General features: G+C 40.0%; 1 protein-coding gene and 1 long non-coding RNA gene across 3 annotated transcripts in view; both read left to right on the top strand.

Moving 5' to 3' along the window:
- The window catches only part of ASRGL1 (asparaginase and isoaspartyl peptidase 1), a 21,110-nt gene extending 17,842 nt beyond the window's left edge, over window positions 1-3,268 (top strand). For both annotated transcript variants that reach the window (XM_068937507.1, XM_009689142.2), the window contains exon 7: window positions 2,050-3,268. In XM_068937507.1, the coding sequence (XP_068793608.1) occupies window positions 2,050-2,285 (236 nt within the window). In that variant the 3' untranslated portion in view covers window positions 2,286-3,268. The remainder of the gene's footprint in view (window positions 1-2,049) is intronic.
- Window positions 3,269-30,209: 26,941 nt separating this feature from the next.
- LOC138066707 (uncharacterized) lies at window positions 30,210-43,892 on the top strand. The gene is made up of 3 exons (XR_011140108.1): window positions 30,210-30,319; window positions 32,853-32,966; window positions 34,656-43,892. It is a non-coding gene; the product is annotated as an uncharacterized lncRNA (long non-coding RNA).
- Window positions 43,893-72,089: the final 28,197 nt, after the last annotated feature.

Here is a 72,089-nt window from a genome sequence, read left to right as displayed (position 1 = left end):
CAGTATGTCTTATGTGACTGTAATATAATCTGCCTGTGGGATGACCCTTTGGAGCTTTACCTTCATGAGTTAGCCTGTCATCCAAAACCTTGATTATATTACAGCCTGTAAACATAGCCAGACAACATACTTGCACTGCATGCAGTTGAAGAACCATTAATATAGATATCACCATTATTTTTGGAAAGCTGTAGCTTTTCGTATTACAATGCAAGTTACTTGGAGACCTTCACAATTGGAAATAGTTGAAAAACTTTCAATTTACATTTTCGTTAGAGAAGCAGAGAGACAAGTTGCAGTTGAGAATATTTTAGTTATGCTTCATAGTGCTATTTTCATAAAATAGCTATATTTCTCTGCAATTCTCTTGTTTCATCTTAAGGTTTCAGCATAAAATACACCTACAGACTATTTCTCAAAGTTCTGACACACTGTGGTCTCCTCTCACTCTCCATATTATATCCCTGGTCATTGGATTTGTACATGGCTTTCTAAGCTCTATTTAGTCTGAACTGCGCAAGGCAGTTTCTTCTCTTGCTTGAAGTTAACTGCACTGCAAAAACCCATGCATTAATACCAGTTATCTTGCTTGTGATTTTCCAGTATGAAAGGAGAATGAGCCTCAAAATTAAGAGGAAAAAAAAAAAGAGAGAGAAAGAAAATCAACCCACATATTTAAAAAAAAAAAAAAAAAGTAATTGGTTTGCACATGTTCACTTTGCCTGTGCTTGCTCTACCTTCGTTCACTCTGCCCAGAAGTATAACTCCGCTGCCAGGAAAATACATCAAGAATAGGGAGTTTCTTCACATCTCAGGGAAAGTGCTGAAAATAATTCCCCAATTATTGTAACTTTTGAGTCCTTAAGCTATCAACTGAAGTAGCATATTGAAGAACGACTATAAAACCTAACACACTATTCAGTTCTTCAGTAATGCGCGCAGTGAATATCTTTCTTTGGGACCAGTACTGTGAAATGTCCTTACATGCTTAGAGAGTAAATTGTTTTGTCAGTCTTAACAGCTATTGGAATCTGTGTCTTATGGTGGCAGCTGTTGTCTTTTTGAAAAATCAGACAGTGAAGTACTGACCCTTTGAAGTCAGTGCCACTGACTTGAATAGTCACAACATCACCCATACTGTCAAAGAATGGAGTTTTATCCTATCAGTTGCAAGTGCTGTGAATAATTCTGATTCTGCTGGTTTTGTTTGGTTTTAACTCAAAGTTTTGAGGGAAGGCATGCAGATCAGTTTTTATTCTGCAAGCTAAGTTGTATTACATTGCAGATAATATATATCTTAGAAGACGTGGACAAAGCTAACTGCATTCCTGAGCAGATAATCAAACTTGTAGTGAGCATATATCCTCCAGCTATTACAGGCCTCTGTGTACAGTGTACACAGTAATTTTGGTTTATTTAAAAATATTTCTGTTAATATGAATTAAGTGTTAAGAAAAGATGGAAGTTGCTTTGCTGCTGCTTTCTCTGATGCCTGGCACATTTAGTCATCTTCCCTGATACTTTCAGAAGCTTCAGGAAGACTAACACTGTCTGTGTTTGATAAATTGTGGCAATGTGAAGCACATGCTTTGAGCTATGTTGTGTCCAGTGGACTTGGAACACACATAATGACTGAAACTTTTGACTATTTTAATGTATTTAAATCATAAATGCTTTAGACCTAGTTTGTGACAGGCCTTTAATGGAAAGCTTGCAGGCTGCCATTTTCCCCGTCAAATGGTGGCACATGAAATATGTCTTGAACACAGAGTTGACATCTTAGTCTATACTGAAGACTGGAATTGAAGTATAATCTGAAGCTATTCAAATCCTGTCTTTGCAGCAGCACCATAGCATATCAGCTATTTGCAATCATCCAGAGCCTTCCTATAAAGTAAGCAGTTCTTTTGCTGCACTGGGAATTTCTTGTCAATTTAGTTAAAGGAGGAATTAGATTGGGTTGGCTCCATAGCGACGGGTGAAACTTGAAGGGAATTTTAAAATTTATTCCAAAGAGATATTGTATAGTTATCTTGTCCTTCTTTTCAGGAATGTCACCAGAGATGGCTGCTGACACTGCATTAGACTACATGATGACACGAGTTGGGGGCTTGGGGGGTGTCGTCGTTGTTAACAATTCGGGAGAGTGGGCAGCAAGGTTCTCCACCAAGCAGATGTCCTGGGCTGCTGTAAAGGATGACCAACTGTACTATGGGATTTGCACTGGGGAGAGGCATACAAAATCTGTTGATGAAGCACTTGCATCTGAAAGTGAGGGATTCTGAAAATAAACATGGACACTTTTTTTGTTAGAGGATGATGACAACTAATTTAATCTTTCTGAAAGATCTGTACTCTTTTGATTGGTTCACAGGCATCACACACTTACTGTCAAAATGAAGCCTGGGCAGCGTGGTGTTAGCCTCAGTGGTCATGGATATTAGTACTTATTGATATCTTTGGAAAATCTTGAGATCTTCCTCTCCTAGATAAGGAAGAGAATGGGCAATAGAAGTTTACAGGTTTCCTGGTTAGTATGCTTTAACTCTACGCTAAAAGGAGCCCAGGTTTCAGTCTTAGAGGAAGTCCTTTCCACGCCCATTCTCAGAGACTGCTTCCAGCATGACTTAAGAGGTGAATACCTAGTAATTAAAAACTGAATTTTGAATGTTGCTTCACTCTCCAGAGTCTTTTGAACAGTCATTCCATGATAACATATAATTGTTGCTGACCCTGAAGGCTAGCTCATTCGCAGGCTTGAGATAACTGTCAGGAGTTAAAAAGAATGAAGTAAAGAAACTAGCTTTTCTGAAGAGCTGGGAACTGCAATGCTTGCTAAGGAGTCTTATTTTATTCTGCTCGTAGGCATCAGACCTAAAATTAAGAAACAAAGACCACAACAAAGTATGTTAAAATATTTTGAAGTTTGAGTGGACAGTTAACAGAAAGGATATTATTGACTTCATACCCATGGTGGTAATAAAGATGATCATGATTTCAATAAAAATAAAACAAAGCAATCTTCACTGCTTAAATATGAAGATGATAGGCACCTTATAAGTCTAAATATGAGAGAAATTTATGATGACTAGCTGGAAAGTAATTCTGTTAAATAAATCAAGTCATAAAACCAAGCTGTGCTAACACAAATACAACTGCCTCTTTTATCAAGCTTCTCTTCTTGTGTGAAGACTGAAATGTTTTTTGGAGAGGTTGTGATTTTAAAAAAAGATACAAAATATTAAACTATATGATTTAAAAAAAAAGATATTCTGCATTATCTCTTTCCAGTACAGTTTCTTCATTAAGATTTTGTATTTGTGAGGAAAAAAGAGCAAGAATATTTCATGGATTTTTGTTGTTGTTGTTTTCTAACAACTACATCATTTATATGTTAAAACAGTGTAATAATCCTTTACATTTTAGCTAGTGCCGTGACTTATGTTTCCTCTGAAGACAGATTGATATGTTATAATTATGTACCATCATACTGTAAAATGTAAGATACCTTTGTAAGACAACACAAACAGAAAAAAATCTTCAATTATGTTTTGAAATTATTCAAACCGGTGTCCCAACTCTAATAAGCCATGTTACTGAGTTGGCTCATACCGAATGGTAAGTTTGCCAAGATTGTCTAATCTCCTCCCTACTTTAATCCATGTTTTATTAGATGTTGCAGATGACTGGATGTGGACAGTGATGGTTCAGGAGTAGACAGCTCATGCAAAACAATCTTGGAGTACTCATGTACTTTGCACAAAAGATAGCGTAGAAGATGGCTACTGATCTGATCATTAGCAGTTTACAAAATTATAATGGTACTTAAGATATGCCTGCCTCTGTCTTTAAAGAGAAGTACGCAGTCTTTTGAGTAAAAATTAGTTTCTTTCTCCTTCTGTGCATTAGGTACCAATCTCCCAGGACCAGACTATTCTCTGGAAGAAATCAGTATTGTCTTAATTTCATTGCTGGAATCTCAGGGCAATCCAGGGTTTTATGGTCAAGATTCTACTTTGTTTACCTCACCTGTGCCTAGCTGCAAGATCAAATTTAGGACATGCAGTAGAAAAAAGGATGGCTTGATTTAGGACAGGCAGTACAAAAAAGGATGGCTAAAAAATTGGCTAGAGTTCTGCCAAGTATCATTTACTTTGATCAAATTTCTCTGGTCAAGGGTTTTATGATTGAAAAGAAGGTCAAACTTGGAGAATTTTTTAGAGCTAAATGGTCATATATAGTCATGGATGCAGGCTATCTAGAAGAGAAGAATGTAAAAGTCCTGTTTCTTAGCTGGTTTTGATCTGATTAAAGACTGTAGAGAGCATGTTTCCAGTCACCATTTTTTTTTTGTCTGAAGTGGCTGGAGAGATGGCGCTTGACCCAGTATTGCCACAAACGCCTGCTGCAATGTCTTTGTTAAGGTCTGCTTTTATTACATGTTCTGCATGCTTGCAAGCCTGTTCTGATCAAGCTCCAAGCTAACCAAAAACCAAGTGACTATTAGAGTAGCAGCAAGTGTAAGCTAATATATTTGCTGAGTGCTTTATTGGCCTGGGTTTGGCACTACACTAGCATGGACAGCTGGCTTTTGGTTAGCTTGAACAAGTTAACATCTGTCCAGAGTGTACCATCAGCCAAAGTAGCAGCACAGATGCGATCTCAGGGCTGGCAGAAGGAATGGTTGCTTGTGGTAACCATTCACCTCAGCTGTACCCAGGAATATAATGTAATAGGTTGCTGGCACTTAACAAAGCATTATTCTATATAGGTTCCTATATCGCTCATCACCAGAGTAGCTGGGCACTTTCCAACAGTGCATTAAGCAATGTGACTCCCATCTGTTCTGTATGATCTGTTGTGTCTTCCCTGCTCCTTGGTAGCATACTGTGTATTCCCTTGTTGTGAAGAAGTATGTTTTCCAAAAATATACATATGCTGTTATGTCTTTTTAATTGAAGCAGGGTTAGGAATGAGGAAGCATGCCTCACGCAGGGAGTGATGATGTTTATGGTCCTTGGGATGTGTGGAGTTTGTCCTGCAGTTAAAGGATGGCAGTTCACACAAAGCATGAGTGTTTCCTTGTCCCAGTGGTTAGGGCTACGCGGTTTCCTCTAGCTAGCTGACCGAGTCAAAGCTAATCAGAAATCCATACAATTTCGCCATGTAATCTGAACAACCGATAGCCCTCTTCTAAGACAGTATTTTCCTTTTTCATAAGAAAGTGGGGTGACAGTAAATGGTTAGGGATAGACTGGACCATCTAACAAATCAGAGAGCTGGGGATAAAGCAGTTGTCACTCTCCTTTCTCCCTGTGTCCCTTTCAGACATGATCTTTGGTGGAACAGAGTAGACTGCATCGCTGCTGATATGAGGAAATTGCTGGCATTGCACTGGGCTGCCTGACTTTTGAATATGCTTGTGTGTTCCCTTATCTTTACAAAATTACCCTTACCAGGACGTTACCACTTAACAGGTTTTATATTTGTAAGTATAGCTGAAAGACCCCTAACTTCAGGGGAATATTTACACCAGGACAGGAAGTTGTGTGGCGCTGTTGTGCACTGCTAGTGGAAATGATCCTTCAATTCAAATGGCCGTGACCTGGATATCAAAGAAGGAAAATTAGAGGTCTGTTGCCAAGAAGCTCAGTGTCCTTGGCATGTAGCAACGCAGCAATAGAGTTTTAATTATCTAATTAAAATGTGGCATCCTATTATTTTATATTGTTTATGATACCAATTGTGTATGGTTTTTTTCCCCTCCCTACCCCACTCCTCTGCAGAAAAGGTTTCTGACTGGCAAATGGACTACGTACAATAGAAGTGAAGTTGTGAACAAAAGCAGAAACACAGTGATCATTGACGTTAGTCATAAATTGTTAGCTCCATTTAGATTTTCCTGCTTAATCTTTGCTAGTTATGAGTAAGTAAAAACTGCTCTGTGAGAGATGCAGGGCATTACTGTTTAGAAATTTGTTTTTGTTTTTTCAGTGTTCTGCTTTGTCCTACATTTTATCTCTGTGTCTCTGGGGTGGTTTTCATTGACTTTGAAATCTGTCTTGGCAGAGCTTAATGGCCCTCACTGTTTTGCTTGTTTCTCTTCGGCTATGCTTTGCCTTTGATTTGCTCTGATAAATATTTGCTGTGGGACAGATTTCAATCTTGGTTACGTCAGTATGAATTAGAGGCACAGTCACTGAAGTCCCTGATTGCACTCGAGTAAGTGAAATCAGACGTGGGCCTGCGTGTCCGCAGTCAGCATCTCTGGGAGTCTTCAAACTTCCCTGGCTAATGAGAGAGGAAAGCTAACGGGTGGGAAGGGTGCTATGGAAAGTAACGCTGTGTGGAAGGCAGCAGTCTCATCTCAGACAATGTCGAAGTGAAGACGGTGCCTGGGAAAACAGTTAAATCCATACACAAGGAAATAAGCAGATGCCAGATGGTTCACATGAGAGAATCAAAGATCACACAGGTATGGATAAGTGAAGAGACATTTTGGTTTAGACATGTAAACCAAGAACGAGGGGCTCTTACTCTCCACTGCACTCCTTACTTGCAGTTTACCGGGGGCGCATAAATACCCAGCAGCCTTTCAGTAAATGAGCTTTGCTAGACCTGGCCATATGTGCTTTAACTCGAGGTATTTTTAATGTGCTTGCCTTTCGACCTCTGAAATTCTTAGTTTAAGTGGTTCTAGTTTTCTTGCAGTTCCTGAGCAAGTCCCTTTCTGCTCAGAATGTTATCCGCTATGTTGCAGTCAGCATGTGCTGTAGCCCTCAAGCACTGCACTTTTGACCCTTTTCTGCTAGTGTTTTACTACAACTTGAGCTATGTAAATGCTGGTAGCATGGAGCTTCTAAAATACCCGGCTGCAACGCGGCTTAATGGCCGTGCCCTGTCCTGCCTGCTTAGCAACATAGCAGCCGATGCGCTTAGCAACCCGCATTGCCACGAATACATCAGCCCGCTGCACCGTTTTGTATGTTGGCTGCCCATTGAATATGGCGAATATGTAATGATTTTTCTGCTGATACTCCAAACCTTGTATAAGTTTGGATCTAGCTACCGCCTTCAAACCACAGCTGGCGATGACAACTGTATTACAACAGAACTAAGAAGGCTGACTAATAAGGGAGGTTTAAAAAAACAAAAAAGCTGTTAAAGGTGTTGGACTAATTCCTGCAAGTACGAATGACTGCAAAACTGATGTGCATAGCAGTAAATGTAGATCCTATTGTTTTAGCACTGGCTTTTTCTTAGCGACTTTCAAATGTCTACTCACAGGCAGTTTTTAGAACAAATAAGAAACTTTCGAGCTGTGAAAAGGGCACCCTTTCCTGGGTCATGAGTACTCTCATGTCCTTGGAACTCGGCAATCTCTCTCTTCCATGAGACAAACATTTTCAGTATTTCTCTCATTTTCCATATAAGGTAAGTTTTTCTTAAAAAACAACAACAAAAATTGAAAAAACTTATTGTGGCTTACTCAGGAGTGTTTATATAGCTATTCTCTCCCCCCAGGGGAGGACCCTGCCAAGGCCCTTGGGAATGAATATGACTCAGCTAGGCCTCTAGTAAGGTGGTCATTCAGAAATATCTTCATTACTAGGTAAAATCGGTAGAAAATTAAATCTGGCACGTTTTCAAGGATTTGAAGCTGGAAGGAATCACAGTTATTACCTGGTCTTACTTCTGAATAAACAGGCCATGAGTCCTTATCTCTGCTATTTCTGCAGAGTAAAGAACTTTGGTTGCAGAATGGTCTATTCCTATTGCTGACTGCATGAAAAAAGTGAGGACAGGACACTCTCTGAGTGAAAGTGTATGAATTATTTTTTAAATAATTTTATGTTTATATATTTGAGAAAAGAAAAAGGACATTATTGTGACAGATAGTTTTAAAAGTGAGAACATCTGTGCTGCCACCAGGCTGTTGGGAATCTCCACGGGGCTAGTGCAAGTTTATTAGAGATAGATCTGAGATTTCAGATCCAGCAATGCAAGGTAAATATTTTCCTGGAGACAAACCTGAGCAAGTCTTGCATGTAAGGGTAGTATTTATGTATGATTCACATCTTCAGAGGAGCTAAAAAGCTGTGAACTGATCTGTACAACTCTTCAGTGGACTACAGAGTTTATTATATTTGAGCAGTTTTGCTCCGGTGCACATGCAAGGAGATTAAACCACTACGCTAGGGCTGCAGAATGTATCTGAGGCAGGGTCAGGATTAAAATATTGATTTCTGGCCTCCACAGTCCCAGGCTCAGTTCACTACATTATGTTGCTTTTACAAATAACATTCAGACAAATAGATCTTGACATATCAAAAGCATAGTGGACTCTCAGTAAATTGAGCAGGGCTTTAGCTGTTCAATTTATGTGATTTGTGTGTGCCTCATGCTTGGTCCTAGTAATCTCAGTAACCACTATATATTTACAGGGAAACTCACTGAAGTATGCCTGAAGCATACCAGACTTTTTTTTTTCCTAAAGCAGAAATAAAAAAGATATTTATGATAGTTTCTTGTTGTCACATTGAGATCTGCAAATGTGTTACTTTAAAGGAATTTTACTTCGCTCTGAAAAACAGAAAAAGTTAGGGGAGAGTCTCGGCCATAACCAATGATAGCTCGTATCTCTTTCTATTTCCTTGTTTGAGTTAGAAGTCGGAAAAAATGGGAAAAGCCCTGAGCCTCAAAGTTCAAACACAAGTGCTTTTAATGAAATCACCAGATGACATGTTTGGATACTCCACTTCATATCTGAATGCCTAAACAGAGGCAAGTATGTATTTGAAAGCTGAAATAAATTCTACAAAGAAAATAATTCAAGTATTTGTATTTGAAAACTGGTCTCCCAATATCTCAAACGCTGCAAGAACATTGCCATTGCTACAACTTAATAAATTTCAGAAATACCTGAGCTCAGTTAGATGTAGACCAGAGCCCTTTTTCTGTATTTCTGAACCCCAGTTATCTCATTTGCAGCTTACAAGTAAGCTCTGCTTGCTTTTACGGAGCACACTTGAAGTTTGGCAGTCCTACAAAAATGGTATTGGTCTTTAAAACACGTCAAGTTATCTAACAGCATTCTCCACCCTTCTTTGTTACTTGATGCAGTAGCACGATGTCATTTGTCAGAGAGCCAAAACTGGAGACATGCTGAATATGTGAATACCAAGGAAGTGGTTTCCTTAGCAATAACAGGCATGTGAAAGTCAAAACTTCCTTTCCTCCTCATGTGACCTTTTTCAAAGCAATTCACATAGGGGACAATAGCAGTGAATTCCAAGCACCCAGAGTGTTCCCGCATTGCCAAACAGGGATTTGCCAAGAGGCCAAGTTATCTTACCTTTTTATTAAGGTAAAATTACATTTTCTTTAGATGGTTTCCACTAGGGATTTTGTGCATGTGTGTGTGCAGTGCAGTTTTTCCTGAAATTAAAATCACCTACAGCAATACAAGAAATACAAGCAACTTTCTCACCATTGCGGACCAAAACTTTTGTTATGCATAAAATCCAAAGTCCTTTCTGTTGAGAGGAAAGGATGGTATGAAAAGTTTAGCCAGCTTGTTTTCATAGCTGGACCTTCCTGGATGCAATACCTATTACTGAAGACATTTCGCCCATTTTATTTCAGGTGAAAATCACCACTCCTTATGAAAATCCCGGAGGGGAAAAACCACCACCACCAACAGAGAGAATGAGGGAGAGAGGATTTGTGAGGGAAAATAGGAGGGAGGTGACATTCATCTCATCCATCCCGCACACAAGTGCAGTATCAGGCCTCTTTTGCTGCTATTCTTATCCTGAATATTTAGTAGAGACTTTCCTCATCCCTAAGGAGACAGTAATGATAGCCAGAAGTACTCACACAAAACTTTCTGTCCAAGAATCCTGAAATATTTTCTAAAAGCAGCTACTAAATTTAAACCTGAACCTGCTATCGAGGTAGGGAGCTATTATCCCCATTTTTCCTACTGGAGAGAGTGTATAGCAGAGCTTTTGATTGGTATTAAAAGGGCAGAAAAAAATCCCTGTTACAGCTGGAAATAAAAGTTCAGCATACTTTCTGTAGTGCAGCTCATAAGAAACAGGCGATTTCAAAAATTCAAAGAGAACTCTGTGATAATAGCTCTCCCTAACTTCGATATTTCTGGGCTAATGGTATCCGGCTCCTTGCTGGCTGCCTTGTTCGCACACCAGCGAGGCCTGCGTTTGGATCCCTGGTAACTGATTTTCATACAACTTTTGGTTACACGTGCTTTGTCTGTTTGTTCACCCCTCCCACCCCAAATTTCAGGATTTACTCGAAACTCTAGAGGACTAGAATTTTTCAGAAATGAGCTGTGAAATGTGGATACTTGAGTTTGGAGTCAGTCCTATCAGGCAGGAGAAGATATCTGGCAAGAGACAGCTCATCTGAAGATTTCTGCATGCTGCGTGGAGGTGCTGGTCCTGCCCCAGCAGGCTTGGCAAGCAATAGCATCAGATCAAAGCGCAGTGTTGCACAGATGGCATGAGACAGGTATGGAGCGGTGACAGAAGGGGAGCTGAAACCAAAGACACCCATGAAGAAATGGTTTAGAGATTGTACTCCTAGACAGCGCCTTGCTGTAAGAAGGGAGGACTCAGAAAGCGCCCCCTCCCCCTTTTTCTGGTGTGGCAGAAAAGGGCAAGAAAAAAGTGCGGGAGCAACCCAAATAATGCTATCCGGCAGTGGGAAGGCAGCAAGGGGCCGCAGACAAGTCCGCCTCCAACAGTAACTAGACGAGAATGAGGAGACCAGGTCGAAGTCAAGTGAGGCAGTGTCCGGGTACCGCAGTAGCATCGAGGTTCAAAATGATGGCAACCTCAAACAGTGCGGATTTTATTAGGTGCCAATATTTGAACTAGTATTTCAGGATCTGTGGATTCTCTGGAAACATTCAAACGAGTCTTAAAGACCAGTGGTCCGCAACAGGCTAGCCACAAAGACCGATTTCTTGTGGGGAGAGAGCGCTATACATTAACAACCTCAGGCTCCAGAAGGAAGCGAAGATCGGCACAAAAACACAACAGCGGCACCAAGTTTTGAAAGGAAAGGCAGCGGTGTGCTGGGGACTCAGAGCCCAGGTTACAAGGGTGACCAGCTGGAGGTGGCACCCAGCTGCCTACCTGTGGCTACACTGTTAACTGCTGTGGCTCCGGCAATAGCTTTCCTATTAAAGAATTGGTTTAAAAATACAGGTTCACTGCATTATAATGACCCACCATCGAGCAAACTGTAGGATTGTGTAGGACCATGTGCTGTAGGATCATATGCTGTAGGACCATGCACTGTTTTCAGTTATTCAAAAAAAAAAAAAAAAGTCATAGGACAATATTCTCTGCCACATGTTGCTAATTAATAGCTTCTTTCATCCCATTTTCCTTTGCACATATTAAGGTAGGATTTATTTCTCTTTGTGTGTCTTTTAGCTCTAAAAAGTATTTGCACAAATATTCAGCAAACGTTTAAGCAAAGACTCTTAAGTATTTGTCCCTTTTGGAGAAAATTTGGCCAAATTTCCGCTGCTCTACTCTTTCATGGGATAGATAATAAGTTCAGGATATGGAAGCTTCTCTTGTGTTGTCGTTATTTTTTCCTTATGCCTTTGTATGCTTCAGCTTTACAATTGCTCCCACAGGCCATAAAAAAAAAGATATGAAGAAAATACATTCAGCCTATTTTGAAAAATAACAAGCAGCACCCTTTACAGGAAATTTGGGTTAAGGCCTCCTATACAAACTTTTGTCATGTTCTTTAATCTTGTTTAACTGAAACATATTTCAGCCATGCTGGTTTCTGCAGAGCATTTGCTGATATGATTCAATTAATAAACTAGATTTCACATTCTGGAACTACTAGAAAATGTTCCGCAGCAAAGTCATTTTGACAGAGCTGCCTTTCAACATCTTATCCTCCTGCTGAAAGATCCACCAATGAATCCGATATTTGTCTCGGGCACTGAGGAGAGCAGTGACCTAATATAAACGGTACCGCCTGGCAGTCAGAGCTTGTCATCGTAAGTTACTTTCACAGCAGCCCATTCACATCCTTACTGAACAAATACAGGTATTATATTATTCAGCTGATGGAAAAACTGCAGTTTGCATTCAAATCCATGTACTATGATGTTTCTAGACTTAACTTGTTGAGTAGTGTGTTTTAACAAAGCTCTGGTATCTGGGAGACGGGAGCGGGAAGGAAGGCAGCACTATGTCCCACGGACATTTTCCGGCTATTCCAGCACAACGGTGCTTTCAGTTTAGTGCATTTTTTAAACCCTCTCTGAAATGGCTATGACAGTACTGATAATCACACAAGTTGTTCTGGATTTGGTAAGAGCTGCTGCAGCCAAAACCCCAGCGTAACACAACTTTCAGTGCTGGGGACGAGGGCAGGACACGGGCCTGAGCAGATGCACAGCTGAGGTGAAACAACTCTCTGGCCAAACACTGGTTACAGCCCTCCTCCCAGGGCAGACACACAACCTTGTGTCTTTATGGTGTATGTCTAGGCCCCTCAGCCTTTGTGGGCCATCAGATACCTCGCAAGTTGACTGAAATAAATAAAAAGCATGTAGGCAAGCAAGCAACAATGTGCTCCAGAACTTTTTCTAATGATTAACTTGCAAATATGCCATTTCCCATTAGGCAGATTTTCTGTTGTGGACAGCTGAAGGACACACAAAAAAATCAGGACCTCTACTAGGGCAACTACCAAGACCTGCAAAACGGGTTCCTTACCAGTTCTACAGGTATAACTGCAGGACATGGCTCTCCTACCTCTGGTTTCACTTGCTCTCGGTGCTCTTCACATCATGCGCTGGACCTGTCCCCCTCTCCGGTCCTTTCTTCCTTGGCTCACCTCTGTCCCCCCAGCAGTCTTCACACACTGACTAGGAAGAGTACAGGACTCCCAACTCCTGTTTTTCATGAGCAGATCTCCAGGACCAAAAAAGAAAAAAGAAAAAAAGAAAGAAAAAAGAAAGAAATGGGAGGAAAGAGACAGGTTTAGGGCAATTTTGGTGGCGGGGGGGGGGGGTGGCGGGTGGGAAGTGTTGTGGCTAAAGGGGTCATGCTTGAGAGGAACAGGTGGAGGAGTGTTCACGCGAAAATACATAGTTGCAGAGCCTGGAATGATACCCCGGCTTCCTAAATCCTCCCTGCCTGCAGCTGCTGCTGAAATCACCAAACAGGTCTGCTCTTGCGCTGCTCCACATGCAGGGAACAAGCTATTGCTGCAATCAAACACACCTCTCCTTGAAGGGGCTGAGGCTCCTATGGTGAGCCTAAAGCTTTCAGCCCCCACGTGCCCATGTCATGTAAGCATTACTATGATGTTTTGGGGTCTTCCCCCCTCCAATTTTTGCAAAGAAAATCACTTACACAAGCTACATTAAAAGAAAGCCATAAAATCAAGCTCTCGCATGTTACAAAATGTAAGAATAAGGTTGTTATGTTCTTTAACTCAACTCTTTTTTGTCTCTGCCTGATACAATCTTTAATTATGTTCCACTAGCTAAACATTTTGGATACTATTTTGCTAAATGGTAAGAAAACTGCTACTGCTTATTTTTACTCGTAATTTACTACGGAAAATAAATAATATATTAAACATGAATGATATGTTCAGTGACTTAACATTACCAAAGTAGTAATAAAGAAAAATTGCTATTTTTTTTTAGGTCCTTATTCTGCATTTACTGTAAAAATGTTTTAGTGAAACATGTTTTAGTGAAATGTTTAGTGAAACTCGAGGCTTATGGAAAGCCTCGAGTTAAAAAAAATCTTTTGGCAAAGAAAGATTTTTAGTGAATGAGAAGAGTAATCTCAGAAAAAGCAAAAGGATGTGGACTAATTACTTTTTCTTTAATGTCCCAGACAGTCAGCTAGAGAAGTATTATGAAATTCATGTGATTAGTGTGAACTGAACAGCTTGTATTTCAAAAGAGAATTATGAGTTGATGCTGTTTGATGGCAACCTCCCCAACTTAGGCAGGGCCCTGATCCTTAAAAGTGCCTGCACAGTGCATCTCTCTAAGTCAGGCATGTGAGTAGCTGCACTCACTGCAAAGAAAGGGCAATTTGCAAAGCTAATCTTCTTACTGCTAAAGTCAACGGCTGCCTCACCCTTAACTGTAATTGCACACAATCTGAGTCTCAGCTGGACAAAGTTAAGCATATTTGCCATCACAAGACTCCTGTCTGAAAGGAGTAAATACTAGTTCTTGCAATACAGTGTTCTCCCGTCTTCCCTTCCTTCATTCCCCTATTCACCTCTACTCCAAAGTCTAAATTGTTAGGAAATTACACTTTTAATATGTTCTGGTCTATTCCTCGGAGAAGGTGCAAAGAGCTATATACATTTACTGATCCCTTATAATATTACAAATATAACTTGTTCAGAATTTAAATAAATATGGAAGCCCTTGCATCAGAAGCACTGCTGCTTGTGCCTTTGGAGACATTTATGAGAAATATATCTGGTTATGACCTAATTGTTTGCCTTTTGGTGCTTTTTCTTTTTTTTTGTTTCGTTTTTTCTCTTTGCTAAGATTAAGTGGTAGTAACTAAATTGTCCTGCTTCCTTTGGCAAGACTACTTCAGAAGTGAAGTATCATCTGGCTTGCTGCTGATCTTTTTAACCTCACCATAACACTATTGAGCTAATGGAAGGAGGATCACAATCTCCTCTGATACAAGAATGGCAAAACTGTGCCCTTCATTCGTTAAACAATAGTTCAAAGTCACATTGCCCTTATTGTTGGCCTGCAGTACTGAAGATTTTCCTCATGCCTGGCTTCACTTTGACTTCATGGCTAAGGTTTCAGCTAATGATGCTATCAAACAATAGTGGAACACAATTCAAAACAACCACTGGAAAAATCTTTATCCTATTCCAAAGCTGCCAGGTAAGGACAAAAGAAGAGCTATAATACTTACTGTGAAGCAAACACAAGCATTGAAGCTATCATGTCTACATCTGACTATACAGAACTGTAGCATCTTTTCAGAACTGGCTATGGTCCTTTCTTTAAAAAGTTTTTTCAGCCACAGCATTTCTCAGTAATTGCAAGTGATCTCTCAGTAGTACACCGCATACCAGCTATTCCAGAACACATTTTTTTCTTCTTCTTCTGGGTGAACTCAGCTCACAGGAAAAATTAAAATGTGTATGTCATCAAACCTGCACTCCGACTGAGCACTGAATACATGCCGTGGTGCACCCTGAATACCAGTCATCCTAGTTAAGAGCCCTGGCCAGGTAGTGCTATACCGTCCATCTGCTTTGCAAGCCTGGATTTTCTTCTTGTAAAAAAAAAAAAAACAGATGGAGGATAAAGATGTGTGAAAAGATCCAATTACCTTATATGTAAACACTAAAAGTTAAGTGGGGAGGGAGGAAGAGAATTACCATTTTACAACTGAACTTTTATTTGGAGCTAGGGAAGATAGGTCATCCCTGTTGATATAACCTACAGGCATAACACTTATTGAGGTTTAGAAAAAAATAAAAAACAATTGCCTTCATAACGTTCTTTCCTCAAAAGTGAAAATTTAATATTATCATTATTCCTGAATGCACCGGAGCATGGCTCTCTCACTAACCAGAATACAATGAATGGGAAGTGTATACAGGACAAAGCAAGCGTCAGTAGCTAGATAGCTGATGGATGATGAATCCTGCTTGTTTGTTCCTAACAATCTCAATGCTCCTGTATTCTTTCCCTAATCCAAGTCTGTTTTCCAGGTGTTATCACCTCTCTACCATTCAGATTATAAATTTTTTTGGCCAGGGCTAAGCTTTTGATTGTCTGTGTTATCTAGCAGAATAGGACCACAGCAATTCCACAAATCCAATAGTGGGGTGAGCAGGCTACCAAAAGACAAGATTGTGATCCCCAGTCAAAGAAGTCCATGGGAGAACAACTGAGCCCTACATGTTTATTTTTCCTTGAAGCAGTCCACCAGGAGAGAACGTCAACGGAAAAGTCAAGGCAACCTGAAACTATGCAGTCTTTGCAGGGAAATGCCCCTCTGGCTGCATAGCCCCTGCTCAAAGAGAAGCACCAGTGCAGCCCTTCACGGGGGCGTCTCATCAACTGGAGAGCTGGGGAACAGGTAATGCTTGAGGCCTACCAGGTGCTTGTTAGCCTGCTTTTCTGAGGAAGGGAGCAGGAAATAAACATCAGCACTATATTAAATTACATTAGTATATTGTATTAAAGAACACTGGGACACGGCACCACCTCAGCTGTGCCTGGAGAGCCTCTGGTTCAGCGCTGGCTTGCATCTCCTCAAAACATCGGCAGCACCAGGCTGAGTCTTCTTGCAAAACAGCTTCAGTGCCAGAGCAACCCTAATTCAACTTGCAGATATTTCCATACAGTGGACAGCAACATTCATTGTACACCAGCAAGAACTGTGCAGCCCTCTATTCCACCTAGACTCTTAGCAGGGCTCAGTGACAAGATTCAGGAGAGGGGTAGATTTGACCGATTTCCCATTCAGGCACTGGGTAATGAGTCCTATTGGCACCTCTGCTTATGGCATTTGCTGTGGTTGGGATGTAAAACGACCCTTGCAGTTGGCAGAGGTGATGCTCTGAACTTTACCATCAGGCACGGCAGCCTTTGAATCCCGAAGGACAGTGAGCCTGTGTTTGGCACCAAAGGGATGGCAGTCTGCTTTCCTTATGTCCTCAGGTTAAAAGGTATGCCAGGCAAAACAGCATGTGATTTAGTGACTTAAAAAAAAACATTTTGACTACAGTAAGGTATTTGTGAAAATCCATTAAAAAGGAACAACAAATAAGTACATAAAATATTAATGTGAGATTTGTTGAGCATGCGTGTCTTTGGGCAGACCTGAAGTTTGCTTCTAAGTCTCCAGAAGACAGTTGTGCCATTCAGTCAAGCTTATCAGTGGTAACAAGCATACGCTATTGGGGTCAATACACTGTATCTAGCCATTTTGCTAGGCAACTTTGGTCTTTTTTGTTAGCATATACTTCCTTTACTATGCTGTATGGAGTTAAATCGTGATAGTAATAACTATGTGGAGTAATATCACTAGGTAACTAGTGATATTTGAGATACGATGGACCTCTCTGTAAGGCACTAAATTGAACCGTATCAGTCAATATTTTGTTATAGTTGAAATCTGCGGTTTAAAAATCATTTTGGATAAAATTGTAAGGTAATATTTTCTAAGCTGTTTTAATTTTACTTTGTAGTCCAGAGCCAAAAAAAATGCAAGGCAATATTCTAATTTTTCCAAGCATCTTTTTTGAAGGTTATACAAGACACAGTATACTGCTCCCTAATTGTAACTCATTGTGTGCATGAGAAAAGTACTGAATTGCACATCTGCTGCTGTCCAGTTTATCAGCTATGCCACTTTAAAAAAAGTGTCTGTTACGCTTTCAAAGAAAAAGCACTGTGTTCCAACACTGAAGACAATAGAAGAGGGCAAAGAGCTAACCTCACTTGCCTGAATGTTGTGTATTCATCATATTACATCTCCTGCAGAAGAGAAATCATCATTTAAACGCAGAAGAAAATAAATTTTGGAAGAGTATATTTTTCTGAATTTGCGCTTCAATTAGAAACGAAATGTCAGAACTGCCAAGTCTTAAGCAGGTTCTTCTATGGTTCTATCTACGGCCAACTCACAATAGTTCCTCTTACGCTAGACATTATAAAACCAAGAGACTGGAGCTCTTCCAAAAGCTGGACTATGCAGAAAATCATTTTGTACCACTGAAATTTGTTGCTTGGAGGAGTGTCAGCTTTGCAACTTTTTAGTACTGCTCAGTGTGTAACAAAAGACTAAAAACTGATATATTTTAAGTTCATTTGCTTAAAAATGTAATGATGATAAAATAAAAATTGTAATAGGAAAGCCATATAGACAAGCAGAAAGGAAGCAAAATAAAAACTTTAGTTATGCAAGACTGCATACTTCAGTATATTCAATAAATGCTGGGTAAGATCTTTTTAAAAATGTTGACTAGGATAGCTACCTTAGTGGAAAACAGTTGTAAGCAGTAAGTTATGCTCTTTTTTGGAGTAAGAAATAACAGCATAATACGAATTTCACCCAAAGGTCAGACTATATTTTGACCATGCTACCTAGAGCATCATCCAAAAAGTGTTGCTTAAAGGTGTATTTGTTTGTAACTGGGAACAGGTAGAGAAGAGGTGGAGAGAGTCGCAGCTGCAAGTGAAGGACGGAAGATGCAGGCCTGAGGGAAACTTGAGGAGTCTTTCTTTTTGGTAGAAAACTGTGTGGAAGAAACCTTGGAATACTGAATAAATGTTAAAGAAGGCATCTTCTTCTACAAGGAAATAGGACTTTCTCAATGACAATCCCAACTCTATCATCAACTTCATTTTTCTAAGGGAAATAACCTCTGAGGCCATGAAGACTGGCTGCCCATTTGGATCAAAAGGACCAAAAATATATCACTATTTTTGCCCTTAACGTTGTACCGTGTTTGTCCTTCATTAAAAAATAAAATAAAATGACTGTTCTTTTTCTTTCTCCCAACCTCCCACACAGCAGCTCTGCTGCAAATCAGATGCCTTGTAGGGTAGGTAACTCTTACTTCCAGTTGTCTTGTTTAATCTCCTCCTTCCCTTCTGTTCTGTTTCTCTTAACTGTACAACAAACCACAGACTTTATCCACCAATATGTGTGACTATACTAGGTCCACAACCTTGTTTGTGTTGCTGATGACCTCTAGGGAGAATATATCAACAATTTTTCATCTCGCTACAGCAATGAAAGTGAGCAAAACACAGTTGTTATGTCTCTGGGCAAAGGATTTGATGAGGAAGTCCTCTGGGTAATTAAAAAACCCCCAAACCTTCCCACGGACTCTGAATGGTTTCCCTATTAATCACTACAGGGGCACCATTGACTTACTGCATTTGTGGAAAAGACGCTCATAACAAAGTAGATGCATTTTTTTCTTTAACTCAGAGAGCACTTCATTTGGCAGCTTCTAATAGCTTTCCCTCACATATTACAGTAATAAACTGTGATTGAAAAAAATGAGTAAATATAATCCCACACATCTTAAATACATAATTGAACTTTGTATGTTTACCAAGCTATTTTAAGTGTAAAAGTAATATTCAGCTCTTCAAAGGCCAGCAAGATTTAGCTAACGCAGCTTTCTGCTTGATCCATCCGAGTATTAATGTCTGCTGAGCACTCAGACCAGTGACTGAGTTACCACATGTCAGCCAAGCAACAGTGCCTGTCCTTGCTCTTAGCCCACAGCATAAGTGAGATAAAACGCTAGAATAAACCTCTTTCCCTTTGAAATGGCTTACAAAACGTTTTTCTCACATTTGAAACAGTTTATGAGCAAGACCATGGTCAATTACCACTGCTCAGTCAGTGGTGGCTCACAAAGCTGTTGTGAATCGCTGTGCTCAATGGACATCTTACTTGACTGATGTGTTAGGATATTGGATATGGCTATTGCAGAACAGACTTGTGGAGTATAGATCTGAGTAAATTTTTGCTCAGATCTACTGCTGAGAGTTGCCTGATTCCTTATATAACTACTTTATCTGTAAGTGTTCTATTTCATTGTTCCTTCAGCATCCTCTGGTATCCTGTCCAATTTGAACTGTGGGTTGTGGCTGGTAGGACTGTCCTTGGCTGTATGTTTGTACCACAATGGCATGCCTAGCCTCTGTTCCTGGATTGGTGCCTAGCTATGACAAAGAAACAAGCCTTACAAACAATAATAGCACCTGAACTTTTGTGCTAAAACCCCCAAACACCGGGAAGGTATTGTGTCTGTTCAGTAAGTTGGATCTCAACTGACAAACACGAATGTAGCAGTACCAAAGACAAAAAAAATCTAAGCTAGGGCTATGTTCTGAGACATACAGGGGAGAATGCTTGTATCAATGTGTTCATGCGGTAATACTCAGGTCTCAAGCTAAAAGCTGAGAAAGATGGACCTCTACGCCGCCTACAGAAGAAAATCTAAGTTTGGCCAAGTCTGTTTCAGTGAATTCTGATACTGATCACCTTCCCATAGTCACAGGACACAGTGTGTGGCATATTAGCTGGAAGTAGCCTAGTAGTATACTTATGTCCATGATATGAGACTCTTGCTATGTCAATCCTCATCAGAGGAAGAGTCACGGAAGGTATTCCTTCGAGAGGGGGAAGTCCCTATTGCCTAGCCAGTAGTGCACGCTTACTGCTGGCATTCAAACTCAGTAGGAAGCAACCTCAGATTAGTGGTCCACCAACAATAGTCACTAAGGAGTTAGAACAAATTTACAAGGCAAATATAATTAAAGTTGTGGAAGTAAGTGGAAAGTGGGATAAAATGCAACATGGCTTTGCCAAAGGTAGACCTTGCTAAGCAAGGTGAGAAAACGAAGTTTCATAACAAAGAGATTGCAGCAGACCTTATATAAACTAGGCCTCAGTAAGCATTCGATATGTCATTTCATGGAAAGCTATTACAGGGACGCGGGATTGGGTAAACTGCTGTAGGGCGAGTAAGAAACTGGCTGAAGTGAAGTGACGTAGAGGGAACGTCCCCTGGCAGAAGAAAGTCAGCAGGAGCTCCACAAGCACTGCACATTAAAATGATCTTGTTTAACGTTTATGCCTATGACCTCGGCACAAAATAAAGGAGCGTACTGGTGAAATTTCCTCGTGACAGAGTTGGGAGGCACTGTTGGAAGAAAGAATGATGAGGATAGCCCGAAAAAAAAAGAAAAGAGATTTGTCTGACCTCAAGGACTGGAATATTATAAATTAAAGCTAAAAAACAGAGGGCTATGTAGTCTGAGATTAAACAACAAAAGCATCTAGTTTAACCCAGACTTACAGGGCAAGCCTGTGTGAGGTACACTTGTGACTCACCAAATGAGCGTAACACATTACGGGAAGGGCAATGAGAACCCAGGATTTTGCCTTTAATCTCTTTTTATCATTTCTTCTGCTCACTCCTTGGGTGCGCATGCGACTTTTGTGCCGCTTACGCTCCAAAACTGACGGGCAGGCCGATCAAAGGAGGCTTTTGTCCCTGGCAGGGGCCAAAACTGGAGACAAAGCTCCTCAGTCCCTTAGCCCGCTCCCGCCTCTACCAAACCCTTACCTCTCTCTGGACCCCAACCGGCACATCGCTCAGGTTTTTAACTAGGCCTTTTCACCCTCTTCTCCCCAGCCTCAAAAAACCCCGCATTTACGGAAAAACGGCGCCGCGGCCGCGAGGGCGGCGGGCGGGAAGCGAGGGGCCTGCGGGGCTGCCCGGGCCGGGCCAGCGGCCCGCACTCCAGTCCCGAGCGCTCCCTCAGGGCACCGGCGCGATAACTGCGCCAGCGCGGCCGGGCCGGGCCGCACACGGGCGGCCCCGCTGGCTGCGCCCGGCCCGGCCCGGCCCGGCCCGGCCCGCCGCCGCCGCGGAGCCCCGCTCCGCTCCCCGCAAGCGTCCGAGCGCCGAGGGGGGCGGGCCCGCCGCGCGCCGCGCCCCATTGGCTCACGCTGCGGGACGGGCCGCGCGGCGCCGCGCTCCCATTGGCCGGGGCTGCCCCTTTCCCCCTGTGCTAATTGGCGGAGCGGGGACGGAATCCCCTTTGGTTCCTGCGGGCGGGGGCGCTGCGCGGCCGGTCGGTCACCTGCGGCCGAGGCAGCTGGTGCGGTTGGGGCGGCGCCCGCCCTGCCCCGGCCCCCGCCCAGCGCCGGGGGGTCTCGGCCGCGGGGCGCCGGCGCTGCGCGGCCGCAGCTGTCAGGCCCAAACGGCCGCGGGGAGCCGCAGAAACAAAGAACATGGCGAGGGAAGGAGGAGCCTGCGCCGACGGCCGCGCAGCGCCCCCGCCCCGGCCCCTCCTCCCCCGCCGGGCAGGGCGCTCCGGGGCAGCACAATGCCCGGCCCGGCCCGCGGCGCCGCCTCGGGGTGGAGGGGGGTGAGGACGCGTTGCCCCCCCCCTCTTCCCCCCCCCCCCCAGCAGGACACCGGCTGGCGACGGCCGCCGCCCCGTGCGCGGAGCTGCGGGACGGGGCTGGAGGCGGCCGGGCCCGCCCCAAGTTTTGCCCGCACTCGGAAAGTTTGTCTCGGCTCGGCTCGGCGCCACCCGGCCCAGGTAAGGGGACCTGCCCCGCCCGTGTCACTCGCTGTCGGCGGCGGCCCGAGCGCTTGGGGCCGCGCTCCCACTTGCCGGGGCCGGGGCGGTGGAGGAGGCTCCGCGCTCGCTCCGTCCTCCGCCGCCTTCGCCCGCCTGGAGCAGAAACCGGCAACGGCCGAGCGGTGACGGGACCCGGCAGCCGCGGGGGGGTCCGGCCGCGTGCGGCGGGCTGCGCCGGCGGCTGCAGGTGCAGCGGCGGGTACTCGGGCGCCGCTCCGGGCCGGCAGCGGGCCAGACGCTCCGCTACCGCGCCGCGGGGGAAGCGGGAGCTCGGGGAGGCGGCGGCCGCGGGCCGAGCGCGCCCGGCGGGGGAGGCGCTGCCGCCGGCGGGGCCCGCGCCGCCTCGGGGGCGGCCGGCACCGTCCCGCCGCGGGCCTGGGGGGCCGGGTGTCCGGGCCGGGCCGCTGAGGAGAGGAGAGGCGCAGGTCGCCGCTTGCCCTGGAGCCCGGAGGGAGCGAGGAGCGCCGGGTGGGCCTGTTTGAGCGCGTAGCCGCGGAGGGAGATGCCGCGGAGCTGCCGCCAGCCGCGCTCCGGCAACTTCTTTGAAACTTGAAATTTTCCACTTTGCGCCGTGTCTCCTGCATCCCGCCCGAGCGCTGCCGCCGGGTGGTGCCCGGGCCCCGCGGCCCCTCCTGATGCCCAGGCGATTCCCGCCCGAAATACCTCTCCTAAAATCACCCCGAAAACGTACCTGTGGGGGGAGAGATGACTGAATTGTCTTTGCAGAAGAAGAAAAACTCTTCGGATTGTTTTTTTGTTTGTTTGTTTTTGTTCCTGTAACTACACGTAGTTGTGACTGTTGGTTTTTCTTTTCCTGCCCCCAAGCTCTTTTTGCGCTTGAATAAATGTTGTTCGTGTAAAAATTATTATAGTAGTATTGTGAGGTCTTAGTCGGGATTTTGATCCCTTCAGTTTAGCCGCTCTTCTGAGGCTCAGACCTGTTGTCTGAAAACGAACCCGTGGTTCTTGGGCATCCGGTTTGAGAGGTGATTTAGATGGATCTGTAGTGAGTATCCATCCATTCAGTGAAAAGCAGGCATCTTTTAAGATGTTTTGGGCTACGTACCTGAAACTTGACTTTCCAAAAATTAAAACGTAAAAAGAGACGCAAAGCTGGTCTGACCAAAGTCATCGCTGATGTGTTCATAATTAATTTTAATTCTGTTACGAGGCTGGCAATCTCTCTTCTTTTTTTCTTCCCTGGAGACTTACATCCAGGTACCTAAACTGCATATCAAAAGCGTGTGTGTGTGTGTGCGCGCTCTCTCTCTCTTGCGCTCTCACTCTCTCTCTTTTTTGTAGTAAGTTATTATTTACTAATAAGAGAAGCAAATGATTCTTCTCTTTTCTCTTCACTCGGACCCTGGACGATTAAAATGAAATTGGTAGGAGAGGGAGAAGACTGTTTCTATGTACTTGATTAAACACAACTAATAAAAGACAACTTAGTGATATTGGTGTAAACAGCCATTATTTTCTTTAAGAGATTAGTTAGTTATCATCTTTATATCTGCACAATATGTAGGGAGTATAGAATTTTAATGTAAAAAATGGCATAACTTTTAGAAGGTGGCGTTACACATTGACCGCACTTAAGAAGAATATCTCTTTAAAACGTGTTGACATTTAATTGACCTTTGAAAGTTCATTCTGTTAATCATACTCAAAGCGCTAAAGCTATGGTTGACTGATCTGGTGTTCTTGCGTTCGGTCGTGCTCAGCATATAAATTCTGCAGCATAATTGCTACTTACTGAGCAAGAGTTTCTTTTCTTCTCTGAAAATGAAAAAGTTTTACTTTGCCTCGGGCTGGATACTACTTGTAGGATTTTGAATCAAAATGCTTTCCTGTCATTAGTTGTTGTGAAGGGTGTGGCCTGCAGTTAGACAAGAAATTCCATTACTGAAACTGTTTTTCTCCTTCCTGAGGCCTCAAATAGGGCAAGGTAACCTTGAAGGTTACTTTTGTGTCTAGTATGAATCAAAACACAATGGTGCTTTTTTTTTTTTTTAAAGCTCTTTTGAATTCAGCTGTTTTGCTGTAGAAGCCTGAGTTTAAAAAGGGTGATTGCAGGAGATTTAAAAACAACAACAACAACAAAAAACAAGCAGCCCCCCCCCCCCAGCTTGCCTCTGAAAATCAAAGGTAATGCACGTGTGTTAAAATGTGTGCTGCTTGTCTTATGGCTGTTGTCCATAGTTCTGTTCTAACCAAAACATATACAGATACTCAAATTAGAAACATCGTCTGTGAGGTTGCTACTGAAAGATTTGAGTAAAACTTAATCTCTATGTTCACTTTCCGAAGGGTAGGTTTTTTATGTGAGGTTAATATCTTCAGCAGTGTTTTTGATGTTTTGAGACCTCTTGTGTGTTGAATATGCCAGTCTATTCTGTTTCTTTATGGAAAATGAGGAAAATATTACATGTTAAATGAAATATATCTGTGATTCCTGGTAGACTGTTAGCTCTTTGCTGTTACCATTGAAAACTAATAGCTCTTAATTATAAATTAATTTATAAAGTTAAGGTAGCAGAGTTAGATCTCTAATTTTCTAAACTATTTTTCAGTGCTATGTTTGAAACTAGAATCCCCTTCCCAGCTGTGAAATCAAATGTGATGTAAAAATCCTGCCACTACATACAATTAGAAGCTATTAAATCCCTGTGTGTGTCTTGGGAGCGTTTTCACGGGTGCTGTGTCTACCAACGTGCAAATACTTTGAATACTAAAGAGACGTCTTGTTGTGGTTCAGGTTTTTGTTTGTTTTAGTGTGATGGATAAGGTGTTGCATGCGATTAATTTTACTGTATCTTTAGAAAGCTGAGTCAAAATAAATACAACAGCATGTCTGTACTTTGCGTATAGTTGACAGAAGAAGATGGCAAAAAAACCCAAGTAGTTTACAGGCTTCAGCCTGCGGATGCCTCACTTCCAGCTGGTCTGATGCCCAGTAGCCTATAGTCAGGCACCTGTTCCAACTAGATGATCTGAAGGGAAAGGTTAAAAAATGGCAACCTCTGAAACAAATGAATGGAAGACCTAAACCAACCAGCAGGAAATGCTGAGGGATCTGACCTGCAGGTCAGCTTTCACAGAGGCTTAGGTCTTTGATTTTGCTGGATGAAGGTGTTTATGCATTCATATTATTTGCAATTGCAAATACTTTCTTGGAATTAGATGCCTAACCAGAGTTGGCTTTTTCTTACAAAAACAAGCACACAAATAGATCTCTTCAACAGAAAGCCAGAAGCTTATGGGCTAGGCAACTTAAACCAAAGGTCCTTTTCAAAGTCACCTTGCTAATTTGGGGGAGTGATTTGAACTTATTCATGGCAGGGACTCCTGGACTGAGCCTCCCCTGTTGAAATTGCTGGGCAAAGCGTAGGATCACCACGGGGGTGTAGGTGGTCAACTAGAGTAAAGAAAAGTTAAGTTCTGGTTCATGGTTGGAGGTATAAATAATGGGAGTTTAAACCTGAAGATCTCTCATCCTAGTCCTGAGGTACTGAACAGAAAGGTCTCCTGCGCTGTCAGTGCATCCCCCAACGTCCTGACTTCACTGTCAGGATAAGGGGCAGATCTGAAAGTTGCACTTAGTCCTCTGCGTTTCCGCAGTTGAGAAGCGGCAGAGGAAGGATTTGAGTACGCTGTCCGGGTTTGGATGTGGATTACTGATGCAAGCAATTGTTGTGAAGACTTCAATGTTTATATACACACCCACTGGCAGAAATGTCTGCGCTTTGAGAGTAGTAGGCACCTCCAGGTTAGATAGCAGCTGAGTAGGGATGTTGTAGGTTTTGTTCCTATCTAAAACTCTATCAGACACCTAAACCCTTGAAGGTTGAGAGGGAGAGACTCATGAGGGTGATGGTTGATGTTCTTTGTATCTGCGTTCCTAGATTACTCTGAGGAGGATAACGTGAAGTTGTTCACTGAAGATTATGGCATTGCATGAAAGGAATGTAACATCAGGCCGTAAATTAATAGAAGTAGGGAAAAGCTCATTCTCAACTTCTGCTTGTTAATCCGTCCGCTTGCATATAAGCCCTTTGCACTGGGAACTTGTACTGAATAAATGTAGCTTTTATAATAAAGGAACCTGCCACACCAAGTGTATTTTGCAAAGATTTAGAGCAAAGAAAAGTTGCCTCCTGTCTTTAACTTCAGGTGCATGTAAAGTGAGTTTTGCGTTATTTTCTAAGACTACTTTTGCGTGTGAGATTTCATGTTCAGTACAACAGGAAGATTATGTGGTTCTGATTAATGTTAGCCCAGATGCCTTTCTTCTTAACCCCTTGAAATTGAAAAGAAGCATGAGTTACAGTGCAAACACAGATAGATTTAGTTGTACTTTAACATACTGGTCAAGGTGAGCCCAAGCCGTCCTAATGTGACATGCTTGACATAATCCAAAGTGGATATTAATATATTTAAAAAATACATTCTGATGTTGCTTCAGTGTTTTTTCTCCATGACAGGCATTCTAAATTAAAGCTTTTGTGGAAACTTGATTACAAACTTCCTGTGAGTCTGAACAACTGAAACCTTTTTGGAGCTGTCAAGATATGTTCTAATAGCTCTAATTTTTAGCTGACTACAGAGTTAAACTTATTCTTCAGGGTTGTTTTTTTTTTTTTTGCTAACAAATATCAGAAAAGTTTTGGAGAAGAAGCTGTGTTTCAATGCTGTCCTTTCCCCTTTTCCATTTCCCTTCTATAACTTTGGACAATTATTTATGTTAATCGAAAGCAAAATAGTTACACCACTTGTTTGCTTTTGTAGAAGGCCACGCACGAGGGAAAAAATAGAACAGTTGTTCATGATTTATATTGGGGTTTCGGAGCGTGAGGAAAAAGGAGGAGAACTTTAAGTTTCAAATGCCTGAAGTTAACAGTAAGGTTTTTTTTATTTGCACCCTCTTCCTACTCCTGCCCCACCCCCCACTCCTGGTCTTTCAAAAGTGCTCTGAGTGGTCCTGGTCATAGCCATCCCTGGTGGGGGTCACTTCACGTTTTCCACTCACGTGGCTGTCTAGTTTGTGTGACCTTTAGCATGAGAATGCTGAAGTTAAAGTCCGTGTAGTATTTCCCTGAGCAGGCTGGTCCTTTCACAGTGGCTGAACTGGACCATTTATATTTGTGACCATTTTAAGAAAGTGGATTGGGTCTAACCTAATGCATTCTAATCTCTTCATATGACTGGCTTGTTTATGTCTGAACTTAGTGGATGTTTTTTCAGTGTGCATGTTATTCCATGGCGTCCTCTGCCTCTAGAAAAGAGGTGGGAAAGGGCTTTTCACACTGATGAGATTACAGGTTAAGCGATATTTAAAGGTGTAACATTAACCTGATTTCAGGTTCATGACCCTGTCAATGTGATGCCAGCATTTTTACCCAATAGGTTAGAGTATTTAATTGCAAACTGTGGGAACAAGCAGTTGTTTAACTACCTTGAAGGTGATGTTCACCCTCATTCTGTTCCCTCATGCCCTAAGTCTGGTCATACCCCCCAAAAGTGGAAGCTGTTGGAAATAAATGAGGAGCTGGATTTGAGTAGGTTTAATGCACCTGGTCTGCGTGCGTGCAAAAGTTAATGCATTTGCTGTACATGAACTCTAGTTTTGTTCTTTAAGGATGTTAGTGTAGTCATGTTTTATTTGCATACTGCTCTGAGTAAACAAGCCTTTTCTAAATGACTTTAGCACATGGTGTTAAAGTTGCTTGCTGCACATTTTAGTGGGTGTTTTGCTTAACACAGTACCCAGAAGTTCTTTTGCATCTAGTACAAATTTCTGGTAACACTTAGTACCTTTGTGGCAAAAGAGTAATCAGTGCATTGCACAATTTCATAGGTAAAGAAAATGCAAATTGAAACCTTGGAGACTCTTGCTCGGATTACGGAGCTTGTGTGATTCATTATGTGGCACATAATGATCACCATGCAGTAAATAATTGTCTTACAGTCAGAGTTTTTATTAACTTTGTTATACTGGAGATGAAGGACAAATATTGTGATTGTGCTAGTTAGTAGGGAATCTTTAGGTCCTAATTGTGTGTTTGAGCTTTGTAGAAGCAGTGATAGGAAAAGTGGCCTTTCCTGTATTTTCAAGAGAAGTTTCCTTCCTCTTCTGTCCAGTTCAGTTTTGTGTCGTCTTCTGGCTGTGGGCAATCGAAGCTAATTCCTTAACTGATTGTGTGACCAGATTTAGGGGCTAAGGAGGATCCTGAAATCAGGACTAAGAGTGTAAACTACTAGCATGTGATAGGTTGGGTCACTGAACCAACGCAAGGGTCAGAGCTAAAGTCCTTGCCTTTTTTCAGGACTAGAGCAGGATATAAAATACGTTCCCAAGAGATGTGACTTGAGATAAAATTAAATGTCCTGAATAAAGCACAAAAGAAACATGAGGTGTGAGAGTTTCTGAAACACAGGACAAAAGTGCCCTAAAAGTTTTAAGGGGATGCTGGGGTAGAGGCTTATATCTGAAGATCATTCTGGTCAGCTCAAACGTATACTCGCTTCTACGTACAGAGTTCTCTGACATTCACCATCTGCTGTGGCAGCATGTCCCTTGTGTAGGAGGCTTGTTATCCTTGTGGCAATTCTTCACCTTCTGTGAAATCTCTGTTGCATGCTTGTCTTAGCTCTGCTTTGAATATGGGTGATGAGGTCGCATAAGTTGCATGTTAGAGGTACTTTCTTCACCCTGTTAAACCTAATTAAATGTTGCTTGCTAAACTCGAAGTTCTATGTTGCTCTGTCTTGGGTAATGCTTCTCCCAAATAATCATGCGAGGAGGTCATTGCCATTGGGGACTGTTTTTTTTTTTTTTTTTTTTTGCCTAAAACAGGCTCTTTAGTCTTGTGTTGATGGTTACAAGTACAACGTTTCTCTGAAACGGAAAGCCACTAACGATGTTCTGTGTGGGGAATTGAGAGATGCATGCTTTTGCATACTGGCAGGTCATATACTTTGTGATGGAGCAGCAACTGGCACAGATGTCTGCCAATGAATAGATTAATACTCTAACAACTTGAGTATCACTTGCTTTTGCCAGGTGATACAAAAGGGTAGTTCAGCCTATTTCATCTCCCTTTTTACCCATTGGCACTTAGGTACTTAAGGCTGGTAGATTTCACAGTGATGCTCTCATGACACCCAAATGTAAAGTAATAAACGATTGTATTATACACTGTCCATTGATTCTGTAGCAAAGTGTAAATATTGCTAATTTCCCCACCTAATTTTCACTTGTTGGAGTGCAAATCAATATATGATGTATTTTGAGTATATGCATTTTTGGTAATAAGCCCCACTTACCACATTTCTTTTGCTTTATGCTCATAATAGAGATTTTAGAATTGTCAAGTGTGTATCCTTTTCCTTCTATTGATTGTTTTATTTTAGTTCCCCTTATTGTGTTCTTTTCACGTTCTTCTCTTCTGAATCTTTCTTTCTTTTTTTCCTCCTAGCAGTCTTTTTCTGTCTTGTGTATTCATCTATCCATGTGCAAAGCATTTCTCTATGTTCACGCCCTCTGTAAAATAATGAACAACTAAATTCCTTCTCCATATCTTAAAGACAAGATGTAGCTAGGAGGACTCTGAGGATTCCGCTTTCCTAAAGTGGTGCTCTGTCTCAGATTTATTGTGTGGTTGCTTTTGGTTGTATGATCTGTAAGTCTACATATTTCTTGAAAGAGAGAGAGGTTGACATACATTGAAGAAGCTAAATTGCTGACCAGAGATAGGTATGTTCTGAATACTTATGCTACCTAAGCAGTTAACCTTTATCTCCACTAATTGAGAGATGGCTGCCTTCAAGAATAATGTGTCAGTTTAAAACACATTCTAAATTTTAAACGACTCTACCAGCAAAGGATACGGTTTTGATAATGGTAGTTAAAAAGCTGTCTGACTTATTCCAGACAGTCTTAATAATGAGAACTATGTGATCTGAAATACTAAACTTCTGGAATTACAGTAACTTCTGTTAATATATATGATGCAGATTCCTGGAAACTTGAGGAACAGTCTTCCAGCGGCTGAGGAATGCAGCTCTCCCCGGATATGTGGATATCTTGCACAAATCAAACTGAAGTGGGATGGACTAGTAGTAAGTAAGTTTTTGTTCCTTTTCCAGGCATGTTTCTCCTGAGGTGGCTTTTTTTTTCTTTTCTTTTCTTTTCTTTTTTTTTTTTTTAAGACTTGTAATGCACATCGTATTCATTCGCCTAGATGGGCTGGATTAAAAGCTGAAAATGATTACCCAGCTGGGAAGAGGCCCAAGAAGATGTGTTACATGTTGTTTATGCTTTTACCAAACTTTAATTTTGACATCTCATTTCATAATGAATGCTCTATATCTCATTTTGTCTGTAATTTCAATTGCTTGTCTGCAACTGACTTCATTGCTCAGTGCACGGGGAGCTTGCCTCTTAAAGCAGGTCTTAATGAGCTCAAATGCAGCTGGAAGTGGATTCATCAGCAACAGTTGGAGATATTCATTCTGTATTGTAACAGCTGTGAACTTGAGTTCATATATGTAATGTGTGCTTAATCTTCCTGTGCTGTCAGTGATAGGAAGAGGAGGAATAACTTTTTTCCATATTTAATAATGATCTAACACAAGGCTTTTGACAGGTAAATTGCAAAGTATATGCTACAAAGCAAGTTAAGAAATAATTTTCCATGATTCTCAGTTTTGTAAGGCTTTTGATTTGCATTTCTAATATGATTAAAAACTAACTTACCTGTTTGAGTTTGCAAATTGCCTCATCTGTATGGAAGGTGATGGAAAAAGTGGAGGCATTGTAGTTTTACGGTTGTTCCTGAATTCTATCTGGACTTGGGGGAAAAAAAAAAAAAAAAAAAGAAAAACCAAACCTGTTTCTGTTGTGAGGGTTTTGCTTTTGTTTTTCTTCTCTTTATCTCTTTCACCAATAATTCATTTAATATTGTTTGGAAATTTCAGGAGAGTGAGAGAAAAATGATCAGATTTATTAACTGAAAAGTGCTTAAGCACCACCACTTTGCCCCTTGCTTCTCTATGACATGAAGTATAAATTCATGAAGATGTGGAAAAGTGTGTGCTAGCCTGTTAGAATGAGTCTTCCTTTGTCTTATCTGTATTTTTTCAAAACTGTATCAAGATTGGTATGAATCAAATCTTGTTACTTGATATTTGAATCTTGGATACTTTCTGCCTAATCCTTTCTATAAGAACACTGTACATATTAAAATATAGTACAGTAAAGATCGTTGATTACATTCTCTTGCCTGCCAGTCCTTACTGTGTGATAAAATGTCTCACAGTTTTAGGTTGACCTTGCATTGGCTTTCGTACAGCTATAATCTGTTTGATGTCCTTTTAAAAGCTGAAAGGAACCCATACATAGAGTGAAATTGCACACTGTTGCTGACGTAATGTCCTTCATCTGATTAATTCAAGCTAATAGGATTTTGTGGTCTCTCCACTTTTTCTTCCCCTTTTTAAGTTTCAGATATTAGGCCAATGCCTTTACAAATGAAAGGCTAATCTCTGTTTTGTGACAAGGTGTATCTAGGTTTTTGCAGACCGTATTGATTATCTTGTGAAGTGATGATTCACGTTTTTCTGAATTGTTTTATGATACGCAAGATGGAACTCTTCAGAGTAGGGACATTTTTTTTCCTTTTTTTCAGAAGTGCTAATACAGGAAATATGTTTCCTTACCCTTGTGTCTTTGGATAGACCTCACACAGGGTTATAAGTACCTCCTTCTATTTGCAGCTTAGTGAAGTTGGGCACCTTACTGAGAACTTCATAGTTTGTCTTGGTAGCTCTGCTAAGCAGAGAGAGAGAGAGAGGGAGAGAGAGAGAGAGAGAGAGAGTCAATCTCATGGGTTTGGTGTGGTATATAGATGCCAAGTGCTAAGAATTCCTGGAATGTGGAGTTGCACAGAACTGATAAAGTTTGCTTTGTTTCCTTAGTGACTTGACCCATTGAGAAAGTGTGGTTCCCTAGGAAGCTTTAATAGCTCAAAGTTGGTATTGAATAAAGGGAAAGGCCCCAACATAATTCTGCTTGTTTTCACCTGCTGCCAAAAAGATTAATTTTCTTAACCTTAGTACAGAAAATACAACCCTGAGTTTTGAAAGTGATTTATAGAGATCCTTCACACTTATCAGTTTGAGTAAATATGCCACAGGCTTCTGCGTTTCAAACAACTATAATCTTTTCATAACCTAGTGAGTTTACAATGTGGTAATTTCATTTCAGGGCAAGAAAGTTTCAAGGAAAAACACCTTCTAATTAGAGTGATATAATCACTTTACTTACATACTGTGGTTTCATATGACTTCAGAAAAATAGTTGAGTGATTAATCTTTAATTTTACCCATCATTAACTTAATAAGGAAACTGGAGATATAATGAAAAACAAATGGCAGAACTGTACAACTGGGCCATTATTATGCGAAATCTTTTTGGCTTTTTTTATTTGGTCAGAAATGCCATTCTGTGAACTGTGTGAAATGTGTCAGCAACTGTTACCTCAAATAACGTGTAAAAACATTTTTATAACAAGTTTGAACTTTATTGAAGCCTTTGCAGAGCTTGATACTGGAATTCCTCCCTCTTCCCCACAATCCCCATTTTATTTTCCAGTTTTATTAGGAAGCAAGCATTGCATCAACTAACTTCTAAAATCACAATTGCCTCACATCCGTTTTTCAGAAGGGAAGAAAGCCATCTTGAAAACTGCATGGAAATATTCTTAGAGTGGGTTTGGTTCTATTTTAGTGTCTGCTGCTATCTTTAGTCATGTTGCTGATAAGTTGACTTACTCAGTTGTGTAGTAATGCAGTTTTCATAATAAACATGACAGGATTGCTCTAGTGGCTTGGAGACCAAAACAGATTGCAACAATAGAAGCAAATTGCTTTTTTCATAAACTTTGCTGTAATTCTTACCAGATGTAAAATAGACAACATAATTTTGCAGATGTAATGCTTGAATAGTGAATATTCCTGGCTGTTTGAAAACGTTCTTCTGGAAGTTATACTTTCTTTACTTCATTAGTTAATACATGTAAAAACAGCCGAACAAACATCCGCATGTAGCAACACAACAGAAAAGAAGTTGTGGTGATCTTAACTAACCTGCTTGGAGGCCTCTGCATGTTAATAATATAAAGTAAGCAGCTGAGGAATGTGTATTGCTGTTGACAGTGAGCGACTGTAAACATCCTCGACTGGAAGCTGTGAAGCAGCAGATGGGGCTTTCAGTCGGATGTTTGCAGCTGCCAACTGCCACAGACGTCAAGAAATGTTTGACACCTAAAGCATAGTTGTCTGTTTAAAACTTATATTCTGTTTGTTTTGTCACAGACATACAAATTTAGGCCAAACCTTTCTACTTAGTACTTAATCTTTCTTGTGATGTCTGTGTCTAAATAGCTAGAAGTAGCTTAGTTATTGGTAGGAACTGTGAAATACTAGAAACTGAATAGAAAGCAAAAATAGAATAAATTAGGAGGGTTATTTTTAATTACAGACTTCATTTTAAGTCTTTAAAAGTAAGCTTCCCTACAGCTTGCTTTGCTGTGCGTATTGCTTGACTCGGTTACTAGACTCCACTAAGTTTAGTGGAGTCTAGCTTTTACTAGTATGCACACTTAGCATCTCTCTAATTCCTCATCTAGAATTTGAAATTCTAAGCCTTGTAGGAAGTAACCACTTACAGGATTTTTGGAAACTAGAAATACACTAATCATGGCAACTGTGGAAAACATTACAAAAATAACTCTTCCTGGAAAGTGCTAAGACTGCAAAATGATGGGGACGATAGGGAGATACCATTTGATTTGGCCCGTATCTGACATGTCTGGTAGTGTCTCAGTTGTTTGAGATTCTAATGATTTTCCTGCCTTGTTCCTTCTCCTTTCATTCACCTTCCTCCTCCCCTTGAAAGAAGGAGAGGAAGTGCTGGAAGCTGATTCATACTTTTCTAGAAGTCAGTTGAGACAATTTTAAGACTCCAGGACTGCCAATTACTTTTATGTATGGGTGGACCCCTGTGCTTAAGTATGACCCCAGGATCTTAGCTGCAGGGAACAGTTTGTGGTTGGCATGGTATTAGCCCTCTTATTTAATGGTGACTGCTATCCTACAAGAAAAAGAGCAACAAGGTTGTAGCACGTTTAAGTTGTTTTGAAAGCATATGTGCATTCACTCTTGCAATGATCTATGTTTTTGTTGGTGTACATGTTAGATAGATAGCCAAGGTTTTGATAAAGAGTTTTGTTAACTTTTTTCTTGTTGCCAGTGTCCTTTCTCAAATGTGTATGCGTGTTCATATAAAAATATGACGGGGCATATCCTAAACCTTAATATGTTGCTTTACCTTTCATATATAACCTAAGATTCTCTGAAGATTCTGACCTGCTTCTTTGTTTTTGTTTTTTTAAAGGAGCTATGTCCTGGTGAAGATTCTCATGAAACATTATTGACATGTCTACTTAAAGCTATATCTGCGCGGTTCAGAACGCGTGATCTATGTTTGACAAAACTTTATTAATCCATGCTTTGCAAATAGCTTTTAGTGTAGATTTGTGTGCTTGCCATAGATTCAGATTATATTGTATTTCAGCAGTGCTTGAAGGCTCCTATTAGGATTAGCACTGCACATCATCTTGCACGCTTTGCCATACATAGTAAGATATGAGCTCTCCCAACAAGGGATTACAATCTAATTCAAGACCAGTTATCAAAGTGGAATCCAGATAATGTCAGCAGGAGACAAATGGGAAGAATGAGTGGAAAACCATATGGACAAGGAGTGAGGCTTAAGGCATGATTATACAGAGTAGCTGTCTGCGTGTGTAGGTGTCTTTGAGTTGTTTGCTTAGTTAAAATGGAGGAAGAGACAAAAGATGTCTGATTAACCAGTTAGTTTTCTAGCTATAAATGTTTTGAAAGCAGATGGTTTGGTAGGATGGTATGTGCATTTGAAGTTAGGAAAAAAGTTGATGAAGCTGAAGGTGTGGTGTTTGTTTGGGGGTGTGTGTGTGTATACAAGCACAGCGGAGGGGGCAGGTGAAATGGAAAGGGTTTTCCAAAAGCCTTTTTTTTGCAAATCTAAGAAATTCTGAAAAGCTTGCAGTGACCTCAGAGGAAGAAGAGCCAATATGAATGCAACATTTGGCCTAAAAGTAACTTGGCAACATACTAATTGGCTTCAGGGGCCAAGGTGGATGTCGGAATTGGGACTTCTACTCATTGCAGAAGTAACAGCAATTTTCCTTGTGCATTTGTGACAAATGAGAAATGGAAGTTCAAGAGAATAGTCAGGCTATAGTTTTACGGTTGTGAATGATAAAGAGGGATGTTACTGCTGACAGAGCGGGACAATAGTTAGAGATACGTAGTTCAGCGTGTATGATATTAAGTTTTTAGGTGGATGGATGCTTTTGCAACCTTTCTAGGCTTAAAACCAGCCTTACTGACAACCCAGAGCATTTCCCAAGTGACCTTGTAATGAAATTCATGAAAGTTGGACCCACTTGAGAAATATTATCTAGGCAGAGGATTCTTAACATAGTGTCCTCATCTGGAAAGCTTTGCTATATATTTGAAGAAGAGGATTGAGCAATAGGAGAGAACTTGCATAGACAGAGTATTTAATATCAAAAGCATTAAGTACCTCCTGTGAAGATTTACATATTGATAATATTTGTTCTTTGGCAGGAAATTCTTGCAATACCCATTCTATTACTCTTCTTCCTGAATTACGTACTGTCTCAAAGTTCAGCATGTTTCCTCTTGGAAAATGTACTAGTATGTTGGGACTGTTTTCTTCAACCTCTAATCTCACTACATGCACATGAAGAGTTTTCTTCCAGAAAAACAACTACAGACAAGTAACCTGCTCTTCTGCCAGCCACCGCTTAAAACCTGATGGGCCAAACTTTAGAAGAATGTTAGAGCAGTGGTCCATAATTGCTGTCCACAGTGGAGGCAGGCTGCAAATTTTGTTATCCTAAATGCTACTATACTTTGCTTTACCTGGTACTTGTTGAGGTCACTGTCTCAGCTGGAACTCTGTCTCAAGTGGCTCTTAATTAGGATCTGCTTTCAGGACCTCATTTCTAGATCTGAATATCTGGAGTCAGACTGTCTTCACCCTTTTATTGAAATGATGGCTATATTCTTCAAAAAGCTACTTTCCTACTAAAACCTTTTAAAAATGAAGAGCTCTTAGGTAAGGACTTCTGATTTTGATTCCACAGAAGTTCAAGGATATCCTTGAGGAAGCAGAGAAGGAAGAGGGAAGGTCAACCAACACTACTTACCTGTGCATATTGCTTATGGAAATTATCTTTAAAATAGCAGGACAGCTGTTGGAAAAGGCACAATTCATCTGCCTACGTATGCACTTGTTATGAAGAGAATACAGTTGATGATGTGAACAGAAAGCTTTCAGTACAGAGCTGCTGTTCCTACTCAAGCCACACTAAAGAAAACCCAAATTGTTCAAATATGTGCTTTAACTCTTTGGTGGAAAAATGAGTGTTTAATACAACTCTTCTTAGGGAGTTTTCTTTGTTAATGACATGAGAAATAGCATTATACATTAGTGTTCAATGTGTTTGTTTTGTTTAAAGATATAGTAAGAGAGGATGATCTAATCCTGTAGCTCTGCATCCAATCTAAACTTGAAAGTATAACTGTTGTGAGTTGAACTGGGCATAGAACTTTATTTTTCCCTTTAGCAATAATTTGTAGACCAAGATGTGTGAAATCATTTCTGCTTTGTACTGATAGATAATAAAACTTCATGCAGACTGTTCTGTTTTCAAACAGTCAATGTGAAACAAGTGGATAAAGGATATGAAGAGGGAAGCCATGTGCTGTGCAGTGATGTAGTGTTTTTCCACATAATGGCGTGAGGCATTATTTTAGCTGTGGATGTACATGTAGCTGCTTTTATTTAACAATGCTTCTCTTGATTTAATATGCATAACCAGCATTTTAAGCAGATTCAACTTTCCTGTCATTGGTACTTGATTTGTCTTGTGAGTAAATTGGAGATATTTTGAGCAACCTTCTATCTTGAGTGTTGCTAAAGATTTTCTTTCCTTTTTATTTGTTTTCCGCTTGTGTGTCTTATGATTAAACGTGTACCTTCAGTGATACTGCAGAGCAAAGCAAAGAGATTCCAGGGCTTCTATTCTTTCCAGAGGTAAGAATATCAGTGAAAAGGAGGAATTCTGTTAGGAGTTTTTTTTGCAGTCTCTTCTAGGCATCCTGATCTACTTCAGTGAATGGTTGCTGCTTTGGTGACTGCCCAGCAGAATTCTGAGCTGTTTTATCCTCTTTGTTACTCTACTGTATTTGTTATTTTTGTCTCAAGTAAGAGCAAAAAAAAAAAAAAATTAGCTCTCCAGAATGCTGTGCAGAGATCTTTTCTGTTTTTTTGTCTTGATTAAATCGTTCGTCTCTTTACCTTCCTCCGTTGACTCACCATTCTTCATTGGATGGAACTTAAACTGCCTGTCCCTTGTTTTCAAGGCCATCATGGCATGTATATTAACTCACACATCTGGTTGGCCTATAATGCTTTTCTCCATTACTGACTTGAACTTTTTCAGTCTCTTCGCTATAAAAGAATAATCGGGCAACAACCTTTCCAATTACTTCAGTGCAGTATATGCTTGGGAAGGGTTTGGGCGCTCTTCTGAAAGCTACAGCTTGCTAGATATTTTCTTATAAGAGTGTTTTTAGTACTTTTTTTCCCCCTTGCCCTCATCACCTTCTGTGCGCTTTGAGAGTGGGATTAATATTTTATTTATTGCAGTGTAGATTTTACTGAGTTGATAGCTATGTTTCTAATGTGTGCTGCCACTCCTGGGGAAGCTCTCTACCTTCTGATCCTATGCAGAATGATGAAAACAATTGTTGTTTTTAAAAAAAAAAAACAACAAAACAAACCCACACTCTCACACACAGACTTGGCAGCAAAACGAGAGATAGTACGATATGTATCAGGGCAGAAGGGGAAGAAAGAGGCAAAGGAGATTGTGCATCAGCTGCCTGGATGTGTGCTGGGCAAAGTAAATTAGCCTTGTATTCTAGAATTTATTAATACAATTAGTTTCAAGCACTTAGCTGTTTCTTTTTTATGACATTATTCCATGGAATGTAAGCTCATCTGAAGCTCTTGCTTGAAACTTACTGTTTAAAAAAAAAAAAAAGCAACTGTATCTAGTCTATTTACATTAAGAACAAAATGCTACTGTTCCTTTAGAGTAAGGATCTTATTAGTGTCCCAGGAATGTAATGTACAGAGGCTAGAATGAAATCCCTCTATTTTGACTGTTGAAAGTTATGTAATCTTAAAGCCTCTCTGCATATCTGATGTGATTTTTGAGATTCGTAGCAGTGATTAATTCTGTAGCTATAAATGCTCTTCATCAATGTCCTGAAATGTTTTGAAAACATATGGAGGGTTTTTTAACAGCTTAAAATGAACAGCAGCAAAACAACTGAAAGTCTGCTCAGTAGATATTGTTGTAAATATGTTTTATCTCCTTGAAACTGTACCTGTGATAAGGGTTTTTTTTAATCTTGTGTTATATCCTTCAAGACACTCCAGCCAGTGATTAGAACATGAGGTTCTATGTAATGCAAGGAAAACAGTTTGAAAGGAAGATAGACTATGAAAGTACAGGAAACTGTGCAGAGCAGTGGAGGAAGATAACCCAGGTAACATAAACACTAGCTGCTGCATGAACACGCAAAGCTAGTTCAGGTCCTAGACTTACTGTGTAAAACCTAATACTCCTCCAAACTAGGAGCAGTGAGGAGGAGAGTGAGGCAACAGCCAAATGTCTCTGCAGCCTGTCTGATAAGCTATGCTACAGCTTCTCTAGTTCTTCTTAAAGTCAGTTTGCCTGTGCAGTACCTTCCTCCCAAATATTTCCAGTGGGTCAGACCCATTTGAAATAGCTGTGTATGTTCTGCAGGACTTGTTAGATTAGGCTTAGCACTGTGACACTGCAGATGTACAGCTTTTTGACCAAAGGTGGCTCTAGAAGCGATACAGCAGCCACTGGGAATATCACATCAGTACAGGTATCTGTGAATTAGCTAAGTAACCCATGAGTGGTAGTTAACTACTCTTTGAACAAATGCCCTTTTGGTCCTTGACAAGCAAGTAGGCTTTCTTGTTATTTTCTGAGCAGTTAAACTTCTTTATAAAAAGAAACAAGCAGGAATTTAACATTCTGTAAGTAAATTTGGTGTTATCTGAATCTGAAAAACACTGGAAATGTGATTTTTCTGTCCCATTGTGTGTTATTTTAATCTTTGAATGTTCTATGAGAATCCAATTGTTCATGCGACTTGGTAGGAAATACCTATGAGACAGGCTTCATGTTGCTGAACTTATTACACTTGTCTACATCACAGCTATATCTGAGCTGGTTCATGTTAGGCTCACCTGAGCAAAGGAGGAGAGGCTTTTTACAGGACAACTTTTCTTGGTTTTTTTAGGTATGTATTCAGGAATGAGATGACTTGTCCCCAGTTGTGACGCATGTATCTCTCCTGCATCTTTAAAGTCAGGCTAATACAACTAGCTCAGATGCAAGTATCTCAGCTTGTAGAAGTTTATATCTGATCAGGTGAATCCATTTTTTTACTCTTAAAGGAGGAAATTTCACAAGGCAGAAAGGTCTTGAAACACATGAGCTGAAAAAAGGAACGTGAACGGAAAGTCAGAGGGCTTTGTAATGGCTTGCAAAAGTCTTACTCATTGTCAAAGAATCCCCAGTCAAAGGAGATATCAAAGATAAAATGGCTGAGAATAGAGGTGGAAACAGCTATTAAAAATACTCTTTTTCCCTCTTCTTCCTGCCACCAGAAATCTCTAAATAGATTGTTGCTAGCTTTTATTCCATGAATATAAATTAGCAGATAATGAAGCACTGTATAAAATTAGTAAGAAAATGATATGGAGGGAGGGAGGACAGTTGGACAGTTACGGAAAGAAAGACTTTATTAGGAAACAAAAGACATTTAATGCTGGTGCTCCATGACCAGCCAGAAGTCATAGAGCAGTGCAGAAAGATTTAAAAAAAAAAAAAAAAAAAAAAAAGCTTGATTTGTCAGGTATGTGGTCAAAAAGCTAGATTTTTACTCATGTTAAAAATGGAGTGTCATCAACATTTATTCAAGCTAGGAGGATGTTTAACAACAGCTATTAAAGTACAATGTAAGTTAGATGATGCCAATAACTTGTGTCAAGGAGTTTGAGAATAGCAACATGAGAAACTCTCTGGACTGCTAATCTAAAAATAGCATAGGAGCACTCCAGATTACAAACTGAAACTAATTTGTGCCAGAGCTTAACTGGGTAAGTAGAATGTACGACTACTTATAGTCTGTCAGCTTGGCGTCCATTTTGGACAAAAGTATTGAAATAGGACTTGGATGAACGCAGGTAAGTGAAGTAAATCCATGTGAAATACTGGGAAACGGAACTTGTCTGCAATGTTATCTTTTTATTTTGTTTGTTTTAAGTCACTCTGGTAGTCTCATAAATACTTGCCTTTGTGCTATATTTCAAGATATTTCACTTGGAAACCCAAACATTCTGAAGAAAAAACTGAAAATGTAACACATCTAGATGCCATGCATCAGGTGGATTTAAAAATGTCACAAAGGTGTAAAACTGTAACTATCAGTGGAGAGTCATCCAGTCATTGATGATGGATATAAATCATCCGCAGAGTGGAGAGGTCTAGGCATCAATTCTTTACCTCTTAGCTTTAGCTTTACCATTTAGCATTTTATTTTATAGTGGATTTTGGTGTAGAGAAAACCAGAGGCCTTCCTGTCAAGCTGCAGAGGAACTAAATATTGGAAAGGTACAACGAAGATGCTAACAGGTCATACTGCAGCATGAAATGGACAAACATGGAAGAAACAGCATGAAAAACCTGAAAACAAGCACTACAGATAATACTTTTAAAATACTTTGTTTTTTTCCCCCTCAATTTTGAGTTGTTCATTGTTCTGTCAGGCAAAAAATGTCACCTCTGTACCTCTGAAGCATCTGATCAAAAGCATTCTTGCATTCCTGAGTGACAGGGTGGGAACAGAGCACTAACCAACCCTGTGGGTACAATATTTTCAAGAGATCAGCCTTTAACTAAAGATATCTTAAAGGGGCATAACTTTATTTTCCAAAAGGCTGGATGTTTAGTGTATTTGGAAAGTCAGGCTTTTAAGATAGGTCTCCATGTAGATAGCAAAGATCTTCAAGGTTGTCTTATGTCTTATTTTTGAAAGGAGTAGAACTTGGCCACATAAAAATAACACATTAAAGTGTAATTTGAGAGTTTATAGAGCTGGCTGGTCTCAAAACTGAAGTAGCTGAACTACAGATTACTTCTAACACTTCAAGATACAACCCAACTACGAGATGAGGTTATTAGATCGAATTCCTGAGTCAATCTGTCTCTGATTCATCTTTTAAATGTTGTTCCAGATCTTCAGAGTAAGCCAAATTCACTACAGCAACAAACATTTCTACTTCTCTGAACATCCTGAACAAGCAAATAACTCGAGCAAAATCCAAATGCAATTTGGCAAACTAGAATACCGCTGGAAATGCGTGCCAAAATTGCCTTGGCAAAAGCTTTTCTCTGTTTTCAGCAGATTTGGAACAATATCAGACAAGATCTCAGCTCTTTCTCCATGGAAACCTAGTGACTGTGTTAAGTATTCCTACTACTGAGTATGTAATGAGTATAGCTGTAGAAATGTGCAGTGCAGGGTGGTTTCCTTGCACTCCGTTCCTCATCTTTGAGCTGTGAGAACTGGGTTATAACTGCATTAATAGTGGTCATTAAATAAATGGAAAAGAACAACCATATGTGCTCGTAAACTTTACAGTTACGAGACAATACTTCCTCCAGCGTTTAAAAGTTAGTAGTTCTGTCTAGTTCTGGCCTTGGTTTGATTTTTGGGTCTGTAGGCAGAATGCAGTCAAAAAGGCTTCTGGGTTAACACCTAGGAGCCTGATGTTCTTCTCTGGGAAACAAATCTCAGAAGGTGGAAGAGCCAAAGAATAATGGAAAGAACTCTATATTAATACCACAGTATTTTTTTTCTTGAAACTTCCTACAGTGCTAGCAGTAGCACGAATACAAATTAGATGGAACTGTTTCAGCTATATTTGCTGGTAGTATGAGGCAAATTATTTGGGGGATTAGTTAAGCTTTCCAAGTATATGTAGTGATAAGAAACTTTAGGGGAATGGAAAACAACCAGGTAAAGTATGTGGTGAGAATTAGGATGAGGGGAATTCTCTCACAAGAGAAAGCAGAGGAAAGTCATTTTTATGCTTTGTTCAAATAGTAAGCAAATGAAGAAAGAACTTGCAGTCTAGAGAGAGCAAGAAAGGCAGCATGAAATTTGAGATTTGGCATAGGTCCTGTTCTTTTATTTACTTTTTAAATGTTGTGTCCTTGACCTGATACAGGGTAGACGCCTCAGACCACAGCAAAATGCTAGTGTGGCTGCTAATGATGCATAAGATGGATGCTCTTGAACACACTGTACATGTAGGATTTAGATGCCAAAAATTAGACAGCATCTCCCTCTGGAGGTCTTTAAAGGCATCTCTCTCTGTGCCAGGAGCTTGGTACTTATTTTAGGAAGACCGTGTCATTAAGTGCCTAAACCTTGTAATTATCTTGGATACTGTAGTTGCTTCTGTGCCACCCTGCATGTTCAGTAAAAAAAAAGAATCCATGACAGGATCAGATTGGTCACTGACTGAATAGGAAAATCAACCTATTGATTAAAATCTCTTACCTAACACCAGAAAGAATGATGGATAGCCTAAGACTCTATTGTACAAGTGGTAATTATATTTATCTTGTTGTTAATTGGGAGAAGACTAAGGATTGCATTCAGTTCATCCCTGATGCCAAAATTTAAGGGTTATTCTTCTGCACCAAGTTACTATGCTGTCTTCACAGTCAAAATTTTAGTCAGTGTACTCCGTGGAGTCTAGATCACAGTTCAACTGACTAGCACTTAGGGGTTAGTTCACTTGCCTAAACCTAATGTCATTTAGGATCTCTAGCGTATTTGGAAAAAAATGCATAATCCGGACAGATAGAGTCTGGAACCTATAGGGTATGTAAGAGAGGCAGTTGGAGGTGAGGTGGGGTGTCCCAGGGTGTTTAAAGTGGCAGCGGATACCTATGTCTGGGTAACTGAATTGCCTGAAGTGTCTGCTTTGGGATGAGCTGCATCTTTCTGTAGGCTTCATTGACTATAGGGGAAATTTATGTCTTTATATGGTTTAGGCATCTCATCCAGAGTTGAATCCTACCTTAAACATCTTTGTCTCATTATTCTTGGATCTGCAAATAATCAGGCAAACTTATTTGGATAAAAATTGTGCAAGAAAATCTCAAAAGAATCATGATTTCACCTGAGAATGTCAAAACAGTGCGTCTTCTATGGGTCCATACAACATTACATTGTTAGGAAGTGTTAATGGCATTTAAAGATGACCTGGAATTTAATTCCCTGAAAAGTCTCTCGTTGCTGGATTTAGTGTATTGCTTTTATTATTTTTGAAACTATAGGATCCCTCCAGTCTGTCATCTTACTCATGTGGATATTTCTCTCTAGAGCTATGTGGAACAGGTGGGAGCTTTGTAAGGTTGCTAACACCGTGTTTGTCCTCTGCCATCTGACAACCTAAAGACAAGAAGCTAAAGGGTTTCAGTTTCAAGATGGATTAAGTGGAGCATACTGGAAACCTGTAAAGAAGAAGTCTGATCTCCCCTTTTTTCCCCTTCAGTCTGCACCATAGCAACTATCTGCATATAAGTATTTCATGTCGTGTATGAAGAAATTTGTAAAGAAGTCTTATTATTGTTCATTTCTATCACAAAGATATACTGTATAAACATACGTGGTGCTTTCTCCCATGAATGAAAGGCCCAGCTCTCTAAGGCAGCAATTGCGAGTATCAATTTAGTTGAAAGATTTTATTTTTCTCTTATGCCTTCTTCCCTATCTATGTACTGAGGTGAGAAACCCTACTGTAAAGAATTTGAGAACTTGTACTGAAAATAACACGTGTTTTCTGATGTGAACATTTCTCCTTCTCAGCAGCTAGGTCTACAGGTTTTCCATTGAATAAATGGAATGAAATTGGTAGCTTTAAGAAACGGAGAACACAAATGTTTCAGTACCGAATTTGAATAATTAAAATTTGGAACTAAGCACATTTTTAGCCTTGCATCTTGCAATTGCTGTTTATGAGGAGTATGTTATTTCAGATTGACTTGGATCTATGGTCAGTATCACTGATTTAAGACTGGTTAGCCCTTATACTGCAAGTTGAAGGTACATGGTGGGGGGGGGAGGAAGGGCAATTGTTTCTCATAGGCTGTAAGCAGAAGATAAATGCATAGAAAGCATTTTTCTTACTGTAGTGTCAGCTGGACCCAGTTCTAAGCCTATATACTACTTTTCCGTGGTTACACATGGTTTTCTATTGCTGACTGTCTGTTTGACATTTGTGAAAGTGCTCGCACAGTAGGCCTGAAACTTGCGTAATCCCTTCTGGATGCCCAACATCAGATGCACAGAGGGTATCTTGTGTTCAGAGCTGCTTATTGTCTGCAACCTCCCTTGACTTCAGGATCCGAGTGTACTGATTCATCTAAGTTAAAATAGCTTCAAAATTGTTATGGGAATGGTGTCCGTTGCTTAAAACCCCTCAGACTTTTAGCACTTGCTTTCCGATGTCTTAGGCACATTGGTAACCATACTTTGTCATATCATTGTCAAAGTTTCTCTTGCAGAAGAAAAGCTTTCTAAACAGATGGCAGACTACACTTGTTAGGTGAGCTGAGTTACAAGATAATGGTGTTAGGAACAGATGCATTCTCTTCAATGAAAGCTCTAAAACAAGTGAGTGCTCCTAACTGGATCTGTAGACTGTGCGCTGTTTGTTTTCGTTGGTGAAGTATCTTTGTTCCTAGAAATTCAATAGCTCAGAATATAAGTTGTATAGTTCTACTTCTAATGTATAGATACAACACTCTTTAAAAGCAAGTCCTCCCTAAGTTTTCCTTTTTTTAAGGATGTTTCACTACTACAGCAAATCTTTTCTATTGTATGAAGTATGTGAGTTAAAACAGCATGCGCTAAAAATTGCATCATGAACTAAATCAGGTTTGTGGCATGCATCATATCACAGAATCACAGATATCTTGGGAAATACTTTGCACTGAATTTCATTTGCTTACTGAAAAAGCCACCTACAGGTATAAATCTTATTTTCATTCTAAGCTTCGTATAAATTAGCTCACTAATTAGATTGTGTTTTGTCAACAGAGTAGACATTGGCCTTATGTTGCTAATACTCTGCTTTGATTTGCTGGAATTGATTTGATGAGACATATTTCCTCTTAGAGAACTGCCAGCTGATAGGATGGAAGTCTTTCTTTTGGCCAAAAAAGTAACTGATGTACTACTACTACATTAATTCTCATTGGCTAATATATTTTTTAAACTATGATTTGATTTGGACTTCATTTTAAGTTTTCAGTCACTTCAAACTTAATAAACTATTTGCCTTTTAGAAAACAAGGCTTTTATTTTCAAATGCAGTCTGAGAAACTATTTTTGTTAGAGTAAATTTTGCAGCAGATAACTTTGACTGTGCCTTTCTGAAGAATCTGAAGAGACATCAGAGTGAAAATTAAATGGTGTTCAGTTTTATATGATATTTATCATTTTAGGATGGGGGATTCTGTTTTAAAAATCAAAATCTGAACCCAACTTAACTTTCAACTTCATCTTCAGTTCCCATTTTAGCATCTCTTGATGTTACTTGTTGTGTTGGTGAGAGGTATCATGTTGCTGCATTCTGAAGAACAAAGTTTTCTGGCATTGGCACGAACAGCAATAGGGCAGATCCCTCTATTACGAAGAGGGCGTATGCATTATCGTGCTTCTTGAATCCACTTTTTGATCTCTGCCGAGATGGCTAATGATGACATTGTCATCTCTGATACTGTGCTGCAGTAAATTCAGTGCAACTTGTGATATTTGACTGGGATTATGAGGAGGCAAATACCAGTAACTGAAATGTAGAAATACCCTACTTCTCCTCTGTTTAGCTAAACATGCCTGTTGAATATGTCAAAGTAGATGTCATCTGCTTTTTCATATCATCGTAAATCAAACATAGGCTTTCTGATTATTTTACATAACTCCATAACAAACAGCCTGTAGGCCATTTGCTATCAGTCCTCTCTTCAGTTTGTGTTTAGTGCTGAGGCTAAAATTGGGATGTTGTTGAACCCTGTCTTAACATGTCAGTAGTTCAGATAAGACCTGTAGCCCTGGTCAAAAATATCTTCAGAAAGGAAGTACCCGAGCTGCTTACATCCCTTTCTTCCCCCTTTAATACTTGGCAGGCTTTCACTTAGTTTGGTCAGGAAGTTAATACGGTATGGTAGCTGGAGAGGTCAGTTACATCAGCAATCTGAAATACTAGCTGCCTGCTCTCCTGCTCTCATCTTTAGCCAGGAAGGGCACAGACAGAATTTTAGGCGGTCACTTGATTTCCCGCCCCCCCCGCCTAGTGCTGTAAGTCTTGGAAAAGAAAATTAAGCCTCTATCCACTGTATGGTGCCTGGGTCTAAAAAGGGTTTCTCGGTTACTTTCTCTGAGAAGTAGCCTGCTAATTTTTGTAGAAAGGAAAAGGTAGATTCTGGAGGTGAGTGGCAACGTTCCGGGTTAACATGATGATTCAGTCCTGAGTAGGGCAACAGGATGTGATTTAGCAGCCACTATGAGGGAGGAGGCTTGGAAATCTTTTAAAACATTTATTTCTATTTCTATTGCCAGGCTATTTGCTTATAAAAATTCTTTTGCCGGAGCCTGTCTCTGTCTGTCCTTATCTTGTACTGCTGACACTAGATTTTCTTCCTTCCTGCTTCTCTGATGGGGCCTGGATATGTACATTGCCTCTGACTAACAGTTATTTGCCTCCTACTTTCTAGCAGCCATGTCTGTCGCACTTGCCTATCGGCTTGTAGGGCTGAGGTACAAACAGCAAGAGAGGTACAAACAGCAAGAACAACCATGATGGGTTTTCTCTTATTTGTGCTTGCCGCATGTTATAAGCAGACTGTATGATGTTGTAAATTTGATTCATATGTAAAAATGTATGTTGAGAGCAGCTTTCTACTGTTTTCTTTTGTTAGTAATGAGATTGAAAAAGCACTTCAACTACCAGATAAACTCATTGTTTTCAAAAGTTATAATTATCATGAGCTTGGTGATGTTTAGAGTTTATGTTTATATATCCTACTCTTGGATTATAGTTGTCTATTTGCTTAAGTATAGGGTGCAGCATGTACTGTTTTCTGATGATCGCTGTATTGTTCCACTTCCTTAATATAAATAAAATAAAAATAGGCCAATACTTAGTAGCATGCTACGTGGTGAAAGGTTGATGCTAATTAAATATAATTGTCAAAGTGCATACATGAAGAATTGCAGCTGATGTAGAATCTTAGTATATCCTTCAGCTACCCTTGCTTCCAGTTTGCCAGAACTTTGTGGAAATATTGTTTCAGTCCCCCTCCCCCCCCCCCCCCCCAAAAAAAAAAAAAAGCCAGCAAAAATATTCCTTCATATTGGCTCTGCTTGGGCCTCTTACTTGTACAAGTGTAAGTTAGGCAGCAAGAAGAGGGAAAATGCGTTGGGAATAGAGAACTTGTTAAATTGGTACATTTTAGTTCCTTTGTTCAACATCAGATTTACTTAAAACACAGTGAAATGCATGTGGTTTTTAATTAAGCCTCTGTATAAAATGACTAAAAAAGTATCAATGTTTGACTAATGCATAATTTACTACTTTTTCATGAAAAACATTTTTTTGCTTCAAACTTCTTGTTATAAAGTATCAGAAACTGTTGTATTAGCGATATTCCTGTTTCTGTAAACACTGTCCATGGGCTGGCTCCGGGACTCTGTTTGTTCAGATTGTTAGTTGGGAGACTCCCTTCCAACAGAGGAAATGGGCTGATGAGTATAAGCTCTTGCTCAAGATTGTTCACATCCACAGAAGCTATATCCTCCGCAGGAAAAAAGAACTTGGATTCTTGCCCCAATGTGTCTATGATGCTAATGAGTGGGAGAAGCCATGTGTTCAGTGCTTGCTTCACCGGTAATCTGCTAATTCAGGGAGGGGGTGAAAAAACAAAGTGGAATTTGATGAAATTTAAATGTGACACTTAATCCTGTTCTCATGGCACAAGGACTGAAAAGCATTGTGTCGCAAAAGGCGAGGTGAGAGAAGAGAGGGAGATGAGGTTTTGAATTTACCTGAAATCTATGCATCAGGAAGAACTGGATCAAATGGGGTCTGGATCCCAGCCTTGTTTCAAGTATATTGTCTTTGCCAAACAGAACCCTTAGCTGAGTTTCTGTAAAACTGAAGCCCTGCTTGTTTTCAGTCACAGCAACTGTTGTTTAATACAGATGAGCAATTCGATCTTCTTGGGTTGCTCACATACCATAGTGATGAGCCTCAGAGAAATACCAGCAAAGAAGTTTTAAGTTCACTGCCTACTTAGGAGAATATAAAGTATGTTCAGGTGAGTTTTGTTACAATCTCTCTGTTAAAATGGTGAGTTTAACTCCTTTTTTTAGTTTAAGGTTTGCTGTTTCAAAAAATGCCTGGTACTGCTCTTATTTTCTTTTCTTCTTTCATCTTGCTAATTTGGCAGCCTGAGACTAAAATGAGTGTCATTTTACTGACAAGTTAAATGATTTTAAAAGTTACCAGTTGTTTATTAAATGTGGCTGCAGCACCTAATGGTGCTAGGCCCAGTATAAATCTAGAATGCACAGTGGTCTCTTGTGATCTAAAATTACATCAGAGAGCTTAAAATAGATAAATACAGTTGAGGAAGAATGGAGAACATGACAAGGCAGTACTGGTTGGCCTGATAAGCCAGTAATACCAGTTCATTGCTTACATCTTTTTATAGGCCACATAAAGAGCTCTAAAGAGGACTCTGAAGGAGGCTACTGAGTTTTAGATTGCACTTCCATTAAGATGCAGCACAGCTGGAGATGGAGAAGACATGTCGATAAGGGGGAAGAAATGATGGAGGAAAAATCTTAAGTGGGGAGAGATGAGTGTAGACCGTGATAGGCCTAGACCATGATGATTGCTGCTGTTTGATTCAACTGAGAAGGGATATGCGTGAAGGATGCAAAAGGATGACTTCTTAGACTATTATTTCTGGCAGTAGCTTTCTGAATATGTTATGGAGATGCAGCAAGTTTTTTTTCCTCTCCTTAATTTAGAGAATGTTGTGTAAAAAATGAATGTGGAAGAGAAAGAGACCTTGAATGAGACAGAAATGTAAGGATCAATTGAAATGGCTACAACTTAGATTTTATGCACAAAGAATCTGCAAGACGTGGTGTTGACCTGTAAGGAGTTAGAAGCCTGAGTGTTCAGATGGGTGATGCATTTGACTCAATTAGCTGAGTTAAAGTGAAGAAGTTCTCGAGTGGAAATAAAAAAGTGGAACTTCAGGAAACTTCTGTGTTTAGAAGTTGAACGAAAATCCGGGTAGTGAATGAAAAGGTGAGAGGACTGAAGAATAGTTTAAGATGGAGAAAATACCAAAGCATGCAAACTACCTGATAGTGATTAATGCATACTTTTCCATAAAACTTACTTGTGAATTTAAAAAAAAAGGATATCAAATGGAAAAAATTGTGCACCTGTTTTAACATAGCTACCCTAAGCATTAGTGATAGGAAACACTTTCTGTGTTATTCAGCTCTTGCTTTGTGAATTTAATAGCACTATTGTACAGTTAGTTTTCCTTGTCCTTGTTGGTATAAATCTTTCAAGCATTGTACCAAACCTCACTTCTATGTTTTACGAATCTATTTGTCCATGTGAAAATGACAACATTTCAGCTTAGTAGTATCCCTTCATCCTTATCTAGAATGTTTTCTGGAGGGGGGGAAAAAAAATGCATCCATTATACCCCATCTGCTGTGTCACACAAATATGGCATTGTAACTATTGAAATACCAGCATACGTCAAAGTCTTGTGGATTGAATGCTATTTGCCACAATTCGCTCAATAGCAGAATTAGGTGTCTAGTGGGTGTAGAGAGATGTTAGGAGTTAGCCGATCATAATGTTTAAATAGTGTATAGAGAAGGACACAAAGAACACGTTTGCTCAAAGGGGAACTTTAAAGATAAATCTGTTACTTATAAGAAATGAAGTTACTCTGAATAGTAACTGGTTGTTAGTTTCTTTCTACCCAAATTTTGCTGCTGATGTGAAATCCTAAGCAACTTTTAAGTGCAGCTTATCTATTTTATCTCCTGCAGAAGCTGGAATACTTTTTTTTACCTTTTTAAATTTTCTTTAAGACTTTAGATCTCCTATGAAAAAACAGCCAGCTATTCCATTGTTTTGGCATAGTATGCAAGCTGGCTGAGTCATGTACTCTTGATGCTAGTAATGTTGTTGAAATTTCCTGAAGAGAGGGAGACTGGAATGGCATTTTCACTTGGGCATATCACAATTTAAATGGGCAAGCAGAATGGGTAAGAACTGAGGCACTTTGGGGCTTTTGCATATTTTGAATGTGCAAAAAATGGAAAAAAAAAATCCTACTTGCAGAGCTGATGTAGAAACAAGTGTTTACGTGTAGACAATTTGAGAGAGAGAAGTTAACACAGAGAAACTATGAGCCCAAGGGTCTTTGTTATAATTAGAGCCGAGACTAATGAATTAAAAATTCCAGTTTAGAGAATGTACATAAATTACTTCTTGTTTTAACCTGGCAAAGACGTGTAGTCCTATGGAACAAAGTAGGAGTTGTGCAAAGGTTTCCTGATGAAAAGCAAAAACAAGGCGAAACTTGCTTGCAGGTTTTATATTTAATTAAGCACTTAGTCAGGTTTGCAATAGAACGTGCCTTCCTTCCGAAGTCTGTGGTCAGACAGACACCTTAAACTTCTGAGACTACATAGCTCATCTGAATCAGAGAGAGGTTCTGAAGTTCTGCTTCGATACAAAAACAGAGAAATTATTTCTTTGGACATAGTTTTAATAGTGCATAAGGTGGTTTGGGGGTTTTGTGAGAAGCAATTTCCTTGGAATTCATTTTTTGGGGTTCCGCTGCTCAGCTGCTAGGTAGTTTTTACATCTCCTCTTCAGAAATATGTAAGGTGAGAGTTCTAGGATGCTGTTTGCCTCTCCCTCTGCTTTTTATTCCTCTTCCTATTGATAATTTAAATTATCCAGCCTCTATGCTTAGAAAACATAAATACTCCAAAGAAAGCCTCTGTGTATCTGTATTTTTGCAGCCCTTCAGTTTTATTCAATATGAGTTACAAAACCATGAAAAGTAAATTTAAGAGTGAGGTAACTTGAGCAAGTTTAAACTTCAGAGCTGTGTTAGAACCACTATATAAGACGTGACAGATTTCTCAGTGAATTCTCTTCCTAGCCATTGGCCTAAGAAGTTCTTTTTCTGGTCACAATGTTTAATTTAGCGTAAAGCTTCCTTTAATTCTTTCAATTTTGACATCCTTGGCAATGGACTGTCAGACTGTGTGTACTGAGTTGACTGTATTTGGTAAGAAAAAATGAAGAGGCTTTTGTAAGGCCATGTGGTAAGCCAGTATTAAAGCTATAAACCTCATTTCTTACATTACTCTTATATCCAAGAGATGGATTAAACATGAAGCTCTCCTAAATTAACTTTCCATAGGTTAATGTATGTTTGCAACTTTGCTTACCTGACTATTTCTTATGAAATGCTGAATGATCAATGTCACCAACATCTAGCAGTCATACATCAAAGACAAAATAACCTTACTTTAGATTTCTTCATCATTTGACAGTTTTCTTTCCTTGGTTTCTACTAATTCTGATGTTCTCTTAATAAATCTGTTTCCTTCAGAGTAAGACTTGCTAGTTGCAGCAACACCAAAGGCAGGTAAGCCATTAAATCTGTGAATTAGCAAAGCTGAAAATTCTTGCTAATGAATTATAGGTTATGTATGAGGCAGGGGAGTGATTTCATTCTGTTTTTTGTTTTTAATCTATGCACTAATGGTCTAAAATAGATCATGCCCTTTTGTATAAGTACTCTGTGAAACATTTCTAGTTTGCACTTTGGTATTAAAGATACTTCACTGAATGTGGATTTTGTGCAGCAGAAATGTTTGTGCCATGTTTCTCTTGATGAAACCAATCTGTATCATGGAGAATTTGTACATGTTGATACTTCTTTGTATGAAGAAATGAGGTAAATGCTGCTATTAGATTTTTTTCTAAGTCAAATCATAGCCATAAAGACTCATAAAACTGTCCTTGTACTACAGCAGAAGCGTTCTCTTCCTTCTCTAGTCACCTTAATTTGTTGAGAACAATCATGTTAATACTTGTTTCACAGAAAAACTATATTTAGCTTAGCAGCCTTGCTGCTAAACATTCACCAACACTTACAGTATAACCTAAGGGAACTGAAGTTATTTATGTACAGATTGACTATGGAAGTGTGGCACAGAGAAGCGTGCTATAGCTAGAGGATCTGCAATGAGCATGAAGGAAGAAGGGATTGTAGCTTAATTTGAGATGATTTAATATAAAGCTGGTGCCTTATGTTGTCTTGTAACAGTAAAAACTGCCTGTTCTTACAGCTTTATATTTCTTTTTTTCCCATCTGTGTAAATAAACTTATACATGTAAATGTGTAAATAAGCTTATATGGCAGACTTCAAGGGTGAGTTCTCAATATTAAAGTTAGACTTTCAATTTTGTTGGCCTGTTTTCATTCTAGAGTCATGTCAGGTAAACCTAACAGAGTGCTGGATTTGTATACCCTAACAGCTGGGATTTTAAAATAAATATCCTATCAATCTGGAATGGATGATTTAACTAGGAATTCACTAGGCTGTACTGACATCTTGTGGAAGCTTTTATAGTTTAAAAAAAAAATCTTTGAATTGTTTTTCATTTGAAGATGGGGGGGGGAAATTACTTTATATACAGTCTCCTTTCTCTTGGAGTGAGCCTAGAAAAAATTGGCTCTGGCTGGTGGCTGTCCTTCTCCTACCATCTAGCTTCTGACTCCTGAAAAAACACTTAAAAGAAACAAATTATATTCAGTAATTTTAAGCTAGTTCAAAAAATGTATTCAGAACTTTAATTTCAGATTTTTAGTTCTGTCATGTAGCAGTTGCATGGAAACGGAGCCTATTCTTTTCTATTACTTTTTCTATTACTTTTCTTCAAAGTGCTCTAAGGTGGCTATCCAATGAAGGAAATGGGATACAAAACTGGGAGGGAGCAGCTGATACACCGGAGGGTTGTGCTGCAACACAGAGGGACTTTGGCAGGCTAGAGAAATGGGCAGAGAGGAGCCTCACGAAGTTCAACAAAGGGAAACACTAAGTTCTGCCCCTGAGGAGGAGTAACGAATGATCCCAGGCACCAGGACAGGCTGGCGGCTGACCTGCTGGAGAGCAGCTTGGCAGAAAAAGACAAGGGCGGGGGGAGGGGTCTTGGTGGACAAGAAGTTGACTGTGATCCAGCAACGTACCTTTTCGGCAAAGGTGGCCAACAGTCTTCGTGGGCTGCATTAGGAGGAATGTTGCCAGCAGGTCGAGGGAGGTGATCCTTCCCCTCTACTCAGCCCTGGTGAGGCCCTACCTGGAGTGCTGGGTCCAGTTCTGCACTCTCCAGTACAAGAGAGACCGAGACGTACTGGAACAAGTCCAGCAAAAGGCTTCTAAGATGGTGAAGGGACTGGAGCATCTCTCCTATTAGGAAAGGCTGAGAGAACTGAGACTGTTTAGCCTGGAGAAGAGAAGACTGAGGGGGGGATCTTATCAATGCACTTAAGTATCTGAAGGGACAACGTAAAGAAGATGGGGCCAGGCTCTTTTCAGTGGTGCCTGGTGATAGGACAAGAGGCAATGGAGTTTCCTGTGTTTCAAGTTGTGCCCATCTGAACATAAGGAAAAGCTTTTTTACTGTGAGAGTGACTAAGCACTGGAGTAAGTTGCCCGGAGAGGTTTCAGAGTCTCCATCCTTGGAGATATTCAAAAGCCATCGGGACAGGGTCCTGGATAACCTGCTGTAGGTGACGCTGCTTGAACAGTTGGGTTAGACCAGATGATCTCCAGAGGTGACTTCCAACTTCAGCTGTTCTGTGATTTTTGTGATAGCTTGCTTTCTTGAGGGCCTGAGACGCACACAGTTGCTAAAGGAGAGCTCTGAGATCCTTTTGTACTTTTAGGTATTCTCCGTAAGACAGAGATACAGGGGTTTCTCTCTCTATAGACATATCTGAATAGATATAGATATATGTGTGTCCCATGTGTAACCGAGAATGCTTACAACAGGAAAAGAACAGGAACTCATTTATATGATCTTGAAATAATCTTATAACTGTGCTGTTTTTTCAATGGAAAACTAGTAACAAATCATCCTCACCAGGAAGAGAAGTTTTTCACCAAAGTTAAGCACCCCTTCCAGGAGCTGGCAGGTGAAAAGAAAAACTTGAGGATTTGGAGGGAATTGCTGCTTCATTTAGGAGAACAGAGGAAGTGAGCAGTCTGTGGTTTTCACAGTCATGTATGACTTTCCCTTTGCCCCTGGAAGGGTGGAGACATACAAAATGGGAATGCAGTGGACTCTAGTTAAGCTTTATGGGGGTCTGCCACTTTGCCAGCTCCCTCCTAAGTCCAGGCCCCAATTTCTACTTCAAAATTACATGGATCTTGTACTTCAGATGTTGCTTGTTGTTTTTTGGGGTATGGGATATGTGTGAAAGGTAATTTGGGATATATAAAGACCACACAATCTTTCTGCAGAATTCCATAGATCAAAAAAGGAGGAGTTTCAAATACCTTGGAGTTTTCCCTGGGACTGCTGCTTTTTAAGCTCTCTGCATTTAGGAGGGGGGATACATCACGAGTAGTCTTTGCTATTTAAATGAGTCACTTCAAATGGATCAGGTAGCCTATTTATAATCAAGTTAGACTTCCCTGTGTGCATGATAGATTAATTTTGAGAAAGGTTTTGGAGACCATAATGGACTTTCTCCATTTGTAAAAGGTAGTATAAGATGGTGTACCATGTAGATAGTGCCTCATTAATTTTGCCAATGCTAAAATATCCATAATGTTCAGTGAGACTCTTCCTCATTTCAATGGTGTCTGACAGCTAGCAGAGAGGGGCATAAATGTGTGGAAAGGAGTGGGAGGTCAACTCTTTTAATGGACTTTCCCCTCACTGTTCACTGTGAAATGAAAGCTAATGAATGATTGCAGTTCCTTTATAGCATGGCCTGTATTGTGCAATTTGGACTCTCTTCCTTCTAGGTGACTGCAGTATACTGCTTCAACTGTTTTTTGGGGAGGGAGGTTGGTTTTGTTGTTACACTACATTGTTTTGGCTGCTACTTCCTTCATAACTCTGTTATGTTTTATAGTGAAATCCATTGAGTGTAGGATAGTAAAACAAAGGGAAGGCGCAAGGTGAGGAGAACAAATTCTAGGGTTAGCCAAATGCTGTTTCATTAACATCTTGCCTCTTTGAGGTCTGTGGGGAAAAGGCTTCATTGGAGCAGTTTATTTTCACTGATGTGATGGCTTTGCTAAAACCATGATCATGTATGTGGCGATGTGTACAGGCACTGCCTTCCCTTAACTCCCTCAGGCCTGTGAGAGTGTTTGGATTTCCTGGGTGCTCTGAGTTTGCTTCTTTTTGACCTTAGCATTTCATCATGTGGTAGATGTGGAAGTATCCCATAAGCAGGCAGTTGCAAAATATTAGTTGCTGCTCTTTGCTTAACAACGTGCTATTTGATCTGAGCAGACACAGGCCTGCTTGTTTAAAGGTCCTCGACCTCTTTACCATCTTAACACTGCTTTTCACTCAAAAACAGATGGCTTTGCTGATTCATGATTGTTAGCTTGAGAAGCCACAGAGATCTACTCTTAATCTTTCAAATGCTTTTTTGAAACACCTATGTCTTGCAGATTCTCACTTTACTGGGAAAATTTTTATGTATTCTCATATCTTCCCATTTCTAGAAATGTATCTGCTGTTAGTTTTAAAATATACACATCATACAGAATTTGAAGAGATAGGTGTCTAGAATGCTACGTATCTGGAAATTCTACCTCTTCCTGCTGCTTCAGTCCTTTCAGGGTAGAGTTGAAGAATGAGCAATACTGAGCTTTTCAGTAAAACTCTTTTGCTAAATTCCCTGCCTCCTTTGCCTTTCCACCTATAATGCAGAACGTTGATAGATGGACCAGTTACTGTAAGTAAACTGACAAGTTATTGCCAGTTAACTTACAGTTCTTTGATGTTCACAGAGATGATAGTTTTGCCTTTTTGACAGTAGCAGATGTAGAGATGGTAGAAAAAGAAAACATCTTATTTTACATGTTTCTTTTTGTCTTATTTTACATGTTTCTTTTGACTACCACCATTAAACAGTATTTTGAAACCAAGTGAAATATTTAATATTTCGGAATGCAGGTACAGAGTTGTAGCCTAGCTTTGCACAGGACTTGCTGGCACATCACCTACTTTATTTCTTCTTAAAGACATGGAAGGACATGCTTTGTCATGAAAGCTGTCTCTCTTGCTGCTATCTAGATACTTAGAAATAGATGAGGAACTGTGCTTAGTAAATGGGAGGCATCTATTTCAGCAAAGGGACGTGATATACTTCCTTCCCTACTCCTCACCTTAGAAGCATCATTCAGACTTCAGAGATATTGGATAAAATACAATAGTCAGCTGAAATGACTTGGAAATCAAAGACAGTCAATAGGGAAGTGGTAGAAATACGAGACCTATGGTTAAAATAATCATTTAATTGCTATCATGTTCCCCTGTCTCTTGCTTTGAATGCTAAATCCTTTGGAATAGGAATCGCTATGCGTTATATATAAACGCAGTGCTTATCAGAAGACTTCCTTATATTGTTTGAGGTTGCTAAGAATATTCCAAGGAGGAGAAATATCTGGTGGGAAGCGTATCTGAAGTATCTATGCAGAACTGACTTTTGAAATCCTGTCACTTATATCATTCACTTAAACTTTGAAGCCAAAGAATATGTATTAAATCTCAGAAAGGATTGTAGTAATATATTTCTTAGTCTTTATTCTGATTTTTCTGGTTCTGATTGTTTTTCTTCCATCTCTTTCAACGTTTCCTTTTCATTGCATCATTGGCCTTGGTATGTTTCCTTCCTCTGTGTGCTGACAGTAAGCTACCTTTTACTGCATTGGCTCTCTCTTTTTTTTTTTTTTTTTTTTTTTTTTTTTTTAGCTATGAGGCTAACAGCTCTAATACTTCATGGGCATATTTTGAAAGCAAGATTCTTTGTTGCTATAGAAAAAACAAAATAGATGTATTTGCTCAAGAGGGGAAATGGTAGAAAAAGAAAACATCTTATTTTACATGTTTCTTTTTGTCTTATTACCATACTATATTACTGGGGGAGGGGAAAAGTAAATTTTTTTGATTTCCATATATTTTCAAGGTATTATACTTGGGAAAACTTATTTAGTGCTAAAAGGTCTAACACAGGTTAACATTTTCGAAGCTAGCTGCCTTATTTTAAGCACCAAAGTTTGAATTGTACATGGAAAATAAATAATAAATAGAAAGAAGCTCTAACCAACAGTAATAAAAGATGTAAGTCAAGATGATACCGTGATCAATTACTTGAATAATATATAAATAAAATTTTCATCATAGCCTTTGGTTGATCAAAATAGGATCTGTTACCAGTTGAAATATATTGGATACTTCTCTGCCAATGCAGCATTATTTTTCAGTGTCCTCTCGTAAAAGGTCAAAGTCCCTTTTGTAAATCAGTCTTAAACTGAAAATCTTGGATGAAAAATGTAAAGTCTGTAGCAACTGTTCACCTGGAACCTTGAAGCTGGTCCTTTTACCAGCAGGGGCTTTGACCAGATAACCTCTTACGGTCTGTTCAGACCCAAATTATGCTATGACTTACTCCTTTTCTTGCACTGAGGGTGCAGCTCCAAGAAACTTTTTCTGGGCTTTACGTCCTTTTGTTTTTCATGCTAATTTGTCTTTGGGCCAACACTAGGCTAGTCTCTCTTGCAAGATTACTTGACACTCTCAGTAGCTTGGCTTCTTGGTTAAAGAACAGAGACTTCTCTCTTCAACTGTATATCTTAGAAATACCCAACCTATTGCCCTAGAGAACGCTTAACGTGAGCGGAATCTCTTAGAAGAAGAATCTTCTGAGCTCGGATCTAGAGAATAGGCTGTTTGGCTGGTAATTACGATACTGATTTATTCATCACAGTTAAATGGAGAAGGAAACCTTTTAATTCTTGCAAGTCCTCGGTCGTAAGTTTTTTTGCTTTCTTTATCCTCACAGTTCATTTTATCTTGCAGCAGACTGGAAGCTGAAGGTGATCTAAATCTTCAGATTTATTTGAACTTTTCAGGCTCCTTCAGATCTGTAGGCCTTCTTATGAATGGTAAAGTGGGGCACATTATCACCTGGTTCCTCTCTTTCTCTCTTCTGCTGCTATTGTTCTTTGTCTTGACTGAAGCCAACAGGGATTTTTGTGACTACAAGAACTGGGCTCTTAAATATATGGCCTGCTTTGCAAAAGTACTGGAATGCGATGCGGGTAACGGTAAGGGGAGAAAATTGTATGCAAACAGTAACTTCATTCCAATTAAAACATGCTTTATGCCCAAAGATAAGCTGTTTCTTCAGAAATCTGTCCAATATACTCTTCTGTAAATGGCTGGGTAAGAACAGTGCCAGAACCAGTACTAAGATGAGAGCAACCTTTCTATGGATTAAGCAATCAGATAAAGCTCCTCTGTCTTTTCAGTAAATTAATTTTACTTCAAGTAGATTAATGTGAATCTATAAGATCATCCAGGTCCGCAATTACTTGTACTTTTTTTGAGAGAGAAATTTTGTTGTTGTTCTTGTCTTTTAAAGCGTAGGCTAATAACCTCGTCCCAAAGGGTCTCTTGTTGTTCTACAGCCTTCTTAAGTAGAATGTGTATTTTTTTCTTTTGAGGATTTTGCCTTTTGTTCTATGTGAGTAAGAATCGCTACGATCAGGTTTTCTTGGTTTGTTCCCCCCACCCTACCACCACCTCCCTCCCTGCCCCAGAGGTGATATATTAAAAACTGCCTTAAGCTGTTTCTGGGAAGACTATATCTTCTGAAACATATCTAGACTGCTATTATCTATTGTTGTATAACTGGACTCTATTTACTAATCCATATCTTGAAAAGTATTTTTTTCTCAAACTGTTCAAAGACATCCCAGAACCATCATTCCTCTGATGATTAGAAATAAGCCAGATACTGTACATATTTCTCTAAGCCGGCACTCTAGGACATTGCTTTTAAATTTTGTTAAAAGCTTTCAATCCTTTAGAAAATTACATGATGGTTTTTACTTGCGGAATGCAAATAAAATCTTTTCCTCTTGATTTTTGTTGCTGTTAATGTATTTATGTGCACCCATTAAAACGGTGAATTCTCTCTTGTTTGCAGGCACAACTCCATCAAGGGATTCAGGAATACTTTGGAGTGAATTGGCAGGAAGCCTTGCAATACAAATTTGGCAATAATAGTGGCTGTCCTCTGGAGATGTTGAAGCTAAGCTTTATTGTGAACTCCCTTCTTGCGCCTCTCCACATGTGCACAAAGGACTTAACATTGTTTAGGATTCATATGGTGTAAGATAATCATGGATATGCTTTTTTTCTTCCTTGATTTGATGTCTGCGTGTTTCCTGCAGTCAGCGATGAAATCTGTACTAGGTTTGCTGGCATTTGATCTGTTTTCAAAAGCTCTGAGTGACAGGTACTGTAAACATCCTACACTCTCAGCTGTGGAAACTAAGAAAGCTGGGAGAAGGCTGTTTACTCTCCCTGCCTTGGAAATCATCTGGATGGGCAAGGATGGAATATTGTGAGCTCCATGTTGATTATATTTCTGACAACCTGTATTTCATATTTTACATTTTGATGTCAGTAAGCACATAATAACATATCATGCCATCAAGGTCTCATGTTCTGACTGATATTCTATCTCATAATAAAAACGACGTGCTTTAGCTGCTCGGCTGGTTTGAGGAAACACAGCAGCAGTAACATATTCTAATATTTTCAGCCTTAAACAGCAGTGTTCTATAGTAGTTCAAAAACAGTCTAAAACAGATCTGTTGCACTTTCTTTAGATAGGTGCTATTAAGTACAAGTTACAGCATAGTCATCCTTAGGTTCACACATCAGCAGTGTATTTAAATAAAATCATCCTTAAATGTTTGATTCTTGTGTTCTAAGATTCACTTAATTCATATTTCCCTACTCAGAAGGGCTAGAAGCAGAGGTCAAAAGGCAAAAAAAGTTCTAGGGGACTTCAACTTTCAATTCCTATTATTGAGTAAACAAAGTTGAGATATGTCAACACTGAACAGCTCTCTCTCTAAATTAACTGCATTAAGTTATATAAATTTATTTAGCTTACACTTCCTACTTGTTTTTTTTCTGTCATCTGCCCTCCACATTGTATTATTCTTTGTAGTCTGTTCTGACAACCCTTCTCTTCCTCCTTATGTGGTTTTTTTTTTATTATATTTGCTATTAGCTAAATGGGGCTTCTCATTTTAAATTTAGAATAAGATGGCGGGGGGTGGGAATGGCCTTTTAACTCCAATATCCTGTTGGCATGATCTAAATCCTCATGAAATGTAGTTTTGCAGCTCTTAAGCAGAGCAGTGACTTTACAGAATAGGACGCTTTTGAGCTCTCTAAGAATCTTTTCATAATGCAGTTGAGTTCTGTCAAGATCACTTCCTAGCTCCTTTTGTGATACCGTTCTTATTTTCTCAGATTCTGTTGCCTCAGTGTTACTAAAAAATTTTAAACATAAACCTCTGACATAAAAACTGTCCTGAAGAGTTTAAATGTCAGGATTTGGAAAGTGATGGGAGATGGAAGACAACAGGAGAATTGTAGAAGATAATGTAAGGATATGAAGTACTACTTCTCTTACAAAATGGGTAGGGTAGAAAGAATTCAAACCTTTAGGCAACACCCAGATTTTTCTGTAGGTTTGGAACCACTATTTTGTGTCAAATGGAAAAGCTTCTCTGTATTTAGCATTATATACTTGCCCATTTAATGATGAAATTGAAGGTGGAATTTCACTAATATAAATCAGGACTGTTGTAGTCTTTCTCCTACCTTCTTCCCCGGCCCCTCTTTCCTGCTCTCTCACTTGTGCTGACATTAATGTTTATTTAAACAGGGAGCTAGTTCAACAGCTTAGCCTGGCAGAAAATTAAACTAGCAAAAGCTTTTTTTTTTTTTTTTTTAAGTCTGGATTAATTGAGTAAAAGCTTAGTCCACCACTATGCTTTATGTGAGGCTGTAGCTTAAAATGGTAGTGCAAATGCTAATTCCTTTGCCTTTGGCCACTTTTCTGAAAAACTAGAAGAGACTTTATTCTAAATGGTATATGAATTCCTAGCACAATAAAAAGGTGGAATTACAGGATTTGGCATATTTGTTACTGATGTTAAATTCTACTCGTGCCATTTGAGAGAAATTACAAACATGGTGCTATAATACATGTGGATAAAAGTGTTTTAATCAATTTTTGTTTTCTCGGAAGCTATTCATGCTTATTATCTCTTTGAAAGATTTGTATGTAAAGTCTAATCTGTAAATTGTATTAGTAATGGGGAGCTCTCAATAATTTTGTTACCCCCAGACTGAGCACTGTATAAATTCTATTAGATATTACTAGGGATTTTTTTCACCCCGCTATCACTCGCCAAGCCAAAGGCAAACATTACGTCCTTTTCTCCTGTTAATCTCAGACTTCAAAGAGTTTAAGATTCTTTTCATTCTATCAATTAAATATAGAGCTTTCCTGTTGTGTAAAATATAAATATAATATATATATATATATATATATATATATATATATATATATACACACACACACACACAGAGCTTTTACAAAAGCTGGTTACCAGTAATGTGTTTTAGATTGAGTCCGTAGAGAGGTAACCTACCACAGTAACTTAATCTATGGGAAAATGTTTGACTATAGGCATGGGATGTTTTTTTATTAAAGCATGGGTTCTGCCAAGATGCAAAACTGACTTGCTTCAAGTGATTCTTGGCACCACCCAGGACAACAACATTCTCACGTGTTAAACTCAATATGCTGCCTTGGTTTTTGGAACGAGGAAGAAGAGGCTAGTTGTTGCTTATCGTGTTTCCTCGTTGATAAACTTAGGAGTTTGGAGGGAGAAGGTTACAGCACTGTACAGTGCTAAGGAAACTTACATTTTATGCTTCATTTACATGCTATGTTGAGGGTGTTTAAAAAAACAGCTACACTTTTGACGAGGTAGTCCCTTTGGGTAATTGCCTAACATCCAGTTTTGATAGTGCAGGGAGACGTTATGGGAAGAAAGAATGCATGGGAGTCCTTGGACAGAGTTGTTTGTTGTTTGGAAGCTGCAGCCTGACCTTGAGGTTTACAAGTGAAATATTAGCAAAGCACTCCATAAAAAAAATTTCAAAGAGCTGCTAGTGAGGGAAAGAAGAGGAGAAGGGGGAAGAGAATGGGACTAATTTATCATCCAAGGGGGGGTGGAAATAATATACTGTTGACTTTAAAAGTAGAGATACATTCTTGATGTTGCAGTGAAAGTCAACAGCGATTATCCTTGATGCTTATGCAAAAGTCATCTCCTTTTTATGCACTAAGTTGTATTGTAAATGATTGTAATTCTGTGCATGAGAATTTACAGATCTATGACAGCTATTATACTTTGAAGACCTCTATCGAAATGGAAGAAAAAAGAAGTTTGCTTCAACTCAAAAAGGGGGGGGGGGGGGCCCACAGTATGTGGACTTTAGTCATAGCTGAAGCCATAAGTGCCTGTGAAGTAAGAGTGGGTTCTAACCAGATTTGATTTTTGTGTGCTGTAATCGAGATGAAATAAGATTTAAAAAAAACAAGATAAATCAAGATAAAAGCATGTAAAAGCAACTTTCCTTGTGTAAGGTGCCAACAGGTATGAAACTTCTGTAGTGTAAATATTATGCCTTCATATCACGGAATAGTTAAGACTGGAAGGCACCTCTGGAGATCACCTAGTCCAACCCCACCCTGCTCAAGCAGGGTCACCTAGAGCAGGTTGTCCAGGACTATGTCCAGATGACTTTTGAATAACACCAAGAATGGAGACTCCACAATCTCAGCTGGGCAAACAACATGCCAAGACTTTAAAACTTAAATATATTAACTTAAAATCTACTTCAGTGCAAGCTTTCTTCAAAATTATGCTCTTCTTTAAAAAACCTTTTTATAAACTGATTCTCTTAAAAAGCAGTTTTAATGAAACAGAATGGAAAAGCTGAACCTTCTTTTATTGTTGTGTGAAACTTTGGTTCTTGTCAGCTCTGGCCTCCATCCAAGACCTACTTAGCTACAGTTAGGCTTTTGTTTCCTTATTTTACTTTGGTTTTAAGGATGTTAGTGTGAATTAAATAGAAATATGTCTTTGTAGCAACCATTTTATGTAACAAAAAAACTTTAACCATTTCAGTCTATAACTACAAAGTACCTCAGAAGAAAAGCTGAGGTCTTGCTTACTTTAAAGTGGAATATGATAGTTAAATTATATCTAGTTTAACTCTCCGAAACGGAGAACAGAGTGAGGCTGTGATGCATAAGCCTTACATCTGAAACACTGAGTCCGCTCCACAGGACAATCTAGTTTTGTTCCTACTACAGTTAAATGGAATTTTTGTTGCTGTCTTGGTCCTGTTATTATGGTGTTAAAATAATACTACACAAAGAAGGGTTCTAATCCCAGCTTTGGACAGACTCTGCGCTTCATTTGCTATTTTGTGAATGAAGATGGTACTTCCTCACAAGGCAGGATACACAGAACCCCATGTTGTTGAGGAGTCTCTCTCTTTTTACAGAGAAACATGCTTCCCAAAATTGTATCACACAGTCTAGTTTGTCTCATTACCTTCCAGTCTACCACTATGATGTATGTATATGTTATTACTCCTTTATATTACTGTGGAAGAGGAAAGGACATGTCTGTTTCAAAACTTAACTCAGGGTTATCCTAAAAGTTGCTAAACGCTCCTTCTTGCACTGCTTTATATTTAGATATAAAATAGATATAGATGCACTGCTGTTGTGATGCCACCCTCCCACCAGCTCAGACTGTGTGTACAGCACATCTGTTGGTGGTGGTTTTAAGTGTGTGCTTACATGTAAGCCCAGGGAAGGCTGCAGTTTGTGCAAACATACACAGGCAGCTGGGGTACCAAGAAGTGCCACTGCTGTGGCAGTGCAGAAGTCAGCTCTCAGGCAGCCCCACCCCGCTTTCTGAGATGGGTTATATTCTTAGTCTACGCTAGGCTTCATGCTGCCACTGCTTCCTTACTTACGTTAGCGGAAATACAGTGAGCACCATTACAAACTAAGGACTTTTGGGCTTTGCGTTCTTTGAAGGCTGCCTTTCTCACGTTGTTTCGGTGTATTCTGAAGCACCTACTGGCTCTGGTGTTCTGAAAAATTGCTGCTAAAATAACTCAGCTCTGATAGGCATTGGACAGGGAGATGCTGACGAATGAAGTAAATTCAGGGTCGGTGAAATTCATGTTCTGTTCCTTAACTATAAAAAGAGATGACTTTGTACAACTAACTTTGTAAATAGTTGAGCTTTGTGCAACTTGCCTAGCGTACAAAAAGCTTCGGTAGGGACATTGAGATGCCACTGGATTATGCTTACTTCACAAAGTAATCAGTCAGGATGCAGAAGCAAAGCTTTCCTCATGCAACACAGATGAAACGTGCAGTGATTTTTTTTCCTCTTTTCTTAGTAGTGACCATACTCACTGCATTGACATTAATGGAGCTACTAATTAAGATCTTGCATCTTGAATATGTGCAATTGATAAAATGCTATAATATGCTTTATGTGCCTGCATGGAAGAGCAGATCAAATCTAAATTGAAGTAGCTAATGTTTATTGCCTTTGGGTAATTGTGCATAGCATACAGCCTTTGAAATTAAAAGTGACAAAAGTGGTTGTCTCTGTTGCCACTCAGAGTAGTCATGAGTCACAGCACATAGGTTTGCAAAAACAGGAGTGACCAAACTTGTCTGCTGTTTCCTGATAAGTTCTGACTGAACATTCACAGAAGTCTGCAATCAGTCATGTGCGTTTCTAGAAGTCTGTTACATTGACTTCTGGGGACCCTGGCCCTTCCTATTCCCATTATAGTTGCTCTCCTCTGACCCCAGAAAGGGGCTCTCCTGAGGGTGTTCATCACTTCCTTTACATTTTCAACTGCGAAAGTCAGCCGCCTTTGCTGAATTTTGTTGGCTCTAAAAGTCTCAGGAGGTATCCAAACTGAGGAGTACTTGGTGATGCTATGCCTTGGGAGGCTGCAGGACTATTGCTAATGAAAGATCTATTTTCTGATGCTTCCAGTGGCAGATTTTACCATGGCTGTCTATTTTCACCTCTGCTCTACTCAATGTTGTTCTTCCCTGTCAAGATGCGTGTAAGCCGAAATGCTTTTAAATGGGGCTTTGCTGCTCTTTAGATTACTGTAGAGTTGCTTAGAGCTATATAAACTCGCTGCACAGTGTGCACCTCTCGGTTAGGACAGGAAAGGAGTAGGGTTGAAACTCTTGATGGCAAAAGAGGATGAAGGGAAAATATTTGGTAAGATTTTTTCTATGAACTGTTGAGCTCTTTCAAGTGGGGGAGGAAAAGGATTAAAAGTGAAGAATGTTAAAGACAAATTGAAGTTGAAGTTTGAACTGTCAGTTCAGGAAACTCCAGAGACTAAGTGAATGGAAAGTTTTCCCCTGAAGTCCACAGAGAATTTTTAAAGACAAATTGGAATGGGGAACAGCAAGGATTTACATCTTTGTGTACAGGAACTGAATAATTATTGGCAGCTAGAAAAGAAACTCCAGATTCTTGGCAGTAAAAGAAAGTGATCTGGTTCAAAGACATGAACTGAGTTGACTTAAAGTCTTTGAGGGGTAATCTAAGATTTTAGATATGTAAAATTAAACAAATTTGTAGAAAGTGTTGAGGAGGGAAACAAATGTTGGTTAAGGCTTGAAAATATCTATACTTGTATTTGGTTTGTCTGGACTAGAATGATGTTTGAAAATCAAATGAATTGTTTATATTAAGTAAACTAATTGCCCCTAAATGAATATATCAGTTCCCACTTCCAATCGTGGTCTGTCACGTAATTGTAAAAGCAAGACTTTTTATTTTTATAAGTATCATAACCAAAATCCACTTTCTATTTCACATTTTTAATCTAAAATGAGAGGAAAAGGAGTTGGTAGTGTAATCATCTGTAGTACAATTTGAACAGTTTGAAAAACATATTTGGATTTTAGGTGCAGTACTGCAATGACACTGTTTAAAAGTTTGCGATGATCTTTTGATTGCTGTGGGTGGGGTTTTCTTTTTTTATTGGCTTCTTTGGACTTCTCAGCAGCATTTATTATGACATTCTTTTGTATTATCATGACATTCTTTTGATCTATTTGATGTTGCTGGTGGAATTGTCTGAGGCAGAATTAAGCTGGTTTTATTCTTCTTCCATCCCTCCCTCCCTCCTTCTTTCTAATCTGTATTTGTGTCCAGTAGAGAGTCACCTCTCATCTGAAAAAAAGAAAGAAGTAAGGATTTTGTTTCAGTCCATTTGAGTTTAAGATTCAGGTATTGTGCAAAGGTTTCTTGTCAGGCCTTCACAGGCCTTTTTATACTGCCATTGACATGTATGTTTTATATAACTGAATTTCCTGAGAACACACAATTGTTGTTTTAGTATTGTTTCCCAGTTCTGTGGGGATGTGTGAATGTGAGAGACTAGGAATCATGAACTGCGTGTTCTGAGGTTTACAAGGAGCTAAATTCTAGAAGGGCAGGTGTAATAGCCTGGACCTGTGCGTCCTCAAAGCATTCCCTCTCCCTCTGTCTCCCTTGCTGAACTATGGAGAAGCTCCACAAGTCTATCCATATTCCTTGCCCTTCAAATAAATCTGGAAGAAAGAAGAACATGTATGACTGTCACCAACAGGGCAAGTTCACATAGCTTAGCAGTCCTAAGATATTTCTCTTTTCTGAAGAGAAATTGAACTGGGGCAGCAAAAGACATGGGCAAGGGGAGAGAAAGCTTCATTTTTTCCAAGAAGGCATGTGGTTTAATTGTTTAATTGTTTGAACTGGTTTTTAGGAATTACCTGTACATGAATTTGATGGAATTTTTAGGAATTACTTGTATGTGCCAGGAGAAAGGGATCTAGAAACAGAGCCATGGACAGGCTTAGCGGAAGCAAGAGGATGGCTTGACCAGAGAGAAAGAAGTCTTGGGAAACAGAAAAGAGCAGCCTGGGTCAGGACAGAGCTTGGTATAGAGTCCCGGCAGCTGTCTTCAGAGGGGAGGAGATGGCATGAAACTCTGCACAAAAGTGCACAGAATGCAAACGATAGACAATGAATGTATGTACAATCAAAAGGAAGCAAAATGTGATAGTGCTCTGCCTGTGCAGACTCATGAGGTATATAATGGAAGTACAGTACCCAGACAGTATAGTGATGAGCCTTTTTTTGAAGACAACTTGCTAGGCTTCTAATTTGAAATAGGCGTTTGTCCAGCTGGTTCAGACTGAACTTGTCTGCATCTATACCTAGCCCTAGTCTTCTGCCTTGCTGAAGAAAGGATTAGTCACCTCAGATTAGCCCAATGATAAGCAGCTACAGAACTGTTCAGCCTAGATAGAGTGCAAGATCATCCACCAAGAATCTGGTTTGTGGTGTCATTTTGCTCCAAAAATAAAAGGCTTAAAATCTAGCCACCTATAATCAAAACACCCACACCATCAAACGAAGACATCAAGGACAACAGAGAATATGCCTGATTGTGAAAAGGAGAGTTAATTCATCACAAAGTTCTGTCCTTGGGGATCCTGAACAAAAGCAAAATAAAAAGCAGCCAGGGCTTAAAGTGTATTTTGTTCAAACCACCTGCATCAAATCAAGCTACTCTAAGAGCTCTTTTCTTCTAACAAAGAACAATGTTGGAAGACTTCCTTTTCACGTTATACTTGTTCAGAGCAATATTTTTGAGATAGTTCTGTAATGTTTATAACATTTGTCAAGCAACGCAATAGAAAATGGAAACGACATATTCCTTCTATTTCCCATGATACCTTGTACAAGGAAACCAGGGGCAAGTCTAGAAAAATAGAGTAGGAAACATTTTGACAACCCAGATTTTGTTTCTTTGCTTTTAATACATTTTTAAAATTCTTTTTTACCACCTCTTGCCGAGTATCATGTTCAACTCATTTTGGTCCTCAAAATAACACTGTGTCTGTGGTGCGAGGTTATAGGAACTACCCTCTTCACTCACATTAGCCCACAAGTAGATAAATGTGTCTGCAAAATTTGTGTGTGAGTGGTACAAATCTAATGGCGGTCTGCATGGATGGAAACACTTGGGAAAGACAGCTGCTAATGCTTTCAAAATCTGTTTTACATACTGTGATTGAACACGAGCCCGGCTGCAGCCTGGAGAACGATCCACAGTGTAAGGGGACTAGCGCGGCGTCCAGTGCCAGTGCTGTGGAGGGAGCATGGTCAAGCGCGGTGGCGTCTGCGCTGCGCACCGAACTCATCCTCTTGCAGTCAGTCACGTGTGACATGTCTTGAAAACCTGGCGAGGGGCCTCCGAGAAGAGATCCCAAACAGAAGATGACCGACCGGGATCTTCCTCTTGCAGCACCAGCCTGGGAGCCCTGCGTAAGCTGCTGCACATATGCGGGGAATAGCGTGGTTGCCAGTTTCCTGGCTGACATAGTGTCGAAATAAACTGACTAGTACCTTCACTTCCATTTGCACAACTGTTTTTTTCCCCCCTTCTTCAGCTAAGGATAAGGCTCCTGTTGTGTTCTGTGTTTTCTTTTACTGTGCTTCCGCATTGCCTGCGGTCTCTCCCTGCTGACAACAGCACGTTAGACAAGCCTGGGCTTAGGGCGAGGGGTGGCGTCCCTCGAGGTGGCTGCCGCTGTCACGCGTGGGGCGGGCCGGGCTCCCGGCGGTGGCGGGGGGAAGCGGGACGTACCGCTCCTTTCTGCCGGCGGGCAGCAGCCGCCCTGTGGCGCCGCGCTAACGGCCGGCGGCGCTAACGGTCGCCGCGCGGGGGCGCCCGCGCTCTTCGCGCGCCGGCCGTTAGGGCTCTGTGAGGGGGGCGGCGGCTCCCGCCGTCAGTGACCCACAGAGGTGCTACAAACCGTGCGCTCGCCCTAAACTCCCCCCCACACACCTCCACCCCCCAAAAAAAAGCGGGGATAGAGGGAAGACACAGCTGCCTTCTGTTCAAGACGGGCATTGGCCCTTGCAGAGCAAAAGATTGAAGCAAAAAGTGGTTTTGGAAATATACAGTTGCTTATGCAGTAGAGAAACGATCAGAAATGTTGTAAAGGATTTAGGATTTTAAGACTTTGCATTTATTAAGCAGGACTAGAAAAACAGCGTTCTGGAAGCAGCACAGGAAAGGAAGGCTAAAATGCTATGTCAAGTTGCTTTAAAAAAAGTTATCTTAAGGGGCAAAATTAACATATAGGATAATTTTTTTAAATGATTTTGACTTGATGAGTATGAGCAGATGCAAATAACAGCAATTTAAAGGAAACCAATGGCATATATAGGAAGCTGTTTTAATGCTACACTTTTTCGACTTCCATTCTTGCACCCCCAGCACACAGTCTCTGCTTTTAACTAGCTATAAAATTAAATGTCGTTTAAAACGAAAAGTGGCTTACCGTTCCCTGATAAGAATATAATATAGCCCCTTACATAGTTCTCATATCAGTTTGCATCCGAGGCTCAAAGAAAATATCTAAATATAAATCAGTGCACACACATAATTTGGAGAGAACTCATTTTGGGTACAATCTCATGCTGTAGGTCAGTGCATCTCGTCTCTTGCTCGTGTGATATATTAGTAATGTGGAGCTGCAAAACCTCCCCATTCTCCCTTGACTTTTCAGCAGGGAGAGGGAAGATACTCAGATCTGTTGGCCTTGGAGATCCTTGAACACTAAAAATGAGTTTATGGGCTACAGCCGGTGCATGGTGCCTAGATGAGCACTTCTCTCAAACAATGAGAGAAGTAGCTCTTGTCTATGTACTTTCTGCTCATGGTGGTGAAGCAGCGCTGCCTCAAGGGGATAGGAATGGCTTAGATTTGGGGGGCACAGAAAAAGGAGGTGGGGTCTTCCCTGTTCAAAATCTGGTCGTAAATAAAGGATGTGGGGAGAGAAGGAAGCAGGTTAATTAGGCCAAGCAGCCTATATTAATATATTACCTCATTAAATGGAGGCAGCATGTGGAATTCATCTGTGAAAGTTTCTGAAATCCAGTTTCCTTCACCTGTTGCTTTCCTTTGGGGTCAATTGTGAGCAGAGAAGAACAGGGCTGGCTGCGCTCTCTGTCCTGCCGAGGATTATTTCTGTCCAGTCACTGATACTTCACTTCCATCCCTACAGCCTCCTTTGCACCATTGCAAGCAAAGGTGCGGATGAGATCTCTGGTGACAAAAGGGCACCGAGCATCTTTATTTTTTTCAAAGAAATTCTGTCAAATTTTTCAAAAGCTTTTAATTATTGTGCCCTGCCTGTTCACATCATCTGCTTTGAGCTTTACTGCATATTCTGGCAAGCATGACAGCACAGCCGGCTCAATTCTGTACTATGGCAGTTTCCTAGGAAACCAACATACAGGCTCCACGCAGTGGAGAAAACCCAAAAGATACACAGCACTTCCCATTCGGCTTCTGTGTCTTTGAAACATTAAAAAAAAAAAGTTCTGAAGATACTAATCCTTGAAAACATTTTGAAATGGAAAGGACAGACAGCATTAGGTGCTCTTGCCAGTGGTGTTTAGCTTCTTCTGAAGAGGATGTGCTACCCTGGCTGTGAAAAAAGACTTCAATACAGCTGCTGTTTTGTTAGGAGGAAAATTTGCTTCTCTGTCTCAATGCTCTATTCTCTATCCAGTTAAAAAACAATGTAAGATCCCACCCAGAGAAGTAAAAGAAATAAAATGTTTTCCTCAGTCTCCTGAAGAATCCTTCAGATGCAGTAACTCAAATACGATACCCCACACAGTATGTCCTGCCTTCCCTGCGGTCACTGAACCACATTTTTCTGAGGAGGGTATTGTTCTCTAGTTCAAGTAGGAGAGACAACTTTCTTAACGATGTCTCAAGTAAAAACCTAAAATAATTTATCTAAGATAATGATTTAATAATAAATATCAGATCTTAATGAATGAGAACATATTAGCTTAGTGACTTCTGTTTTCTAACTGCCATTTTCTATTTTAGATCCATGTTACTGGAAAAGGAAATGTGATTTTTCTACTTTAATTCAAAGTGAAGGCTGTACTTGGCTTAATCTGCTTAAATGAACAGAGGTTCATTTAGGATTTAGGCATAATTAAGGCAGTCTGAAATATTTTTGCAGCTAACTACTCTATGAATTATAGCAGATTTAGCCTACTGGTTTGACATTTTTGAGGCAGAGATGTGTACAGCAACTTGTATAATGAATAGGACTTGCTTTTGTAAAATTTCCCTAAGGTGTCAGCATCTGGTTACCTCGAT

The sequence above is a fragment of the Struthio camelus genome, chromosome 3 (assembly GCF_040807025.1).
Source record: "Struthio camelus isolate bStrCam1 chromosome 3, bStrCam1.hap1, whole genome shotgun sequence".
NCBI classification, from domain to species: Eukaryota; Metazoa; Chordata; class Aves; order Struthioniformes; family Struthionidae; genus Struthio; species Struthio camelus.
This window is presented reverse-complemented; position numbering and strand designations above follow the sequence as displayed.